The 72,089-nt window shown below is 33.5% G+C and overlaps 2 protein-coding genes across 2 annotated transcripts; one reads left to right on the top strand and one right to left on the bottom strand.

The window, feature by feature from the left end:
* Window positions 1-30,428: 30,428 nt before the first annotated feature.
* Window positions 30,429-44,460, bottom strand: LOC116146134. The gene is made up of 6 exons (XM_031431541.1): window positions 43,929-44,460; window positions 43,655-43,798; window positions 33,379-33,618; window positions 33,073-33,146; window positions 31,524-31,609; window positions 30,429-30,595 (listed from the first exon to the last, which is right to left on the bottom strand). Exons 1-6 carry the CDS (start codon window positions 44,418-44,420, stop codon window positions 30,429-30,431), a joined length of 1,203 nt encoding a protein of 400 aa, XP_031287401.1. The 5' UTR covers window positions 44,421-44,460.
* Window positions 44,461-54,903: 10,443 nt separating this feature from the next.
* On the top strand, window positions 54,904-56,627 carry LOC116146133. Its single transcript, XM_031431540.1, has 4 exons — window positions 54,904-55,373; window positions 55,989-56,210; window positions 56,395-56,453; window positions 56,610-56,627. Exons 1-4 carry the CDS (start codon window positions 55,046-55,048, stop codon window positions 56,625-56,627), a joined length of 627 nt encoding a protein of 208 aa, XP_031287400.1. The 5' UTR covers window positions 54,904-55,045.
* The last annotated feature ends 15,462 nt before the right edge of the window (window positions 56,628-72,089 follow it).

Genomic DNA, 72,089 nt, shown 5'->3' with positions numbered 1-72,089 from the left:
ATCGGGCCTAGACTTAGGCCCGATTGGGAAAGTATATATATATATATATATATGTGTGTGTGTGTAAGTTACATATTCAGAAAAGCAATCCAGAGCTCTCCAAACCATAATATGCTCTTGCTTTATGATTTAACTTATAATTAGTAAAACTGCCTCACTCAAGCGTATTTCGAACCAAACAAAATCTATTCACTGCATGATTACCTTATTCTTATTTTTTGAAATGCAGGTTCTCACAAATCCAATATGTTACCACTACCTTCACCACCTTAGGAAGTTTCATATTGCATCCCCACTATCTCTCCCACACAATGAAGTGAGTAGTGTAAATTTCACAGGTTCAGTCAACTTTAGCCCATGAGATAGTTCATAAATATTTATGCAGAAACTGAGAAATTTATAAAACAGAAAATATTTGTAGGACATCATCATGAAAAGCAAACACATTCTGATAGTTGACAAAAATTAGTAACATTGAATTTGATGCAAAACATGCTACCAGAAATGCCTTGCTATTGCAACTATGTCCAATGCTGTCAATACCAACAAGTTAACCCTACTAACCCAACTACTGAAACTGAAACATATAAGCTCAACTATTGCCACAACATTTAGCAAGTTATCTGGCTTTAGAAATATCGCATCTAATTAAATCATACAGCCAAGGATTACCACCAGCAATACTCCAATAAACTACCGAAAGCAAATGCACGTCAGATGTTCTTAGTTGTCAACTGTCATACCCATCAATATTAATAGTCCAGAAGAAATCGGTGTAAACCAAATATACTGATGCAAAAAGGGGTGGTCAAAGGTTGAGCCCCAATTTCCAAATTATATTTCCTTGAAAACTGAAGCCTGATCAGCTTGAATTAACCAGTTAATTTTTCAATGAAGGATAATATGATATTTCCATTCCTGTAGATTATCCATCCAGTGCAAACGATTTAGAGTAGATACCTATTAGCAAATACAACTGCACATATTCTTTTTTCACTTCTAAGTTAAATTCTTCCAGCACTGACTGAGTCATTTTGGTAGAGTTACCTTGTGAGCTGAAATACTAAGCTAGCATAGACTGATGTTTGCAATTACTCCAAGGGATATGATTCAGTTTTCACAACAGAAAGATCCAATAAAATGGTAAAAAAAGGAAATCATATGACTAGAGAAAATAGAGGTAAAACTCGAATATTATCTCCAACATAATTATGTTCCTCTTCCGCTTAGGAATACAAAAAATGGTTTCCCAAACTCAGGAATCATCTATAGGAAAAAGTTCTAGGAATGGCTCTTTTGAAAGAAACACCCATGCAATTGTCAAATAGTCCAATGATTGAGGAAAAGAAAATTTCAGCTTGATTTTTCTTTTTTAATTTAAAATTTCTTTTCAAATTCTAAGAAATCTCCATGTTTTCATAAACATCAAGAACTAGTTAACTAGCAAACTATACCAGTTAACCTTACTATTCACAGTTCCCCTGGCATTTGGGTGCGTTTACTCAATTACAGCTTGGAAACTGCTAATAGAGTTCCCAAAACGAATTCAGATCGATCAAGATCATACCATTGACAAACAGTAAAAAACTAAAAACACATGTAAGCAAAATCGTGTGTGTGTATGATCTAAAAAAAAAAAAAAAAAAAAAATATCCCCTTCAGGTAAAACCAACAGTCCAACACTAGTACAACACCTAAAAATTACCAGGAAAAACCTGAAATAGAAAACAGAAGGTCCAAGTAGAGCAAGACTTACCACAATGAGTACTGGTGCCACTAACAGAGCTATCAACTTTGGATCTTGAAAAAATGCAGCTTCCAATAAACCTTAACTTGAGCCAACACCCAGTCGCTTCTCCAGCCTCTACTTCATCTTCAACCTCCTTCTTCTTCTTCTTCCTTCCCTTTGATTTGCACACATCCCAAGAACTCTTCACCTTCCCATTTGCACCATCAAACCCATTCTACTCCTCAACAAACCCTAAAATCACTGACCCAAAACTCATCAAACCCCTCAAAATCACTTCTTTCCTCTCACCCACCAAAGGAGTTTCAAAATTTCACCACTTTTCATTTTAAAGAGCCCCCTAGACCAGGTCAATATAAGACAAAAACAACCCACCCCAGTTGAGAGCAAACTAGATCACATGAACCAGATCTTAAAACGGTAACCAAAGATTGATCGACTTCTGTCCAAACTCAAAACAAAAGTACTTTAGTTTAACAAACTTGATAAAACAAAATTAATTAATTAATTAATTTTTAAAAAAGAAAAAGAAAAAGAAAACCCTTAGCTAAACGCCCACAAAATGTGTTGCTATAAAGCTACAAGAAATCTCTCTCCAAAATACTTGAACATAAGCTGACCGGTTTAAAGCAAAAGAAACAAAAATTAATAAAAACAAAATGGCAAAAATATCATACATATTCTCTTTTATTTTATTTTATTTAAATTAGATTTTAATAGAATCGAAGACTGAAAGAAGCAAAATGGGCTGCCCGGAGAAAACGGGCAGCGGGGTGATTTGGCTGCCCGTGAGAACTGACCGTACAGAGATGTAGCGAAAGGCTGATGGGGTTGTACATTGAAAAAGACGAAAAGGAGAGAAACGGGTAGCTCGGGCAGAGTTGAGAGTGGAAAATAAGGGTAGTCGGGTAGGGAAGAGAAATTCAAGGAGACCCACTCAGATGGTGACGTGTGTGTGGCCGCGGATGCCCACGCGCGCGTCATGTTGAGCTCACGCTACTGTGCATGCATCTTCTCTGTATTTAAATGATTTTAATTATGAATATTTATTTATTTTATAGATTGATAGAGTCTACATTATAGGGCTGCAAACGAACCGAACAGTTCGCAAACGTTCATTGTTTGTTCGATTACTGTTCAATAATATTCGCAAACAGTTCGATATTTGTTCAATAATATGTTCGATCGAGTTCGAACAGGGATTGTTCGTTCGATTATGTTCGTGAACACTATACGTTCGACTAATCTATCCGTTTGCGAACAATCGTTCGATTATTCGTTCGTTTATGTTCGAAAAACATGTTATGCATTATTATAATTTAAATTAATTTTTTTCATTTTTATATTATGTTTGATTTAGTTTGGATGAATTTTTTTTAATGGTAATCAATAATAAAATATTATGATACTTTTGTTTTTCTTATATATATAATATGTTTGGATTTTTTTTTTCCAAATGTCATTAATAATTAAATATATAAGTATATGACATTTTAATTAAAAAGTAATAAATTATTATGATATATAGCATGACAAATTTAATAACATAATAGATTATATAATCAAGTAATATATAATATAGTAAATCCAATAACATAATAGCTTTTTTTCTAAATGTAATCAATAATTAAATATTATAAGATAGCATTTCAATTAATAAATAATAAATATAGTATGATAAATTGATAAATATAACATATTGTATAATCAAGTAATGTATAACATAACAAATTTAATAATATAATAGCTTAATTAAATCTAAATTAATCACACATTTATATTGATCATATATTACAATAGACTTTCATTCCACTATAAATTTATGAGTGTTGACTGTTGATACAAAATATATATGTAAACATTTAAATTATTTATGATAATTGATGTAATGATAATAAATATATGATAACCTATAATTTTAATAATTTCATAACATATTTAACATATATATATAACAAATTAATCACATATATGTATTGATCATATATTACAATAGATTTTCATTCCACTATAAATTTATGCGTGTTGATACAAAATATATATGTAAACATTTAAAATATTTATGATAATTTATGTAATGATAATAAATATATGATAACATATAATTTTGGTAATTTCATAACATATTTAACCTATGATTAATATATGTATGATAATAATTTTGTATATACACAATTACACATTATATATAACAAATTAATCACACATATGTATTGATCATATACTATAATAGACCCTCATTTCACTATGAATTTATGGGTGTTGATACAAATATATATGTAAATATTTAAAATATTTACGATAATTTATGTAATGATAATAAATATATGATAATCTATAATTTTGGTAATTTCATAACATATTAAACATATTTAATTTATGATTAATATATGTATGATAATAATTTTGTACATACTATATAGTGGCATGTTCACTCCTTGGAATCCTTTTGGTTGTGTTGTAATGTCTATGCAAAATGCAAATTCCTTTTGTTTGTGTCATGTTTGATATAGAACTAAATTTGTTTTGAATGATTTATTGTTCTGTTTAATTTATTTTGAAGTTTTATTATTTATGATGGTTATTTATTTTAATTTACTGAATTTTTATTGATTTATTTAAAATATAAATATAGATAGAGAGTTTGTTTATTTTCAAATGTTGAATTAAATAGGTATGAATTATAAATTGTTGCATATTTGTTTTTTAGGGCATGAATTGGAAAGTTGGTGTATATTTTTTATTCGAACAGGTATTCGAACGAGTTATTCGAACATGTATTTACAAGTTATCGAACGAGTTATTCGAACAGGTATTTACAAATTATCGAATGAGTTAGTCGAACGAGTTAGTCGAACAAATTAGTCGAACGAACACGAATGAGCTTTTTGTTAATCGAACGAACACGAACACACATCCTGTGTTCGTTCGAACACGAACACGAACACTAACACGAACACGAACACGAACACGAACAATCGAACATGCTTATCGAACGATTTTCGAAAGCCTGTTCGTTCATGTTCGATTCGATTGCAGGCCTAGTCTACAATAACGAGAACCTCTCCTTGAGGTTTTTAGTATACTTTTGACTAGAGGTGGAACAAATGGGCCGGGTTAGATGGGTCAACCTTAACCTGGCCCGCATTAAAGAGGGTTCAATCTGGATCGTCAATAAAGCGGGTCGGGTTAGTTGACCCTGACCCGTATTAAAGAGGGTTCAATCTGGACCGCCAATAAGGCGGGTCGGGTTTACTGGCGGTCCAGATTGAACCCGACCTACATGCAATCTCTGGGCGAGCCGGGTTACCATATGGCAACCTGGCGACCCGCGGGTTGCTATTTTGTCCTTTTTGAGAAAGGACTACCAACCTGCCGGGTTGGCTATTTCCAACCCGCCGGGTTGACCCGCGGGTTGGCAAAAAAAAATTAAAAAAAAAACCAAAATTAATTTATTTTTTTTAATTCCCCTTTTACCCTTGAAATATAGCCGTTTTATAGCAGTTACAGGGGTCTTTTTCGTTATTTTCTTTTCCCATTTTTTTCCTATAAATTGGCCATAAACTCTCATATTTTCTCACAACTCAAATTCTCTCATTCTCTCTAATCTCTAATCTTTATTGAAATCTCTCAATTATTCTCTTAATTTCTTTGTTATCAATTTGCTCTTATTTTAATTTTTATTAGTTTTTGCAATTTTCAATTCATATTTCCAATTTTCCATATTCCAATTCTCCTTCTTTAATTTTTTATTTCTTCTACATCAATTTTTTTTTTCAACTACAATGGATAGATATTTCTCTTTCATCAATTTCAATGATGAAGGAAACTACTATCCTAGTCCTAGTCCCGCTGAATTTACTAACATGAATGCAAGAGGAGATTCAAATAGCCCCGCTTACCCAGTCTCAGAATCCGATACACTTCAAAATATGCCCTCGATTCCTCCCCATGCTGCTACACCTATAGCTCCCGGTAGTTCTAGAACTTATCCTCGTAATCGTCGTCCTCGTCCAACTTCATCTCAAGCTGAAGTGGGTTCATCAACTGCTGTCGAAAGCGATGACAGACGCACATCAGATGTTTGGATGTATTTCGATAAGTTTTACGAGGCAGAAAATGGAGTTCAAGTGAAGAAAGCAATATGCAAGTATTGTGGAAATGTTTATAAAGCTGATTCAGGTAATGATACTAGTACTTTAAAAAGCTATGCTAATAAATATATTGCTCAACATGGAAATAGAGAAACTAATCAAACTCAAATAACTAATATGGGTACAACTTGACGTTATAATTCTGATGTATATAAGGAACAATTAGCTTTATATATTGTTGCAACTAATCAACCTATTAATATGGCTGAAGATAAATATTTTGAAAGATTTATTAAAAATTCATTTTTTCCAGGATTTAAAAGTTATTTTAAAACTGCAACTAGAAATAATTTAATAAAATTGTTTAGGAAAATAAAATTAGAATTAAAAAATAAAATACATACTTGTCATGTTAGTATGGCTCTAACTGCTGAAATTTGGAGTGGTAGAGCTAAACAAGATTATATTTGTGTGACTAGTCATTATTTTGATAACGAATGTAAATTAAAAAAATCTTTATTAGGATCTAGATTAATAGATGTAGATCATAGTGGTCAACAAATTTATAATAAAATTGTTGAAGTTTTAGAAGATTATGATATTGTTACTAAAGTGATAAGTTTAACTTTAGATAATGCAAGTGCTAATACTACAGCTATAGATTTTTTTCAAAGTAATTATCCTTTTTATAACAATTTGAAGTTTTTTCACTAACGTTGTGCATGTCACATTATTAATTTAATTGTAAAAAATGGTATGAAAACAATTAAAGAAAATATTGATAGAATTAGAGATTGTTTAGTTTGGATTACTGGTAGTAATAAAAGAAATGCTGAATTTCAAGATGCTTGTATAAAATCAAATATGTCTCCTAGAACTTTTGCATTAGACATGCATGTTAGATGGAATAGTTCTTATTTAATGCTTGATTCATATTTACCTTATGCTAATTTAATTAGTTATTTTGTAGCAAATAATAGAGGTCCCCATTATTTGGTAGAAAATGATTAGCAAATAGCTAAAGTATTTCATTCTTTTCTTAAAATTTTTTAATATACAATTATAAAAATTTCAGAGTTATTTACAAAAAACAAAAACAATGAAATTTTAAAAGAACCAATAAAGGCAATGGAATTTTTTTTTAAAAAATATTTGAAACCAATTCCTTTTCTTTATTGTTTAGGTGCTATATTTGATCCTAGAATTAAACAAGAAGGTTTAGAAAATGGTTTAGAGACATTAATTGAAAATGTACAAAACGTAGCATTTGCCAATCAAATAGGAGAGGTAAAAAATTGTCTTGCAGAGGTATATTTCCAATATGAAAACAGGTATGGGAACCCGCAAAGACACGAAATACATAGGGAAGTTGCATCAGAAGAAACAAATGAAGACTTCTACACTTGGAGTGCATTTAATAGGCCGAAGAGGAACCGAACCCGAAGCACAGGCACAACCTCTTCTTCATAAGCACCAACGGCAACAACGAATATACTGTCCGCCATGCAGTCACAGAGTAACGAGCTTCAACAATGTTTGGGAACTCCTGAAATGTTACCAACAAATCCACAACAAAGAGCCAACTTTGATGTCTTGGAATATTGGAAAACTAGAAAATGTATTTTTCCGGTATTATCAAGACTTGCCTTGAATGTTTTTGCTGTTCCTGTCTCAACCGTCTCATCCAAACAAACATTTAGTGCAAGTGGAAGAGTTTTAAATGAAAGGAGGACTAAACTTTCATAAAAAATGATTGAAGTCCTCACATGTCTTCGAGATTGGGAACGGACGCACCATTAAGATCAATACGAGGTTGTCGACGATACTTTAATAGAATCATTTCAATTTTGTAATATAGATGATACGAATGAGGGAGGTCCTAGTCAACCCCAAAATTAGTTGTTTTGTAAATTGTAATTTGTAAATTAATTGTCAATTATTGCACTCTTTTTTCCTTACCAAGTTTTTGTCCCATTGGGTTTTTCTTGATGAGGTTTTTAACGAGGCAATAATTATTGTAATTTCTTAATTTATTTTTTGATAAATGAATAAATTTAATTTTTTTTATATTACAATTTTAATGTATTAAAATTGAATTAATATTTGAAATGTTAACAAAAAAAAATTGAATTGAATTGAATTATTGATATTTGAAAAGAAGTTAACTAAAAACAATTACATTTATTCATTTATAAATTGTCAATTATTCATTTGAAAAGTTAACTAAACAAAACAAAATAAAATAAAAAATAAAAAAAGGGGGTTAACCCGGCCCGACCCGCAGCCTAACCCGGCGGGTTAGGGTTGGCAGGCCGGGCTGGGCCAGCCAATCCCCCAAAAATGGCGAGCCTAACCCAGCCCGCCTTTGTTGGCGGGTGGGTTAGGATCGACCAGCCAAAATCAGTAACCCGGGTCGGGCCGGGCCTGGCCGGTTACTTTTCCAACTTTACTTTTGACCTCCTCTATAAAGCCAGATTATTAACAAATAAAATTAGCTCAAATTTAATATGGAGGGATTGTTCTTGTTATATATATATATATATAGTTGAATACCCATATGGGTTGATCATCATGTAACATAATTTGGAAGCTCTAAAATTGTTTCATTTTGACACATTGGATTGTCAAGCCAATCAAATTTCTTTTTCTTAACACATTGGGTTGATATTTATTGCTCCATTTATAATTATTAATTAATTAAAAAATGGGATCTGTATTAATAATAATAATAATAACATAGGTGCATTGCATTGACATTTCAAAGATGTGCATTAATAACAAGTATATAGGTATATTGGATTGGATTGCTATTACTAATTGTGGTTTAATGACATCTGTCTAGGATTGCTATCTATAATTATATAGGTGCATTATATTGACATTGGAAAACTTCCTTTGTATTCAATTAGTATTTAATTGCTTTGGTATTCAAAAGATCTAAATAAGGGGTTATAAAAGGAGCGCATGTTCAATTGTGTATCATTGCAATTTGTTAGTTGGTGTCAGCAATACGTATGATCCTTTGTTTATTGTTATAGGTCATTTGTGTCAATAATATGTCTGTTCTTCATTTTTTTAATCGATGGTTTATTTATTTATTTATGTTTTTGTTATTATTTACAGGTCAAAGATTCATGAATTGGCATGGAATCAAGGCAAAATGTCTGATTGCACTGTCAGATGAGTTATTATTTTGATTTGTTCTTTTGAACTGTAAGTATATCTTCTAACTATTTTAATGCAAAACTATAAGTATATCTCATAACTATTTTAATGGTTATTGTTTGATTGAATGATTGTTTTTGTTCGGTCAATTTATTTGAATGATTAATTGTGTTAGTCCTTCTGAATGGTAAGTGTGTTCCTTGCTAATTTTAATATGAAGATTAATTAACTTTCATTGTTTCCGTTTTTAGGTACCAGTTTTTATACAAATGGATAATTGTTCCTTAACAATGTTAACATGAATTATGTTTGTTTCCAAGGAAATGAGGATTTGTGTTTATTATTTCTTTGGTAAAGTCATTGATTCGGTGTGTCTCTTCTGCCGATTGGTTAGCATAAAATGTGAATTCGTTGATTTCATTTTCAGGTTACAGGGAAAAAAGTTGACGTGTTCGTATAATGGTTAGTGTATTCTATACCAAGTTGTGTTTATTAAGTCTTCGATAAGGTCATTGATTTGGTATGTTTGTGGTTGCAATTCATTAGCGTGAATTATATGTTCATTAATGTTTGCTGATTTTATTTTCAGCTTACAGTTTCAGCCGAACAGTGGGTATTTGTTGTCAGTATGTTCATATAAGGGGCAATTAGTTTTTCCCTGTATTGTTGACACTGAGTAACATTAAAAGTTCATGCTTTGTATTTTGTCTAAAGATTAAGCAATGTTTTTTTGACTATACTATCTATTTGTTCCAGCCGATATGTAAGTATTTGTTTTGGGACTGAGCTACATGAAACATTTATGGATTGTTTTATATTAACAAGGCTCGTATGAGTATTGTTTTTGCTAACTCTATTTTCAGGTGACACGATCGGCCCTCAGCTATCATCGAATTGTGCTGCTCGGTGCATTGTTGTCACAGGGTAGCATAATCCGATAGTAGTTGAGGTTCGATTTTGTGATTTATGAATGGAATGTTATTGTATTGGATTTGGTCATTGTGGATGTCAACGATTCGTGATGTAAGAGTGTCATGGTTAGTATCCCGGCATGATGGCGATGGTGATGGTGATGGTGATGGTGATTTAGAGATTTGGCTATTTCGGGTTCGGTGTTGTTGGGTTGTGATAGTTGCTATTGTACAAGTGATTTTGGCTGCATGAACATTTGTGGTTTGACGTTTGATGATGTAAAGATTTGTTGGTTGTAGTCATTATTCGGTGATTTTGAGATATTCAACTGTATCTGTCCCAATCATCTATGTATTTATTAATATTCAAGCAATATATCAAAGGTGTGCTTTTTGGATCATGATATTTTATGCCAATGAATTATAACAAACAAATTGCCAAACAAATCATGCTGCCCAATTATGGATGATGATTTTTTACTTCTTTTGTCAATATGTCTGCATTGCATTAGCATCTCCAAGGTCTAACCATTTTGACATCCTTATAATGTTTTCTAAGTTGCTGGTTTAACAAAATAATTACAATCCTTTCCTTTGGACTTGCTCCAATGAAATATTTCTAAATCTCACTGCCTAATACTTCATTTGACTATAAAAAGTAACCTAAGAGTGACCAATATAGGAACATATGGAATTGTATCAAGGTATCCAAATCTCAATCAAATTCATGGTTTAGCAGTGTTCCTAGAAAAGTTATGACAAATTATAAACGCAACTAATCATATCCTGATAATGTTCGGCAAGTTGTCATAGGGTAGCATAATCCGGTAGTAGTTGAGGTTGTAGACCTCAATGATACCTTATGGATAAATTGTGGATCAATATTTGCTCTATTACCATTTTGTAGTCAAATTGATGGTTTGACAGTGAAGTTATCAACCATAGCAGACTTTGAACAATCATAATTATGGACAATGGTTAGGCAACGGATTCCATACAATTTGTTAGACAATTTTTTAAAGATGTTGAACTATAATATTAAAAAAAATTAAGTGGCTTAATGTCTTTCTAAGTTGGTATCAGGCAAGCTGCCTAATACTTGGTTTGACTATAAAAAATAACCTAGGACTGACTAATATATGATTAGATGGAATTGTTAGGTTCGATCATTATTGTACTATGGAATTCTGATATATCAAGGTATCCAAATTTCGGCCATCTTTAAATCATGGATAAGTATTCAAATTCATGGTTTAGCAGTGATCCTGGAAAAGTTATAACAAATTATATATGAAACTAATTACATCCTGATTATGGTTTGACAATGGAATGTAGACCTCGATGATACCTTGATCTGTCGAAATTCCAAGCATCCTTAAATGATGGATAAATTATGGATTGGTATTTGCCCTATTACCATTCTATAGCTAAATTGATGGTTTGGCAGTGAAGTTATCGACCACAGCAGGCTTTGAACAATCATAATTATGGACAATGGTCAAACAACAAATTTCATACAATTCGTTAGACAATTTTTTAAAGATACCGAACTATAATATTAATAAAAAATGAAGTGGCTTAATTTCTCTTTGAGTTTATATCAGCCAAGCTGCCGAACTATCATATTAATAAAAAAATTGAAGCGGCTCAATGTCTCTTTCAGTTGAAAATTTCAGTGTCAGTCTATAAACGATAAAGTTTATGATTTGCATTGTAATAAACCATTTGTTGTGCTGTAATTTATTCAATTTATCAAAGGCGTGGTTTCTGAATCATGGTATTTTATGCGGATAAATTGTAATAAACAAACTGTCAAACTAATCATGCAGCCCAATGGTTTAATATACTTACTTTTTTTATTGATATGTTTGGTATTTTGATGATGTTTGGTATTCTGATATTTAATGTTGTTCTTAATGGTGTTAGTCTCTTGATGTCCTGTTTTATAGCTTACAATTGCTCCTTTTTGATGCGTTCGATTTGTACTATTAATAATTAAATGGGTGCATTGTGTTGATCCTGCAAATATTTATAGATATATATATATATATATATATTTATCTAAAATTGATTGGTGTATTGTATAGCTATGTGATAATTTCAATGTGATAGTACTATTAATGGTTAGGATATCAGAATTTTGGTTTAATTATGGGTTAATGTACTTCCTTTTTATCAATGTGTTCGATATTATGATGATGTTTGGATTCTGATATTTAATGTCGTTCTTAATGTAGTGTTTTTGTTAAAGTGTTGATGAAATAAATGGTACTGTTTATATCACATAATAGTATAAGTTTGTATCAAATGCAACTTAAATAAGAATTACAGCTGTCCACATAAAAAAAATGAAAAAAATCCCAATCGTTATTTAATTTTGTTATTATTGTTATGTTGTTTAGTAAGCATTATTGAAGTTGATGCAATTTTGTGGATAGATATTTATCTGAAAGAGATCGATATATTGTATTTGCTATGTATTATTGTTAATGCGAGATTAATGTGAAATGTGAGGAGTATTTATCTGAATGTGAAAGGTTTCATACATAACTCTTGAAATTAATGTGTTTGTTATATATATGTAGTTGTTTATGTTGTCGTATAGGATTAAGAGAAATAAGTAAAGGTACTTGAAAGTACATGATTAGATCATTGTTCCGAAAAAAAAAATTGCTAGCATAGTTGAGATATAGTTCTCGCTACAGGTAATGTGATAATTGTTTTTATCAATGTTGTATATGTTGCATTATGAATTTGTCCATAACAACTATTAATTTGCGTATAATAATATTATAGAATTGTAATAAAGAAATTGACGAACAATATTATAGTGACAATTGTAAATTAGTAAGTTCTTCTTGGAGTTTAAAATTTCAGTACCGAACAAAAAGTTCCGCATACTATTAAATTGTGATAAGAAATATTTATAGTATGAATTAGATTATAAAATTGAAACAATATTTTATTTATTTATAATTGTGATACACCAACATTTGCTTTAGTTGTAAAATCTCCATTGGGAATTGTTATTGCTTTTATTGAATTGAATTAAGGATGAATTTCATTTTGCAAGCAAGTCATAACAATGTCTAATAATTTTCTTAAATATATTGATGAATCAAGAGATGATAGGATAGTCACTGTCAGAGTATCTAAATTGTGGGAATGTAGGAATTTCAGAATGGGTGACGAACTCATGAGCCTTGACATGATTTTGATTGATCAACAGGTATAAAATATAGTTTGAAAATAATGTTAAGACTTTTATTTCCGATTTATACAAGTTTGTTTAAATTTGTGATTTTCATTGGTTTTTTAGAATCAAGTTATTCATGGCTTGATACCAAAGAATAGGATTGCAAAGTTTAAAAATCAGCTTCATGAAGGGTTGATATATTTGATCAGACATATAAAAGTCATACCATCTGCTCTCTCTTACAGACCCATTGACGGTATATATCGTATACAATTTCTCATGATCACGACTATACAAGAAATGAAAGAACTGAAAATTGTTATTCCGAGATATAAATTTGAATTTGCTGGTCTTCATGATCTTCAGAATAGAACAAATGATACAAGGTTATTATCAGGTATAGTTAATTTGAACATTTGTATTTTAAATGCGTGAGAAATATTTTTGTACATCAAATATGATAAATTATATGCAGATATCATTGGAGTTTTAAATGCAATAGGAGAAACTGAAGAGATCAAATCAACAAATACTAAAAAAAGAGACGTCAGATTGTAGATGGTAGAGTTAGTTATTTTGTTAATATTTTTACGTTCTTCTTCCACTTAAATAATTTATAGTAATATTAATTTCAGAGAAGCAGTTGACATTACGTTATGGGGAAAATTTTCTGAAGCAATAGGCGAAGATTTGCAATCAACAAGTACCAACCCAATTGTCATAACAGTTACTTCAACGAATGTTAAGGATTTCCAAGGTAATAAAATATATTATATGAAATTAATAAATTTTCATAACTAACTTATGTTTTTTTCCATACAGGAAGATTATATCTAAATACAACTTTAGAATCTAGAATTTATATAAATTTAGATATTGGGGAGGTGCATTCTCTACAGAAAGAGTATGTGTTTGACAAATAGTTTTTTAAAGTAATTTCACGGATAGAATCATATTTAACATTTTATCTACACTTTGCTATTTCAGAATGGGAATTCTGCCAGTAATTCAATTACAGAAAAAGATTCTGAATCAAGTTCTGATTGAGAAGGAAATGTTTAAGAATGGAACATCACTGAAACATGTTACCAATCTCGTGTGGCATGATGTTGATGAGGTACAATATTCACTAAAACACTAAACTGATTATTATAACATAGTTTGTGAACAAAAATTACAATTGTATAGGTGATGGAGATAACAATTAAGGCCAAGATAATCGAAGTTGATTATAGATATGATTGTTGTTACAACCTATTGCAAGAACAAAATTCCCGGTATTAATACGTATTTATATTGTGACAAATGCAATAAGGAATCGAAATCTCCTCAGATGAGGTATATTATTGTTTATTTTTACTGTTTATAATTATGTATTGTCAATGCAATAACAAGTACATTCAATTTTAGACATTTATTTGTAACAATGTTTAGTTAATGTTATAATAGGTACAAGGTAGAAATGAGAGTGTCAAATGGAACTGCCGAAGCAACTTTTATATTGTTTGATACAGTGACCCAGAGATTGGTTGGGTTATCATGTTCTCAATTGTTGAACAAACAAGGTAATGATCAGAAGAATATCCCAAAATCTTTAAGTGAGCTGTCTGGACAAATGTTCGTTTTCAAAATCAAGTTGAGAATTATGGATCTAAAAGAAGGATACAAATCTTATACCATCACAAATTTTTTTTCGATTGATGAGAATCCTGAGGATGAATATAAGTTGCGAGAATTGCAAAAGGTCAGTATCATTTTAATCTTAAATAGTTAATTTTCATAATATTGAAGTGATATATATCAATGTTTTGTAAAAAACAACAGGCAAATAATGGAGAATATGGATCACAATCCTCGATGTCAAACGCGATTGAATACGAAATATTGATACCAAAAATCAAAGATATGTTTGGAAAAATGGTGGCAAGAGTAAGCTGATGATGTTGAAAACAGGATAGACAATTCTTGTACAGACATGTTAGACACATCGAAAAAGGGGGAACAAGGAAATGAGCAGAAAGAAAGTGACGATCAGAATGTTAAAAGCAGCAGTAGGGGTTACAAAAGCAACCCAAAAAAACGTTGAGGTCCTGATAAAGTGATCATGTCACATTTGATAGATTAAGTATATAATGCAACTGGGACTTGATTTGTGAAAATGCTTTGTCTTGGTTGATGGATGCCAACGTAAATGAATATAACATTTGTTATGCCTAAAAAACCAAGGCTGATGTAAGCCTACATCAGCTAGCTCCAATCAAAGTTCAGAAAGGCTTTGCGCTGTCCAGGAGCTGCCACGTCGCCCCAAGATAGAGAGAATATGACTGTCACCTTCTTGGCAGATTCAAATTTTGTCTATGAGTGAATGGGAGCCACACACTTGTCCAAGCCCCAGGTAACTTGAGGATACATCCATAAGTTATCAGCCAATGGGAGGTAAGGAAGGACTTGCACGGCACCTACCCACTTGCAGATTTGTAATCATTACCTTGAATTCCTCAATTATAAATAAAGGACTCCTCCTCTCATTTTCGGGATTCTAAGACAGAAAACTCACACTTTGATTGCAATCTATATTTTCAAAGCAAAGATAACTTGCGAGAACGAGACTAACTTGACATGCAATCTGAATAATCAGTCGTTGTACCTCTGCTAGTTGTTCGCTATTCACGACCTCTTGTAATCTCTCATTAATAAAAGAACAGTGGACGTAGGAGTTGCATTAAGCATCTGAACCACTTTAAAAATTGTCTTTTATTTATTATTTAGTCTTTGCATTAGATTATCATATTTGTTCACGTGTAATTTCTAAGAACAGCTTAACACTTTGCACGTGCGAGTCGTTGGTGTCAAAATTAAGTATCAACAACATTAAACCACAATCCATGTACATTCATAGATTTCAATAAAACAGTGAACACAATATTTCGTGTAAAAAACAAAATAATAATATTGCACCTTTCACTCAGGAATAACAAAATTGAACCTTTGACTCTACGAACAATCAAGTTGTATGGTTGGAATATGAAATATGATCAAATTATATAATGCATAACAACAAAAGAAATACAAAAATTTCATTAATAATCAGGTATAATTCTAGATTCGACATATTGTTTACTACAATTAGTATAAAACGTTATGGTTTAGTTTTTATATTTTGAGCCGAAGCAGATAGTGAATTACTTCATAGATGTTATTGTGAAAGAATTAAATATAGACTGTCCCTTGAAATTCATGTAAGTATTTATCTATGTATTTATAAATGCGATGAATTTTATGTCAATATTTATTTATGGGATCAGATTTGTTTGAATTATAGTTTATTGATAGTAATACATTATTGAGGAAATACAATTTTTTAAGATAAATTATCACAACATTAATAGTTCGATATACCTTTATATCTAAAAATCTTTTTTTTTTTTTTTTTTAAGAAAAATAATAATGAAACTATTAATTTTCTAATCAATTATAGTTTTCAAATTATTAAATTTTTTGTTACTGTTTTAAATGAATAAAATAAGTATAACATATGTTTATGGTTGGTCTGGCAATAGAACCATTCTCCATTTAATTTTAGTAAATTTTTCATTAATGTTATAACAGGAAAAATGTAGATGTGAGTATGTCTAACGGAATTGCTGAAGTAACTTTTATGTTGTTTGATATAGTAATCCAGAAATTAATTGGATTATCATGTTCTCAATTATTAAACAAACAAAGTTTTTGAATGAACTGTGTGAACATATGTTTGTTTTGAGAATGGACTGAGGGTTACTGATTTTAAAGAAATATATGAATCCTATATTGTTAGAAAAGTTTTAGTACACAATGTCGAACTTGAAAATTATTATAAGTTATAGAAATTACGGAAGGTCGGTATAAATTTTAAGTTTAAATAGTTGATCTTGATAATATTAAGGTAATATTAAATATCATGCACAATTCACTACGAAATACTGATATCGAATGTCAAAGACATGTCTGCAAATATAATAACAATTGTACAAGCAGATGATGCTGAAAATATAATTAGACCATTTTTATACAAACATATTAGGGGTATCACAAAAGAGGAAAAAAATGAAATTTTCAGCAAAAAAGTTACTACGAGCGTTTTTTAAGTTCACATAAAAACTATAAAAGCAATCCAAAAGGAACAACATTGAAATTTTCATAAAGTATTCATTTCATATTGAATAGATTAAATACATAAGCGAATTGGGTCTTCATTTGTGAATATTCTTTTTCTTACTCAATGGGGGTCTACCTCTATGACGAGGTTGTTGCTCATGCTCTGGTTGAGAGGATACATTGATCGTATCTTGAACTTCTATTGAATTTGTTGGCAAGATCGTGTTCTTCCGTTTGTTCATCAATTCCAGACATAATCCAATGTACTTCTCTGTCTGCAAGCAAATAAAATCAACACAATTTTTCTGATCTTCTCAAGTGTTCAAATTCATTCCACCAATTTCATATATAAAATATAGTTTGTGGAAAGACATATTATTTTGCTATAAAAATATTGTGAGATTATAAAAGTGATACAACAGCGTATCTAATTAATAATGTGTAGAAGTCATATTGCTTCAAGTTTTCCATATGCATTTTGCAGCTTCAAAGCCAATCGATGATTTTCTTTTGTTAAGGTTTCAACCTAAATTTGAATGAAAACAAAATCATTAAAATCATTAACAGTGCTTAAATAGATATAGTATTTGAAATCATCCAAAAAAGCGAATGATATTCTACCGCAATCTCTATACCTTCTTTTGCGATTCGAAGTACAAATCTCTATATCTGGTTTTGTAATAACTCTCTCTCTCTAGCTAGGATACTTTGGCAAAGACAATATAAAATTACTAAATATGATATAGAAAATATATAAGCATATAAGCATAAGATAATGGGCCCAAAAAATTTGCTTTATTTTCATAAAGAAATCCTCTACATTAGTTAAAAAGTTATATGTAACATCTACTGAAAACTGTACAATGCATGCATAATAACAATAGAAAAGTTGGGCCCAAAGTTTTCTTTTCATTACAATTCATGTGTCTTTTATACATAAAGAGTACTGTTTACAAAAATGTATTTTAAAAGACAAAACAGGGGAAACAGTGTAGCTATTCCTCATTGCTTGCCGACGCCCCTCCGACCGCAACATCATCTAGAACCTGCATCCACAAAGGAAAATAACGGGGTGAGCACAAAATAATGCTCAGTAAGTAAAACTCTCTATCTGTCTGTCCCCGTATGAATAACTCTTAATTCTTTCCTTATGCTATCTCTGATTCTATTTCTGTTTCTAATAACATCATGGCCTCATCTTACCGGAGGTACGGCCGGATGGCGTTCACACAGCACCATCTCACTCTCTATGGCTATCGGGTGGAATTCACACAGTACCAACCCGTTCTTAGTGACTACCGAGTGAGGATCACAAAGCACCAACTCGGTTCTTTCTAACTATCGGGTGGAGATCACCTAGCGCCTACCCGTTCCTCATGAATTTTGGGTAACGATCACCAAGCATTTACCCGTCTCTAGTCACTATCGGGTGATGGTCACAAAGCATCAACCCGCTTCTACTAAATGTCGGATGATGATCACAAAGCATCAACCTACTTATCTATCACTAACCGGGTAGCGGTCACAAAGCATCTACCCATCTCTACTACTCATCGGGTGACGATCACAAAGCATCGACCCATCACTCTAAGGGCTATTCGGATGATGATCACCAAGCATCAATCCGATTCCCATAACGGTCGGGTGATGATCACAAAGCATCATCCCAACTATACTACTCTTCTAATTCATTCTATTGTAGCATTTTTCAATGCTCTCTACCCTTAGAGTAATTTTACCCACTAAGCTCTCTACTCATAGGGTAATTGCATAACCCATTTCCTTACACTTTCTTAGGTCACTTTTCCATGTACAACTAGTGCCTATGGATGGTTCATCTTCACCAATGCACTTATGAGATGCCAACATGCAATGTTGCAAGAATTAAGGTTCATTTCTCACACTCAAACCTCTATTAGGCATTTCATCAAACAACTCATGTGCACTATAAAACTCTATCATAGCCATGATTCTAAAACTTTTCTTAACCATCCAAAATGGGGAAAAACCCCTTCACAAAGCCACAAAACCTGCCATAGAAAACACTTCCAAAAAGGGAATACATAATACCCCTTAAATTCCATCTCAACTACCTTGCCAAACCAACAACCCATTTCTCAAATTTGCAAGGTATAAACAATCACAAAGCATAGAAATCTCTATTTAATCCTTCATACATGCTATATTACATGCACATCACATACATACATCATTTCTATCAAAACCCTAATCAAGAAAATTCATAAATCTCAACTTGGGTTGGGTTTTACTTACCTTGTTAAGGAGAGACTTCACAAACTCTTCCTTTCACTTGTTTAGCTTGACTTCTCCTCTAATCTTAACCAAAAGAATGAAAACCCTCAAACTTCAATATGGGTTAAAACTCCCAAATCACACAACTTAAGAAGAAATCCTTACCTTAGGAAGCCTTAGGTTGCTTTTCTACCCCAAATCCCTTCAAAAATCCCTTGGGAATCCTTGATCAAAAGAAAAGAGAAGTTGAGAGGAGAAGAATGAAGAGTCACGTTTGAGAAGAAGAAATGAGGGGTTTCTTTGATTCTAATTCCTTTTAATGAAATATTAACACACTCATTCCCATTTTGCCCTTGTTCTACTTTGGGAATTCCATCCATATCCTTTGATTCATTACAAACTCACCCCTATCTCAACCTATTCTCCATGAAATATCCTTACAATTAACTCCCCACTTTTCCTGCTAATTAGGGGTAGAAAGGTCAAATTGTCCTTAAGGAAGAAAATATCTAAAACTCAATCAACCTTTTATTCGGCCTGTCGCCGCGGCGAAGAAACCTCTGTCGCCGCGGCGAAACTGTCCAGGGAGTTTCCCTTGGTTTCCACACATCTTCGCCGCGGCGAAGCTTCTTCTTCACCCCGGCGAAGCACGGCAGACTGAACTTCTTCTGTTTTCAACCAATTTTCAGGGCAAACATTCAACACAACACTCAATCAAACAATGATAACAAAAACCAACTCGATTAAGGGCAAAAGAGGAAGCAATAACAACGTACCTCAAGCGGGGCGTTACATTATATACATAAGCTCAAAATATAACTAGACAGTTGTGCCATTCTCTCCCGCTTCTCGACATTCCATGTGACCATTTCTCACTTACTACCTGCAAAAACAATAAAATTAACGGAGTGAGCACTAATTGCTCAGTAAGCAAATCCGCTATACCATTTTTCTTCCTCTGTTACTCGCATTCTGAATTTCTTTCCTTACATCAAACTTCTATATTCTTCTCTGTGCTTTCTAAAAGTCTTACTCCTCACTTACTAACATGTAAGTGTAAACATGAAACTAATTCTGAATAATAGACATGGCATAATGCATATGCACAAATGCATAAGAGATGCATTTTCTTTACTGTTTTTCTGTTTACTAATTCTGCTTTTCTTTCTATTTTTGTTTTTGTTTCTCTTCTTTCTTTCTTTCTTTCTTTCTTTTCAATGCCATTATTTTCTTTCTTTCTTCTTTTCTATTCTTTTCTTCTTTTCTTTTCTTGTTTGCCGATCGGACTCGGTTGAGGCATGGATTCAGAACCCTGGCTGTTTGAGTGGGTACAATCCTCATCTACATGCACTTCTTATGGACTGTATAACTTCTTCTTTCTTTTTCTTAGGCCGCTCACTGAAGGCAACGTGCATGTAGGTATGTTCTTCTAGGTACAGTCCTCATCCACATGCACTCTTACGGACTGTACAAATTCTTCTTTCTTATTCTTAGGCCGCTCACTAAAGGCGGCGTGCATGTGGGAATATTCTTCTTCTTGTCACTCACTGGTTCCCCATCGCAACAACCTTCTTTTCTCTTATCTTTCTTTTAGAAATTAGTATTCAATTTTCTTTTCCTTAGTACTTTTCTTTCTTTCTCGTTGTTATTTAGTGTGCTTATATGCATGTATGCATGTGGATGGGTTTTTTCTTGCTATTCCTTTAAATTCAAATGTTTAAATGCAAGAATGTCATATGACATGTAGACATGTCATTCTCTACTTTCTGTACCATCTACAAACTCTTCTTAAGATAATATGCTATCATAATCATACATGCACTTCACTTTGAAATTTCATTAAACAAGTGGTATGCATAAACAAGCACTAAATGAGCTACAGTTCTATCTCTTTTTTTCTAGCTACCAAAATTTGGAGCACAATTCTCTAAAATAAACTTCAAACCTGGCCAGGAAATTCACACTTCAAAATTCTATTCCAACTCTTTCATAACTTCTTCAAATTTCCACTAATTCATCTCATACTAAACACTACCTCTCATGGTGGAATTCTAACCAACACTCAACATCAATTCCATCAACAATTCTCAACATTCAAGCACATAAATGTATATAAAAATTTCTCTACACAATTCTTGCTCAAATCATGACTAGGGTTGGATTTACTTACCTTGAACTTGAGTATTTCCACACTAGAATCTCTCTCTTTGGTAGACTTCCTCTTTCTCTTAAACCCTAAGCATATAAACTATAAAAATTCAACACTTTAAAAATTAATCTTACATCTTGGTGCAAGAATCTTACCTTTGGATGCTTAGGATTAACAATCTACCAAAATCCTATAAATTTCCTTGCAAATTTGGTGAAGAAAATTGAGAGAATTGGGGATGAAGGTGGCGTGTGAGGGAGTAGAGAATGGTAGGGTTTCAAGTCTTGAACCCTTAATATCACATAATTTTACTTTTACTTTCCCATTTTGCCCTTGTACTTTCTATAAAATTTCATCTTTGCCCTTTAGTCAATTACAATAATGCCCTTATTTCCATTGCATTCTCTATGAAATTCTACTACTTTTCACTCCCCACACTTTCAACTAGTTATGGGTGAAATGACTATTTTGCCCTTGAGCAAGGTTTCAAGAAATTTCACAAAAAATTCTAGAGTTCTTTGCCCTGGCGAAGCTTTTTCTTCGCCTTGCTGAGACATTCTAGAGCATACATTGCTGCGGTGAAGTCTGTAATTCTAAAAGCACGATTTGGGCAATGTGTTCAATGTCGCGGCAGCAAAACTCCTTTGCCGTGGCGAAGTCTGCAAATTCTAATTTTCAATCTTTCCCCTTGCAACAAGTAAAACTAATGCCATTAGAACATAAATAACGTACCTCGATGTAGGTGTTACAGGTTTGCTGATTTTTTTATTAGGTGTATTAAATGGTCAACCTTTCCTTTCAAATTTTCAATTGTATTACTTGGTTCAGCCTGTTTCATTTGCTGAGGTGATTGCAGTTCAACATCTTGGTCGTTGTTAGTGAAAACCACTGATTTTATCAGATGCTGAATGCGTCATTGTGAGTATCCATAACTGTGCCTTGAAGTCTTGTAGAACGCCTACCAGGACCTCTACCAACTTTCTTCCATTTAGTTTTCGAAGATAGATTCTTTGCATTTTCTTTTTGTGATTCTACCATCTTTGATGATTGATTCGTCTTTTCCATTCTATCAAGATTACATAATAAAGCAGATCAAATATGAAGCTGAAATATATTAACAAGAAAAACAAACAATAAAACAAAACAAAACATCATTATCTCAAACATGTAAATTTTGAAACAACAAATTTCTCTCTAAAAGTAGTTGTAACAATTTTTTTTTTTTTTTTCGGTTTCTTCCCTTTTTGTGACCCTTCAAGTATTAATTTCTTAAGAACGGTAAACCTAGGTTTTCTTTTTTAATAACGCTTGATCCAAATTTTTTTACAAGTGTTATAATTCAATAGAAATAACTTCAATTCGTAGGAATGCCCACCAAATACAACTGTATACTATAACATTAAACAAATTTTAATGATAAATTACACAAACAAATAGATGAAACTGCTACCAAAAACAAAGAACAATATTAAAAAGAGCGATGGGATATACAATAACTGAATCGGCAATGTAGAAGATGTCGACACGAAAGCTTCAAACCCTTCGAAAGAAAATCGGCATCGACAAAAGAAAAAGTCAAAACGATTGCACTGACAGTGTGTTCGACAGACAATGGGCATGAACACAGCTTAAAGAAATAGAAAATGCGTTAAATAAAGAAACAGCAGATAAATGAATATATTAATAAAACATAAATCACTGTTAATCCGCCGATTATAGAAAACTGGTTGGACTGATGTTTTTGAAATAACAGGTGTACTTTTTAATAAAATAATATTTAATTTTTTAGGAATACCTCGAACAACATTATTGTTAGATATTGCAAAAATTAGGTGAAATACATTTAATTCAAATAAGTCAACCAGCGAAACATAAATGGAATGAAAAACTAAAATGTCATTACTAATTTAATAAACTATTTACCTTATTAATATAAAACCATCAACCAAATTAAAATAACAAATTACTTTAATATACTGTTTCATATTAATTAAGTTTGGTAATGTTTATAAACATTATATCATTCATTGAACTACAACATTCTTACCATTGGTCTACTGAACAAATTGTTATGCTAAAATCAAGTTGTAATTGCTGTATGAAATAATGAAGTTTAACTAAATGAGTAATGTTATGTGCACTAACCAAATTATACTAATCCAAGTACTAACAATTGAAATTTTGAAATTTTTTTTTTTTAGTTTTTGGGGGGAACTGACGTGGCAATAAGAGAGGTCTGACACGTCAGTTAGTACTTGGGTTGTATGGTTTTTGGTTAGTGCACATAGAATTATTCTTAACTAAATATATATTATTGTTTCTTTTGAAACTATCTGAACAACTTTTTTTTTTTTTTTAATCAATATACTTATTTATTAATATTTCTTTGTTGGTTTTCCAGATGTAATCATTTATTAAATCAATGAAACGTTTCAAGTTAGTGCATATCACCTCAGTCGGGTTTTGGATATTTTGGGGTTCTTCAATCGTTGCATTCATTTAATAAGACATGTCTGTTTGTTTTCTCTTCTTATTTAAGCTCTTCTTGAAACTGTATGTATACATAAGTATCAATCTCAACTTCTATTCATATAACTTTTATACATTTGTAGACTCCCTTTATCACTTTTACCTTTAATTGGTTCAATAATGGCTGGAGAAAAAGGAGACTTGAAACGGATTTTGAGCGACATCGACCACAATGTTTCTGATATGAATATTGCGAAAACAAAAATTAAAGAAGGCATGCATTTGCTGGTCGAGGTCATGAATTCTATAATCGCTGTTGTTTCAGATTTGAAAGCAAAGGATACTTTGCTTTCTGCAAATTATTTTGAATTCTAGGTTAGTCATTTGAAAAGCAAAAACAATGTGTATCGAAGTCAAAGAAAGATCCAATAATTCTTTAAATACTTCTATAAATATAAATGATATATTTAATTACTGTTTTTGCCTTTTGGTTAAGCTTTTCTATTATATAATTTGTTGCATGGTATAGTATTAATTCTATTATTATTATAATTTTGAAATCCAGATGAGAGATCTAAAAAATAGAAACAATGTGTATCAAACACAGAGAAGGGTTCAACAAGTTCTTCAAATGCTTCTGTAAATGTAAATGAGATACGTGAGGAAAATAGAACAGAGAGAATGCCTAAATTAAAAAGGAAGAGAGGTAAAAAATATCATATTATTGGTTACCTATGTTTTTTAGATTATCATAAGTTAAATTGGCTTACTAAATCTATGTTTTTCAGGTGCTTCTCCATGTGCAGAGCCTGATTCTAATATTCCAATTACTAATGTAGAAAAATATAATCGTGAGTTTTGAATCTGACAACATACATTTAAACATTTAGTTTGTTATATTTTAAAAAAATAATGTTATTTCATTGCATTGTAAAAATAAATGTGTGGAACTTTGCCGAACCATTTTTAACATTGCAAGTGTTGTTGAATATTGTGATGATCTTTTTTTATTATTTTCATTCCTAGGTCAGACATTGAAAAAACAAAAGAAATCTTTATCAAAGACAAATAGAGGTTCAAAATCTCAGAAAGAGATAACAAATGTCATATTGTTAGTTAGATATATTTAAATGTTAACTCAAATATTAAAGTTACTTGGAAAAAAAATGTCATTGTCAGTTTCCAAATTAACAGAACACATCTAAGTATTAAATTTATTATTTTCTAAAAATATCACGTTATTTCTTTGCATAGTGGAAAAAGAGTCCTGGAAATTTGGTGAACTATCCTACAAGTGCATTCATTATGGATCAGTCATGTGGTACGAAGAGCGAACTGTTAAGAACCAAGAGCCAGCCATCCCTTTGCTTTCATTATGTTGTATGGATGGCAAAGTTCAGTTACTGTTATTGAAAGAATCGCCAAAACCATTAAAAGGTTTATTGGATGTGGGTAGTGGTAATAAGGGGATTAGTTTCAGAAGCAAAATAAGAATATACAATTCATTGTTCTCATTTACATTGATGGGAGGGCATGTTGACCACAAGATTAACCAAGGGGGTGGTCCATATATTTTCAAACTTTGCAGACAGAATTACCACCGAATAGGATCGTTACTTCCACCTGAAAGAAGGAAACCTCAGTTTGTGCAGCTTTATATTTATGACACATAGTATGAAACCAGTCATAGATTAAATTCTATACAAGGTAATACAGCCGATGGTACTGTTGACAGGGAATTAGTGCAGGAATTGCAATTGATGTTTGATACGAACAATGAATTGGTTAAAAGTTTTCGTTTTGTCAGGAACCATATGCATTGGAATGATATTAGAAAAATGCATTTGCAGTTAAAAAGGAAAACGGAAAAAGATGGAAGACAGTACAATTTGCCAACTGCATCTGAAATTGTGGGTTTAATTGTTGGTGATATAAGAATTTCAAAAACTGGAAAAGATGCAATTGTTCATCATTCAAAAAAGGGTCTTCAAAGAATTTATGACTTGCATCCAAGCTTTATGGCATAAAGTTATCCAACATTATTCCCATATAGAGAAGATGGATACATAATTGACATTAACCATAGAGAGTTGTCTGACAAAAAATCTTCAAAGAGAAACAAGCTAAGCATGAGAGAATATTACGCATTTCGATTGCAGTATAGATTACATGAAGGGCATACTCTGATGAGATCAGGTAGATTATTGTAGCAATATATTGTGGATGCATATTTGGCTGTTGAAGAGGAAATATTTCGTTGGGTTAGAAACATCAGAAAAAATTGAGGAGTGATTTGTATAGCAGATTGATGGATGCAATTTCAAAAGATGATGTTAATGCACAACATCTAGGAAAATCTACGTTGCTCCCTTCATCTCACACTGGTAGTCCCCGATATCGTGTTCAGAATTATCAAGATGCAATGGTGATTTGCAAATGTTTTGGATATCCAGATATTTTTCTAACGTTCACCTGTGATCCCAAGTGGCTAGAGATACAATATCTATAGAATTGTATTGGACAATGTGATCAAGAAGGTGGAGTAACTGTAGTTTGCAGAGTTTTTGAGATCAAATTGCTTGAGCTAATGCGAGAGATAAAAAAAAAAAAAAAAAATATTTTGGTGAAACAGTGGCAAGTAAGTAATCCAATGAATAATATTTCTACTTTCTTTAAAAATTGTGGTTCATTGATAATTTATGATATGAAATTACATTATACCAACTATTGCTGAACACGTTATAATTTTTTTGTCAGTTTTCTGCACTATCAAGTTCCAAAAGAGAGGCCTCCCACATGCTTGTATATTGGTTTTTCTACATCCCGAATATAAGAATCCTTGGCATCCAAAATAGATGAAATAGTTTCTGCTTAAATAGCAAATAAGGAAACTGATCCTGTTGCCTTTGCAATTGTCGAAAATCACATGATCCACGGTCCGTGCAACGATGTTAATAAAAATTCACCATGTATGGAGAGAGGAAAATGTAAAAAACATTTTCCAAAGAAATTTGTCAATCAAACATCTGTGGATGACAACAGATACCCAATGTATAGAAGATAGAATAATGGAACATTTGTTGAGAAAAAAGGCATCAAATTGGATAACCATTTTGTTGTTCCTTATAATATGAATCTTTTGGTTAAGTTTGATGCTCACATAAATATTGAAATATGTAATCAATATAGATCAATCAAGTATCTATTCAGGGCTGGACAGAATGAGAGTTTCTATGGAAATTGAAAACAATGGTCAATAGAACAATCAATGCGACATTTTACAGGAGAAAGATGAAATAAAGGCATATCTGGACTGCAGGTATGTACAAAATACATAAAATATAATGTTTTTATATTGTTTGTTGATGTTTGTTATAAATATAATATTAATTAATTCAATCAAAAACATTATAGATATATCTCTTCTATGGAAGCTTGCTGGAGGATATTTCAGTTTGACATGTATTATAGAGAACCGACTGTTGAAAGATTGTCATTCCACTTAGAGAATGAACAAACAATTATTTTCGATCCAAATAAGTGTTTGGTTAAACTTTTGGAAAGCAAGGTTGTTACGCAAACGAAATTGACTAAAGGGATGAAGTGTAATCAACGATACCATTCCGCAAGATCATTGACATATCCTGATTTTCCAAGCAAATGGGTTTGGAAGGATATAAAAAGACAATAGTCCCCACGACAAAAATAAAGGTGTATTGGTAGGGTGTATTTTGCATTTCTAGGTAGTGGTGAGAAATATTATTTGCAAATGCTTCTGAACTTAGTAAAGGGAGCAACATCATTTGAAAATATTTGAACTATCAACAGAGAAATATTTAGTACATTCAAAGATGCATGTTATACACTAGGATTGTTGGATGATGATAAAGAGTGGAATGATTGCTTGGATGAAGCATCAACGTGGGCTACCGAAAGACAGTTAAGACAACTCTTTGTAACTATTCTTATATATAATGAAGTGGTGAGTCCAAGAGACTTGTGGTGAGCAAATGCAAAACGCCTGTCTGAAGATATTCCCCACATTCTTAAATAGAAAATGCAGATGACATAATTGAAATGCACTAAGGAACAGATTCAGAATCATGCATTGTTCGAGATTGAAGACCTGATGAAAAAGGGAGGAAAATCCTTGGCTGATTTCCCTGGAATGTCAATTCCAAACTGTTCCATTTTTGAGAATTCACATAATAGATTAGTTGTTGAGGAATTAGATTATGATATTGACAACATCAAAATAGTGCACAGTGATTTATACAAGGGTCTCAACAATGGCCAAAGACGCATATTCGATTCAATCCTTGATTCGGTCAACAATCATAGTGGAACACCATTTTTTGTTTACGAACATGGTAGAACAGGTAAAACCTTCCTATGGTCAACAATCATGGCCAAATTAAGATCCGAGGGTAAAATTGTATTGGCTATAGCTACATCAGGAATTGTTGCATTGCTTCTATCCAGTGGAAGAACAACACATTCACGTTTTCGAATTCCTTTAGATAGCACTAAGGAAAGTACACGTGATATCAAAAATGGGACAATCGGCAAAACTACTTGAGCAAACAACTTTGATCATTTGGGATAAAGCACCCATGGCAAATAAGTATTGCTTTGAAGCTCTTGACATAACTCTGAAAGTTATTTTATCTGAAAAAGATCAATTAAATGCAGATAGAATATTTGGAGGCCTCATTGTTTCCCTGGGTGGTGATTTCAGACAGATTCTACCAGTTATACCAAAAGGGAAAAAACATGACATAACACAGGCCTATTTATCATCATCTTCCCCTTGGAAAAATGTAACAATGTTAAGACTTTCAGAAAACATGAGGTTGAAGACAAACTTGGTAAACCCAATAGAATTGGATAACTTGAAGACTTTTGACATACTTGATATTGGAAAATGAAAGGACGTTGCAGAAGATGAGAGTTACATCAAAAAACCTGAAGACTTGAAAATCGATCAACATACCAGTCACGAAGAAACAATTATGAATCTTGTTTTTCCAGATTTATCTGCTTAGATAAATAATATTGACTATATGAGAGAGAGAGAGAGAGAGAGAGCCAGCAATATTGACACCCAAAAATGAGATAGTACATAGATTGAATGACTATATCACCCAGAGTCTACAATAGATGGAAAGACGTATTTCAACTTAGACAGCACTTGAAAGCAATAGGTATCTCAAACGATGATGACATTCTCTATCCAACCGAATTTCTTAATTCTTTTATGTGCTCCGGCATGCCCAAACATGAATTGCAGCTGAAAATTGGCATTCCAATTATGTTGCTGCGTAATTTGAATCAATCTGATGGTCTTTGGAATGGAACTAGATTGATTATAACCCATTTAGGAAAGTGGTTCATACTAGCAATGATTATGACCGTGTCAAATATTGGTGATATTGTTACATTCATAGAATAATAATGTCGAATTCAGATATAAAGTGGCTTTTCAGGTTGAAGAGAAGGCAATTACTTGTGACAGTTAGCTTCTGTATGACGATAAACAAAAGTCAAGGTCAATCACTCAAAACAGTAGGATTGTATATGAAACATCAGGTCTTTACACATGGTCAATTATACGTCGCACTATCAAGAGTAACTTCAAGACAAGGTATCAAGATTCTGCTAGCCTTGGAACAAGATGAACCAGCGGAGACATTAACAAATATTGTTTTCAAAGAAGTGTTTAACTGAAGGGATTGATATGTTGTATGTAATATAAATCATTGTTTATAACAGAAAGGATTGATACATTGCATATAATATAACTCATAAGACATTGTTTATGAAAGGCTAATGTGAAAAATTAAAGATAATTATATGAATATGAAAAGGTCACATTAAATGTTTAAATAAATACAGAAACATAAATTCCTTGATACAAAGATATTTATATGTTTTATATTATTATTGTCAGATACAATGAATGCTACATTATATGTATTATGTTTTATAAATACATATTTTTTACATACGCAACTCAACCACAAACTCTTGTGCAACAAACATCGTCAAGATATTTAACATTAATATTGCAATTAAACAGTTTAAATATTTACAGAAGTAACATTACATAGGCTGGATTTTTTTTCACATACACAAAAATTAGCATCAACTAAATACATCCACGTCTGTAATAATAACACAACTATAAACACTTGCGTGGCAAATATTGTCAACATATTTAACATTAGTATTATAGACAAACGGTTTAAATATTTACAGAAGTGGCATTAAGTGGACCAGAGAAAGGTACAACAACATTACAGTCAATCTAATCTCTATTAGGTGGCATCTTCTCATTTTTCAACACAATTGTCTCTAAAAGACTAGAATCTTCATTTGGGAATCTATCCTTAAATTCTTTGACACAAGCTTTTCTGGTGGCCAAAAACATTTCTGACACCAAATCATAAGCCTCTTCTTTATCTTTCTCAGCTTCTGCAATTTAAGATTTGATGTTATTATTTTCTTTAGACAATTCATTACTTTTATTTTTAAAGACTTCCTTTTGCTACCACTCATTTGCAAAAGATTGTCAAGCATTTCTAAATGCTTCTTGACAGTGTTTCAATTAGGTTTTGACCTTTTCAAATGCCTCATTTGATAATTTCAACTGTTCTTCCAATCTGTGAACCTCGGAAATCACATCTTCATTTTCTTTTTTCAAAGCTAAGATCACATCTTCTGAAACAAGCCAACGTTCTCTAATTTCTAACAAACCTTCATAAGCCTATTTCAAAAACAATGAAACCACGTTAATGTCTTCGTGCCAAATACAGTATATATTCACATGATAAAGTGAAACAACATCACCTATTTCCTTAGGCTAAATGTTTTGCTGTCTGGATCTTCTTTAGAAAGATTTTTCCATTTTCGTTCAGAATTCGTATTTGAACCCTCTTGCTGACAAGTTTTCTGTCGTTTCACCAATTTACGTAATGGAATTTCTTCTAACTAATTATCTTCTTCTTCAATCAATTTAACATGGTAGGAACCAAAATCAGGTTTCACAGAATTGGAGGCTAATGCAGGTAAAACAGGAGTTTGTAAAGGCTTTAACAATTTTGACCTAGAATCACTGCTTGATCCTCCTTTGTACGGTACTTCAGAATCAATTAAGTCTTCGAATAAATTTCATCAAGTTTTTTGGAGCCACTACTACAATAAAAAAAAATATCATCAAATAAAAAAAATAAAGAAAACACACAATCGATCAACTTAATAGAAATTGTAAGACTTTGTTATTACTTGGGAGACATTTATTCTTCGTAATACGTGATAGAGACACAAAATTACAACTGGTGATTGTGATTTGAAATCAGAATAATATGCAAGCACTATATCAAATTGCTATAAATATACTCACCATATATGATTCCAACTGCTACAATTGTCATTAAACAACAATATCTCATACCTACTACAAAGAACACCAAAACCTTGGCAAGTGTTCTGAAAAATAAATAGATAATTAGATGATAACAATGATGGTAACTTCTGAAGCATTTATACCAGTGGCATTTCATAACATCAATTCATAAAACAATGACAATATTACAATATATACTAAATACAACAAGATAATAAACAAAATCATAATGAGAAAAACACCAATTTTAGTAGTAGATTTATTGAGAAAATAATGTGCAACAGGACTACCAGAACAACAAATAAACAACCTGAGCAGGATAAACAAAATCGTAATAAGAGAGACACCAATTTTAGGAGTAAATTTACCGAGAAAATAATCTACAACATGACTACCAGAGAAACAAATAAACAACCTGAGCACAACAAATTATCAGCACAACCATCTAACAACAACTTCTTATAACTTTAATAACGAATCTCAGAACTCCGTAGAATAACGTGTACTTTAATCAAAGTTAACATCGATGACAAATTAATTAGACCAATGTAAAATAAAAAACGACATTGTCACTGCAACTAAAGAAAATTTACTTTACTTATCTCAACTCCAGTCAACGAGAAACGACGGATGTGGAAAACGTGACAAGCAGACTGGGACAAATACCATTAATGTCGAAACTGACATAGAAAACCCTAAATCCCAAAATTTACTTCAAGTAAAATACTGAACATTTAATCCGCATATTTACTTTAAATATCAACAACATTTTATACGACAACATTTTTCATCACTTACGAATTTTACAAAGCCAAAACGACAGCGCACTGTAAAACTATAATATTACCATTTTCGTCGAACAATGTCACTATTATATTGCCATTTCAACATATACAAACTTAACATAAAAGTATAAAAGAAGGAAAAATTAAAGATTCCTTCAAAATCTCACTATCAAATACTTAATCTGATAATAGAAATGAATTTAGACTAACGATTACAAAATCAATAGAATTTCAAATTCAATAATATAAGCAATAATAATTCCATGCATAAAATAACATGAATTGGAAACAGTATTTCCAATTCAAGGTGGAAAAAATGTAAATATATAAGTATAATATATTGAAAATAGAGAAATCCTTATAATTTAATTGTAATGACGTAAATGACGGATAAAACTCTCAATTGCGTATTACTTTGAAACCATTTCATTTTGAAATAACATTAATTGACAACAAAAGATCAGCTTGAAGCAACAAAAAGTGAAATTTTACCATATGTATATAATCATGCAAACAAATAATACTTTTCCCATGGGAGAAGATCACCATGCAAGTGTTACAATGTTGACGACCAAAAACGAAAGCTTTAGGAGGATGACAACCTAAAACACAACGGACCAATTCTATATATGCTTATTCAACAACATATTATGTAGATATTACATACAAGCAAAACAAAATGTAAAGAAAAGGTACATAGGTTGTAGTTTCTGACCACTAAATTACAATCTCTGCAGTGTTCTAATAAAAGAGCAAGAGACCTCGCCTCATCCATTTTCCAAAGGCCTTCCTCATACTTGTACCACCTGAGAAAGCCTTCATCACTTCGGGTACACTGGCACATGATGCACGAGTGCTCAGTACATGTTAAGAACTCATGTAATCGAGCAGCCTTCTACAAGATAATTTTATCTAGCTTCTTAATAATTTTTTCGAGCATTGGGGAGGAAGTAGTGGACTTCTATAAGAAGGCAATGTGATATGTTGAGGACTTCCAAGTTTGGTAGATCATCCAATATAAGCATTAGGGCATCCTTAACTATCATTAAGCATCTTAAGCTTAAAACCTTCAAATTTGGAAGAAATTTGGCTATCGTAGAAGCAAAGAGAGCGTCAAAAGGACCCATGACCTTGAGTTCACTGAAGTTCTTGAAATTTAGGGCTATTTCCTCTATAAGATAAGGGGGATTTGCTATACTAGGCATTGTCAGGGATTCAAGACATCTCCATGTACAAATGGCCATGCAAATTACATCCTTCTTTATTCTATTCCAAGCTAGCATAACAAGTCGCCTCAGCTGGGGCACCTGTAGACAACAATATATGGTGGATTACTTCCCAATTCACTGTGCAAAAAAGAAAATTAAAGATGATAATCACTGGTATCAAAGGCAATGCCAAAGACTCAGTCAATAGACAGCGAGAATAAAAAAAATTACCTTTCAGCAAGGTTTTAAACAGAAACATAAAAATACTACCTTTTAGCAATGTAAGTAAATTGTTCGTCCCCTACATACAAATTGAACTGAAAAATCAAGGTTCTTATGTATCCCCGGCTGAGACTCAACGAAATCTTCAACAAATGAGTCAATATCTTATCTGAACACTCATCCATGTAAACATATGGCTGTAATGGGATTTTGATGAAATTTGATCTCAACACTGAAAATCAAGAGTTTTCCAAAGCAGAGGATCACAGCAAGTTGAACGCCATGAATTATAAACGTGAGCAATCCCTGAAGTCAACTACAAGACATCAAAAGATAGGAAGATTTTCACAAATATGTCAGTGTCCAGGTCCTCCATCTTATAGTAGAGACACCCTCTTCCATTTCACTAGTTGCCCAATTATCTCATAAAAGTTTCAAAGCATTAGCACACCTGCATAAGATATCCACATAATCCATGTAGAATGCATAAAATATCACTCAATACATAATTTATATGAATTTAAAAAGTTCGTACTAATTGAATGTATCAAATACTTAATATACCTACATAGAGATATAGATGAATGCAAACCGTTTACATTTAAGATAAATTAATACTTAACATTAAATGATTAAGACCAAAAAAGTTTATATTCGTTGAATAGAATAATCAATTTTTCTCGATAGAAAGAACAATGAAACAACGATATCTAATATATATAACAAAATCAAATAATTAATGTTTAACAAAATAAAAATACCATCATTAATTTACAAAAATGCTAAAAATGATATTCAAATAACAATACTGACTCTTATTAATAATTAACACGATATTATCTACCAAATCAAAACACACAGAAAATTGTTCACTATCCAGTATCCACACAAAAATTATATAAACCACTAAGACTGTAATATCATAATATCCATATACTTACACGCACAAAAAACGCCTCAAAAACATCATGATTCTTTACAAAAGAACAAAAACATAACCCACAAATCTATTACAATTACCGTCACAAATTGTGCAACGAATCATTGTAAAAGCAACTCAGAATAACAACACCACTCTTCAAGCAATACAGTTAACGTAAGTTTTACTAATATCATCATATTTCGTTAATCTGTTGATTTAATTGTTTTTTTAATCATACAGAAAATCATATTTCGACTTCCAACAATTGAAACGGATTATGCCGAATCACTCGTGTCTTTAGTTCTTAACAGTTTTCTAATACATAAAAACCAAAATACATATTAGAATCAATATTAAATTGAACCATATTTATTTTTTATTGTTAATTTCTTGATCATACAGGTAATGATATTATGATTACCAACTGTTGAAACCACTATTTACACTTCTTCTTTTTTTATTGTTGTGGATCTTGTGTTTGAAAACTATTATTTACCTTACAATTTCCAGATGCAAATCTCTAAACAAACAAACAAATGTAAAGGAAGTCTTACATAGAAGAAACATCTTCAAACAATGACACAAACTACCAACAATAACAACGTCAGGGCTTTCAATTCTGAAGATCCTTGCAGAAGCAGAAAATAAGCATGCTTCACTACTGCTTGAAACACATTTGTTCTTTGTGGAACATGATAGAAATAGAGGATTACAACTACTCATTGCAGCTTGCAAACAAAATGACCAGCAAACAATGTATCAAGTCGTCGTTGCTCTAATCACTAGGCACGACAGTAGAGGTATAAAAATTATAATGAAATTAGTGAAACTAACCAATCAATTCCACAAACTAAAAAATTGTATGGAAGTATTCAAGTCCATGACTCCAACTGTGACAATTCTCATTAAAAGGAGAATATTTCGAACTTGCGACAAAGAGAATCAAAATTGTATACATTGGGACAGATCAACATCGCCAGAAAATATCACGTGTCGAAGATGTAACGTAGATTACTAGATAATATGTATGAAATATAATTTTGAGTAAGTTCCTTATATGATTTATTACACATGTAAAAATTTAAGTGATTTTTAATTTATTTTGAAAATGGAAGTTAAAACTCATTGGATTGGCTACACATGTTTGACAAACATCAATTTAAATATATTATAATATAAATTAACAAAATCTATAAATAAGCATTCCTATCGCACATCGAAAAAAACTTCCATTCTATTACCAACCAAATCAAATCCCACGCCGAACGATAACGTTCATTTGGAGCACAGTTGCCGAACCATTTTTCACTATCCTACCAATATATTATAATATCATTATGACGTTTTTGACTTGAATACTTAACAAAATATTTATTATGCTTTTTTTTGGATGTTGTGCAAACAGTTTGCTACCGTTTCGTATCCTCTTATCCAAAAAGTTATTCACATTTTTTCAATCAACGTGTTTATTCTGATGAGGACATCTATTCGTTTTTCCAAAGCACCTTTTGTATTCTCAAAAAAAAAAAAAAAAAAAAAAAAAAAAAAAAAAAAAAAAAAAAATCATAATATTAAAGTGATACAAGACAAATTTAGAGAAAGTCATTGACCAGATGTTAAGATAAAATTAATAATTCTACCTCTATAATTATTAATATCAATTGTAGACAGATATTATTAAATCACTCATGCGAGTTGAGAAGACTACTTGAATATTATATGGTATAATCATACAATCGATATTCGATGTCATATTTTCATGCATATACATTTTTACCACATTTTCCAATCTATTCTTATTATCCTTTCTATTAAACTTGTGCCAGTAAGATTTTATTCTTCTTAAACAACCATGTTTATTTATTATAACATCTTTATTCATATTCCATCTGTTTCTTTTGTATTCCTAATTAAACAAAACAAATCTAAATATGTTTTGATGTGAATCAACAAAAAATTTTAATTAAAAAACTAAGATACTCAATAAAACATAAACAATTAAACAAGACCAATACTGAACCGTATAAATATTTTATATTAATTAATATATTATCACATCATCACAAAATCTTTGACTTGAATATTTAACAAAATATTTATTACCGTTTCCTTTAAAACTATGCCAATAAGATATCATTATTATTAAATCACTATGTTTATTTATTGTTGATCGGTGCATTGTACTATTATGTAATATTTTTAATGTGACATTACTATTAAAAATCAGGATATTAGAATTTAGTTTAGTTATGGGTTAATGTACTTACTTTTTAATTGATGTATTCGATATTTTGATGATATTTGGTACTATGATATTTAATGAAGTTCTTAATGTACTACTTTTGTTAAAGTGTTGATCAAATAAATGATACTAATTATGCAGATTTTTATACAATATTAATGGAATTCATAAAAACAGATATTTATTTTTGATGAAACACAATCCGTTTCCCACTAGTTTAAAAAAATTCGTACTAATCAAATGTATCAAATACTTAATATACCTATATAGAAATTTAGATGAAGGCGGACCGTTTACATTTAAATTTAATTAATACTTAACATGAAATGATTAATACAATCATCATTAATTTACAAAACTATTAAAAACCAGATTCAGATAACAATACTGACTCTCATTAATAATTAACAGAACATTATCTAGGAAGTTGAAATAAAAAAAAAAAAAAAAAAAAAAAAAAAAAAAAAAAACCTATTCACTACCCACACATAAACTATATAAACCACAGATACCATATTGACAACATAATTTCCATATACTTACACCCAAAAAACAGCACCAAAACATCTGTTACAATTACCATTAGAAATTATACAACTAATCATTGTAAAAGCAACCGACAAAGATGACACTACTTTACAAGCAATAAGGTTAACATAAGTTTTACTAAAACCATCGTATTTCATTAATCTATTGATTTCATTATTTTCTTAGTCATACAGAAAATGATATTATACAAAAATGGTTAAACATACAACTAATAACAATAGGATAGTGGTTTGTTCCGCAGGAGTCTTATAACGATAATGGTTAACCATACAAATGATTGTGCGGAACCATGTGCATCTTTAGTTGTTAATAGTTTTCTAATGCACAAAAACCAAAATGCGTTTTAGAATCCATATTTAACTGAGTCATATTTGACACACTTATTTATTCTTAATTGTTTAATCATACATGTAATGGTATTGTGATTCCCACCTATAGATTTTTTTTTTAATTATTACGAATCTTGTGCTTCGAAACCATTATTTACCGTACAATTTACAGGGGCAAATCTCTGAACAAACAAGCAAACATAAAACAAATATTACAAAGAAGGGACATTTCGAAACAACAACACAAACTGCCAACAATAACAACAACGGGGACTTTCAATTCTGAAGACACTTGCAGAAGCAAAAAATAAACAAGCTTTGCTACTGCTTGGAACACATTTGTTCTTCATCGAACATGATACACATATGGGATTAAAAATACTGATTGCAATTTGCCAAAAATATAATATGCAAGCAATATATCACATTGCCATTGCTTTGCTTACTTTACATGACAACAGAGGTATACAAATTCTAATGAAATTTGTAAAACTACCTAATCATTTCTACAAACTGAAATATTGCAAGGAAAAATTCAAATCCTTGACTCCAACTGCCACAATTCTCATTAAAAGACGAATATTTGGGACTTACAATAAGGAGAATCAAAATCGTATACACTGGGATAGATCAACATCACCAGAAGATATCACATGTCATAGATGTAACATGGATTACCAAATAGTGTGTATGAAATCTAATTTTTAGTAAGTTTCTTATGTAATTTCTTGCATGTGTAAAAATTTAAATGTTTTTTAGTTTAATCTAAAAATAGAAGTTAAAACTCACTCAATTATCTAAGATTGATCCAAATATTTAATAACTTATAAAGAAAAATTGATCACAAAATTACAATGATCAATACAACGTAAACAATATTTAATAAAAATATTAAACACCAATGATTATGAGAATCTCAAATAATTAAACACGTTCAACAAACAGCAATCTAAATACTATTCCTATAACATATCAAAAAAAAATTCCATTCCATTATTAATTATATTAAATTCCACGCCGAACCATAACATCTTTGGGAAACCCGCCCACCGAACCATGGTTAACTATTTATTACACTTTCCTTTAATGCGCTACAAACAGTTTGCTATCGTTTTGTATCCCATTACCCAATAAGTTGTCAACACTTTTTCAATCAACGTATTTATCTATTACTAGATGTCTGTTAATTTTCCCGAAGTAACTTTTATATTGTTTGATACAGTACCCCATAAATTGATTGGGTTGTCATGTTCTCAACTACTAAACAAACAAGGCAACGATCGGAAAATAATCCCAAATTTTTTGAATAAACTATATAGATAGACATGCGTTTTCAAAATCAATATGAGGATTATCGATGTGAAGGAACCATCCGAATTTTATACTATGACAAAAATTCTCACATAAAAAATTAGTTCAAATTTATTCAATCTGTTTGTTTCCTATTTCTATTTAGATAAAACAAATCAAGATATATTCTAATGTAAAAGTAACAAAATTTTAATTATAAGACTAAAATACTGGATAAAACATAAACAATATTTAATATTTTAATAGATATTTAATAACAATATTAGACAAAATTGTTTATAAAAATGTTAAAAAATTAAACATATTCAACAAACATCAATCTAAATATATTATAATCTTAATTAAAAAAAAAAAACTATAAATAACCATTTCTATTACAAATTTAAAAAAACTTTTGTAGAATTATTGATTAAACAAGACTGAAGTTGAACTATATGCATGTTTCATAACCATATTGCCGAACCACAATTAAAAAATTAATAAATATATTATGACATCATTGTATCATCTCTAACTTGGATACTTAACAAAATATTTATTACCCTTCCTTTAAAAATGTATCAACAAGATTTTATTATTAGTAAATCACAGTGTTTATTTATTATAATATCTCAACATCTTGCCAAACCATCATTAACTACGTAACTAATATGTTGCACACTTAACAAAATATTTATTACGGTTTTCTTTAATATTGTACAGATAGTCTACTAACGTTTCGTATTACCTTATCTAAACAATTATTAACACTTTTTCGATTGACACATTTATTTATTACCAGTTGTCTGTTGTAACAACTGCTGTAAACTAGTACAATGCATGCATAATAATAATAGAAAATGGGCCCAAAACTTTCTTTTTATTATATGTACTAAGTCTTTTATACACAAGGAGCATTATTTACAAAATGCCATTTAAAAAGACAAAAACAAGGGAAACAGTGTAGCTATTGCTCCTCGCTTGCCGACGCCCCTCCGACTGCATTATCACCTAGATCCTGCATTCACAAAGGAAAATAACGGGGTGAGCACAAAATAATGCTCAGTAAGTAAACCCTCTATCTATCTATCCCCGTAAGTATTTCTCTTAATTCTTTCCTCACACTTTCTTTCTATTGTTTTCTACTAATCATCATGGCCTCATCTTACCAGAGGTACAGCCAGATGGCGTTCACACAGCGCCATCACACTCTTTATGACTGTCGGGTGGAGTTCACACAGCACCAACCTGCTCTCAATGACTACCGAGTGGGGATCACAAAGCACCTATCCGGTTTCTCATGACTTTCAGGTGATGATCACAAAGCATCAACCCGTTTCTAATAACTATCGGGTGACGATCACAAAGCATAAACCCGTTTCTCATGACTTTCGGATGATGATCACAAAGCATCAATCCGTTTCTAATAACTATCGGGTGACAATCACAAAGCATCAACCCGTTTCTCATACCCTTCTCATAGCACTTCTCATTCTCTCTACCCTTAGAGTAGTTGCATTCACAAAGTTCTCTACTCATAGAGCAAGTGCCTACACAAAGTTTTCTACTCTTTCTTAAGTCAATTAATGCATATGGATGGTTCATGCTCATTAATGCACTTAGGAAATGCCAATATACAATGTTGCAATAATTAAGGTTCACTACTCATACTTAAACCTCTATTAGGCATTTCATCAAACAACTCAAGTGCATAATAAAAGTCTACTATAACAATAATTCTATGTCTTTCTCTAACCATCCAAAATGGGAGAAAACTCCCTCACATAGCCATAATTCCTGCCAAAGAATAACACTTCAAAAAAAGGATTTCTCAATATCCATCAATTCCATCTCAAACTACCTTTCCAACCCACATCTCACTTCTTATACTTGAAATGTATGAACAATCACAAGGCAATAATAATCTCCATTTGAGACTCAATAACATAGCATATAACATGTATACAGCATACATACATATTTGCTATTAAAACCCTAATCAAGAAAATTCTCAAATCTCCACTTGGGTTGGGATTTACTTACTTTGATATGGAGAGATCTCACTAGCACTTCCTTTCTCTTGGTTTGCTTGATTTTTCTCTACCCTTAAACAATTCAACCAAAGGCCCTCAATATTCAAATAAACTCAAATTTCACAAAACTTCACATCCAAAGCAAGAATCCTTACCTTAGGATGCCTTAGATTGCTTTCCTACCCCAAATCACTCCAAAAGCCCTCTTAAAAACCTTGAACAAAAGAAAGAGAAATTGAGAGGAAGTAAGAAGGGAGAGTGGCGATGGAGAAGAAGAATGAAGGGTTTGCAATGACTTAATTCCTTTTAACACACTTTATGCACAAGCCTTCCCATTTTGCCCTTACTCTTCCTTAGGAACTCCATCTATATCCTTTGATTCATTACAAACACACCCCCACATTAACATATTCTCCATGAAAAGTCCTTTCAATTTACTCCCCACTTTTCCTACTAATTAGGGGTAGAATGGTCAAATTGCCCCTAGGGAAGAAAATATCTAAAACTTAACAACAATTTGGTCGGCACGTCGCCACGGCGAGGAAGCTTCTGTCGCTGCGGCAAAACTGTCCAGCAGCTTCCCCGTGGCTTCAACACCTCTTCGCTGCGGCGAAGATTCTCCTTTGCCCCGGCGAAGCCTAGAACACAAAACTTCCTTTATTTTCAACCAATTTCAAGGCAAAAGTTCAACATAACACTCAATCGAAGGCCAACCAAACAATAATACTAATAAATCAACTCAAAAAGAGCAAAAGAAGAAGCATTAACTACGTACCTCAAGTGGGGCATTACATCTGTTCAGATTCCACCTCTTCATATCCTATTCTCCTATAAATATTACTCTGACATCAATCACCTATTTAACTTTCTTTAGATACTATACACTTTAATTGTTCATTCTTCTCCACAACTTAATTCGAAAATGGCTAACAAAACATCACAACCAAAAGAATTTGCAACGAATATCAGCAACGACCTCATCAACAATAATTCTCCACCAAGGCAACTAGAAGGTATGAATGTTCCACATCTTTTGTATCCTAAATTACAAAATGCTAAACCAAACAATAATACATATTTGTGGGAATATAAAAACCATAAAAAAAAAAGTTTTTAATATGTCGAGAATTCATCTCATAATTATATTTACAGACTCATGTTACCGTTTCCATATATTTATAAAACTTGATTGTATATTTTTTTTGCAATTGGTTTAGACATTTTTCAGGGAATGCCGGAATTAATGGAAATTTTCAAAAAAGTTGACACCAATCTGGATGATCTACATACTGCTAGAGACAAATTCAGAGAAGTCATTGAACAGATGTTAGAAATCATGCAATCTGCCATGAATATTAACTATAACATAAACAAAAGAAAGTATACATATGCATTACAAAAACTGAACAACTATAAGAGAAATAGAAAATAAACACCATCTACATCATCTAAACCCACTTCACAGTATGAAAAACCGATGTACTTATTTCTTTTATAATAAAAGTATTATTCTCTATGTTCAACTTTATCTTGATTTTGATGTTACTCATTAATTAATTGAAAATTGTTCCTTTAATTGACGCATTGCATTTACTATTTAATGAATCTACTAAAAATTCTCCATCTTGACACGTTGGTTTTGATTTAATTCTTCCATCTTCACACATTGAATGGACATTAACAATAATTATATAACTACATTACATAGGCATTCCAAAAATCTAACCATTTTAAATAAAAACATAAAAAGATTGAAGTTAGTCTCTTCATATTCTATTTTGTAGTTCTACAATTATTAACCTAGAAATTAATTGAGTTATCATGTTCTTAAATGTAAAACAAACAAAGCCTTTGAATGAACTGTGTGAACAAATGTTTGTTTTCAAACCTTGGCTAGAGATTACTAATTTTAAAGAAATATATGAATCCTATACTGTGAGAAAAAAATTGATCAGTCGATGTCAAACTTGAAAATGAATATAACTTACAGAAATTGCAAAAGCTCAATATAAATTTTAAGTTTAAATAATTGATTTTGATATTATTAATTTTATCTTAACACAACTCTGTAAATATATAGAATTTATATTTACTCTAAAACTTGTAAAATTTAACAATTATCATCTCTTAATCTAATTACTTTATTCTGTTAGAATAAATTTGTTTACAACTTATTTCAAAAACATTAAATAAACATACTCGCGTAAAGAAAAGGCCCCATGTCTAGTTATTAAATATAATTATAAATTGAAGTTGCTTGTCTTATTGTATTGGGTAAATTAATATTTGAATTTTAAGGTGCACAAATATTTAAAGTTTATCAAATTTTATGGATAATTATTTATCTTCATATTATGTTTGACATAAATTTGAAAAGAAAGAGTAATGTACATTATTGTAATATTAAAATAATATAAGAAAATGATCAAAGTCATAATAGGAAAGACAAGGTAACGGTTTATACACACACACATACATACATACACACACACACATAGCCAGTTACAAAGAGGAAACGGTCCGACGTACTCCAGCTCAAGTTACAAACTTGATGACCTTCAAATGGCTCAAGTTGCCTAAAGGATTGTAAACGGGAATTCATTCCTTGAAAGTCATACATTCGCACCGTATAGTCATAACTACCGGAGAGAACTCTAGACCCAGAGTGATCAACTGCAAGAGCTGAAACAACCTGACAAAACACACAACATTAAATTAATCCCTTTAAAATCCAAACCCTAATTACACTTCAAGAGAAATGAACTTACAAAATTAAAACACAACAAACAATTTAAACACGGATTAGGATACAAAAATAGTACCTTAGTATGACCCTTCAGTACAATCTCGTTACTCATCGGAATCCGATACCGATTCTCCCCTTCCTCTTCCTCCTCCTCTTCATCGTCCGTCTCCGATGCCACGGGAGGCCGCGGTGGCCCAATCATCACAACTCCATCATCATCCTCCGTTTCCACAGGCTGAGGAGGCCGTGGGGGCCCAATCATCACGTCATCGTCATCTTCCTCCGCTTTCGGCGGCTCAGGAGGCGGTGGGGGCCCAACTTTTGGCGCCTCCGAAGCTTTAGGTTTTCGGAGAGAGTCAAGCCAAGCTCTGGGGGAGGATGAGAGAGACGGTAGGTCATTAGTCTTGGAGGCAGCTGTGCTGGTGGTGGTGGTGGTGGAAGGCGGTTGTTCCGATCGGCGAGTGGCGTCGTGGACTTTTTCGAGAGAGGTTTGGGGTTTTGATTGTTTGCCAAACGCGAGCGGGAACTGAGCTCTGATTCCGTCGTATATCTCTGCCTCGTCTTCCATTCTTGGCTATGTTGCGATATTTATGAGTGGGTTATTTTTCAATTTGTGGACAATTNACATATATATATATATATATATACATATATATGTATATATATATATATATGTATGTATGTATGTATATATATGTATGTATGTATGTATGTATATATATATATATATACTTCAGCCTTGATGAGATAACAAATATTGAAGAGATTTAATTGCACGGTAACTATACTGTTGACAAATATATGTCTTCCATTGACTCCTTGTCATTTGGGTGGCCAAATTGCCTTGCTAGAGGCAAATATTGGTCTGTGAATAGAGAGATGATTAATTATAAATAAATCACGATTCTATTTGCTGCGAACATGATTGAAAACCTACCAGTCACACATAAAAGAATGTTGAATTCCAAGGGTTTATCGAGTGAATTGTCTTATTTTCAAAATTTTAGGCTACATTTGGTACACTTTTTGTAATAGAATTGCTAAAATCCTATTCTGAATATATTTTAGGATATGATTCTGAGAATGTGTTTGGTACATTATTGGAGAACATTTTCTGAAAATATTTAGATTATTTTTTAACCCCCTACATTTGTTAATTTAGCTAAACACCCCCCACAATAAAAGTTTATGAATTAACAAAAACACCTCCACTCAACCAATCGACTGTCGGAAGCCAGCCACCACCGTCAGATGGTGGCAGTGAGTTGCCAAAATGGCACACGGCTGGCTGGATCTGCCAATCATGCGCCGATCTTGCCTTTTTTTACCAGATTCATCGTGGATCTAGCCAGAAAAGGTCAGATCTACATCCAGAATCTAGTCGTCAATGACGGCATCGATCTGACCATTTTTGGCTAGATCCACAGTGGTTCTAGTCAAAAAAGGCAAGATCGATGCATGACCGACTAGAACCAACCGGTCGTGTGTCATTCCGGCAGTGTCTGTTGGCGAGTGATAGTGGCTTGTGTGGGTGGGGGCTTTTTTGTTAATTTATAAACTTTTATTATAAAAGGTAATTGTTAAATGTTTCGAGTTAAATAGAATATGATTGGACTTTGAATTGAATGGTCAAAATATTAAAAAAAACACATTTTTCACTGGATTGGATAGGATAGTAGAATAAAATAGAGTATAAAAAGTGTACCAAACGCAACCTTAGATATCACGTCTAGAATCAGTAAAAACAGTTTTGATCTCTTTAATAAATTGAGTTGAGAGAGATGATTTAGGGGTTTTTAGTGAAAGGGACCTTTTGGTAATTTTATCATAAGGGTCCTTTTCATAATTTTATAGAGTAATTAAGTGAGTATAAATTACCCACTTAATATAGGGTTACCACCTAGTGCTATTCATTAAGGGAAAAGGTTTAAAATTATTTTATATTAAACCCTAACCTTGAAAGAAAAACTGATTTTCATAATTCTAAAATCAATCTAGCAATTGATTTTTCCTTTTTGATCCTTTGGCGTCTTTATGTGGACAAGTTCGTGTAATCCTACACCCAGGGGCGGACCCGAGCCTACCCTCAAATAAGTAAATAAAAATTTAAAAAATTTTATTTTTCATTTTATGGGATAACCAAATAATGAGTGTGAACAATCCAAGAACAGAGGGCATTGTCATTTTTCACTACCAAATATTATGCAACAAAAACCACCCCAACTTTAATGATGCAAAAATGCCTCTGCAATACACCATCTCTTCCTCCTAACTTAGAAGCTTTTGCAGGAACAATTTAAGTACTCATTCCTAGCAATGATGTCCTTTGAAATTTAGTAAAAACATTCAGCTTCGACAATAATTCTCCTGAAGTTTTACATATTATCGTAAAGTTCTCCTAAAATTCATCAAGAGTAAACTTTATAACTCATACAGAGTAAAATTAATCAAAAACCACTTCTACAAGTGACCTTTACCAATTTTCTGAAATAAAAAAAAGGCAAAAACTCATACAAATAATTGAAAGAATGATCATTCTTTCAAAACCAATAATTGTCAATTTTGTGCAACTATACAAGACTTAACCTCTGAACACAAACTCATGCTCGCTCTTCTCTTCAACTTCAACCTCTGAATTCTAAGGTATTCACTCTTTTCAACTGTTTCTTGCATGTTTGGTTAACGAGAAAATGAGGTTGATTTTTCTACTTTTTTTCTTTTAATGTGTTAGGTTATTTTATTTTATTTTTGTGCTTTGAATTCTTAGTTATTTTTTGTTTGACTTTTGTTGTGTATTTCCTTGATGAGAAAATGAGACAAAGCTTTGTTCATTATTTTCTTTTTACTGTCTTTATCTTTCGTAATTTTCTTTGAATTCTACGGTTTTTATTTTTTTTTATTAAGTTGTTTTTAGTCTGTTAGGTTGATGAGAAAATGATGCTAAGTTTTGTTCACTTTTTTTACAGTCTTTTTGTTTTGTATTTTGCTCTGAATACTACGGTTTTTTTATTTTAATTTATTAAGGTGTTTTTAGTCGGTTAGATTGATGAGAAAATGAGGCAAACGTTTGTTGTTTTTTTACCTCCTTTTCGTTTGGTAATATTGCTCTAAATTCTAATTTTTTTTATTTAAGTATATTTTTTGTAGTATGTTTGGCTAATGAGCAAATGAGGCAAAGTTTTGTTAAATTTTTAATCTTGGTGGTTGAGTTTTGATTTTAATAGTCGGATTTGGAGTTATATAGCTTAAAGTTTGACTGCTTCTCTGGTGATTTTAATTTATTTCTTTGTAAACATTTATGTATTTTACTTGTGTTAGAGTTGTGATTGGACTCCAAATTTGTATGGAATATTTTTGGTGGATTGTGATTGTTGTGAACTCTTTTGATTATATTGGATTTAAGTGGATTATTAGATTCTCGTGGTTTTTTGCTCTCTTCACATTTAAGAGGTTTTTCCACATCAAAATTTTCTTGTGTTTTCTTGTGAGTTGGATGTGATTTTTAACATATTTGCTCAAGATTTTGCTTCTCATAGATTTATTTAAGGATGAAAATATTGTGTTATTACACCATTTCATTTCAGCTTTTTGATATTATATTATTTTCTTTGTTTAAGATTTGGTGGTTTTTTTTAAGTTTTCACTAGTTGGTTAACAAACAATGACGGAAACGTGGAGGCCCCCCTCAACAAAAATCCTGGGTTCGCCACTGCCTACACCTGGATTGATTTGTGGAAGAATAAATTAAAGTGAAGGAGCCTCCAACGATAGTAAGTTCATTAAACCTTGTATGAATTTATTAATTAGATACATATAATCATAACCCTAATCTTAGGTTTATAAGCATTGAGATTAAAATTTTGTTTTATATTTCCTTGGGTAAATCCCATATTTCCTTACAGGCTAGTTGGACAAAAGGATTTATAGCTAAACTCAGCCGAATCAACCTGATAGTTGGTGTTGGTCGAAATTTGATTCATTACACTTAATGAATTCTAGCAAAATGATTCCAAAACCTTGGAATTCGGCCGATTTCGGCCAGTACTTGACATGGTCTAAAATTTTAGGAAATCTAATCTAAGTGTTTTGTATTTCTTTTTTTTTCTTTTTTTTCTGAGAAATGAGAGACATAACTCGAATTCTTGCAAAGTGTGAAGGATGGTGGGAGTGCCAAATACCTTCACATTTGAACCATGAAGGCCTACTCAAGTTGTTACATGAAGAATTATTTATCGACAACAGTTGATATACGTTGAAGCTGATCATGAAGTACGCCACTCATAGATATGATGAGCCCCTTGAAATCAATGATGACAAAGAGTTTGCATTTTTCACTGACATGAAATTGGAAGAGCCCACCAAATACCTTTCGTTGCATGTTACAATGACTGATGTACCCTTTTTCTCAATTTCCAGTAGCAATCACATTTATAATAACCAAGGTAACCCAATAATGAATGAAGGAGTCGGTAATGAAGTTATTGATCGGTTTGAGGAGACAGAGCATGTGGAACATGGTTATGTAGGTGATCTCTATCTGTATGAGTATGATAATGCTCCAGGGTTGGATGATTTGAAAACGGGGATGTAAGATATGCATAATGATAGAGGAGTTGAAATCACAACACCGATTCAAACAGTCCCTATGGGTGATCCAACTAACATTACTCTGTCTCCAATGGTCGCACTGACATGCCTGACATCCTTTTGTTTGACCTACGCAATCTGGTTCAAGACCAACACCCATGGTTACAGGGCTTTATAGTGGTAATACACCTGGGGTGCCCATTCCGTCATCAAGTGCCTTATCATTAGATGCCACTTCTACCACAACAATGAGGGTATTTGGGTTGGAATGGTTTACAATTAGAAACATGAGATAAGAGACGGATTGAACCGATTTGAATTACGACAAAAATTTGAGTATAAGGTCACAAGGTCTAGTAACCGTTTTGAGGCCGTTTGCAAAATAATTGTAAATGGCGTGTGGTTGCACTTAGGATGAAATTGACCAATATTTTTGAGATTAGAAAGAGCAAAAGCCAGCATATTTATGCTAGAGATCAACTACTCACTAATCATAGCAATGGTTCTACTAGAATAGTTAGGTTATATGTACTGCCTAAGTTTGATAAGGTCAGAAGGAACCACGGTATATATAAGATGATGTGCTCGAAGAATTGAAGTTAAGTATACCCTACAACAAAGTGTGGTGAGCAAAAGAGTAGGCATTGAATTGTCTGAGAGGAACACATGAGAATTCTCTTGCCAAACTACCTTCATATTATCATATGCTTGAGTGAACTAATCTCGGGACGGTGATTGGTATTATTGTCGATGGGGTAACCGGTTTCAAATGTTCTTCATGGCACTTGGGGCTGCTATCAGAGGATTACGATACATAAGACTTATCATTGTGATTGATGCCGCACATTTGAAAGGAAAGCACATGGGTCAGTTGTTTATGTTGACATGCAAGAATGAGAACGAGAAAATATTTCCTTTGGCATTTGGGTTGGTAATGGACAAACAGATGCGACATGATAGCGGTTCTTGTGGAAACTTAAAGGTGTTATTGAGGAAGTTGAAGTACTTGTGATATTGACCAATTATTTCACGATATATCATTGAGGTTGATGAAGAAAGTTGTTGAGGAGGAGTTGTCAATTGACCATGATCTGGTCTTCTTGGGTTCATTCTGTTATTTTGAGAGGCCATTCCTTCTGGCATGTTCGTGTTCCCTCCAAGGCTTCTTAGTCTTGGAGGAAGATCCTCTTCAACCGGGAGTGGTGCAGAGGTCTTTTTATCACATGTATAAGGGATGGATAGGATACCTTTTTATGGCAAGATTTTTGGTCGCCGCACGTATAAGTAGATCATATTCGCGCAGCAGAAAAACACAATAAAATAATAATTTCAAAATCGAATATGTCATTACTCTAAACCCAAAAATCCGGGCAACGATTATAATGTCTTTACATGTTAAAACGAAACCAGTGTAAACGAACAAATCTATATAAAAACAAATCCATTCAAGGATTAGAATATTTATGTATGTTTGGAGGCTCCTTCAAATGTCTCTGATTTGATCTCGCTCTCGATTCAAAGTAGAATTGCATTCATGTTGTCCACACGAAAATAATCCGTAGAACCAAAAAATGATTTGCTAGATCCACTTGATGGCTTCAAGTATCAAGAAGAAATAATTTTTCTTCTCCACTCAATGAAGAAGAACGTGAGAGGGAGAGAGGTAGGTGGCTACGGTTGTATTTTTATTGAATAATCTTATGTTTGTTGTTATTTTCACTTATATAGTGCCACTTAATTAAAACCCTAATCCCATTGGGAATAGCTATGGATTCACATATTAATCCATCCATGTAACCAAACACCCTTTCATGGTATTTTAATTTTACATAATTATTATCTATAATTAAAATCAATTAATATATATATTAATATTTAATTTATAATAATTCATTTAAATATATGCGAACACATATTTAAATATAATCTCACTAATTTTAATTTTAATATTAAAATTAAATACGAGCAACAACCTCAACAAATTTAATTGCACTGTAAGATTACCAAAATACCATTTCGTCCTAAAAGATGAAAAAACCCATTTCACAAACTGATTCTTAAATTATCTTCTAAGTGTGTTACCTGTGGGCGCCTTATCATATCGATAGTGAATAGTATCGCGATTAACATGAATTAATTGTCTCACTACTCATAGACCAAGATTGACCCCTAGCAAGGCATCATGGCCACCCGATAGATTCGGATTCAGCAAAATAACTATCTATCAATGATATGGTTACTGTGCAATCAAATTATTTCATCATATGTTATCTCATTGAGGCTGAGGTACAAAAATAGTGTCAACCTCAATTATTCTCGATATCTTTGTATTCAGTTACTAGACCAATGACCGGAATAATAAATTGGATTGAGTAACAACTCAATCCCACTGTGACCACATATTTGGTATCATTGTCATTTACTGAATTACGTCGTGTGATAACTTCTCCCATACCCGAGAGTGATGAATACTTTGTCAATCCACCATAGTCTTGATACACTCCTCAATGTAGCCAATCACTACCATATAGATAGCTTTGAATAGAACTACGTTGGGCTAGTATCAAACCACACCAATCGGTGCATAAGGCCCTCCGGTAATCTCAAGTCTAAGGATCACATGCACCACCATTTGTTAGAGGATTCATTCCATAGACATTGGGGTTACTATTCATATGGAATCCTCTGGTGGGTCTGTCTAGTGAACTTGCCTACAGCAAGTACCCATGTGTTCTACTAAGTTGTCGGCAAACAACCTTGACAAGTGAGATCAGTTACTGTCTTTCGACAAAGTCGTTCAACACTATGACAACCTAATCGTATAATCTGTGTCCTTGGTCATGTAACGCCCCACTTGAGGTACGTAGTTAAGACTTGATGAATGGCTTGAATGTTTATTGATTTACCCTCATTTGAGTTTGTATGTTGTTAATTATTTGGTTTGGTTGAGTGGTTGCCCTGAAAATTGTAAAGACTTGGCGAAATTTTGATGTTACAGTCTTCGCCGGGGCGAAGAAGAAGCTTCGCCGCTGCGAAGAGGTGCTACAACCCACGGTGTAGCTGCTGTAAGTTTTCGTCGGGGCGAAGAAATAGCTTCGCTGCGGCAAAGACTCGACTGAAAATTTCCTTGAGTTTTTAGAGAATTCTTCCTTTGGGGCACAATGACCATTTTACCCCTAATTAGCAGAAAAAGTGGGGATTGAAATGCAAGGAAATTGCATGGAGAATAGTTTATTTGGGGGTGCATTTGCAAAGAATTAAAGGACAAAGATGGAATTCCTAAGAAAGAGTAAGGGTAAGATGGGAAAGAAGGGAGAAAAATGAGATATTAAAGGTTTAGTTTTAGAAAACCTTCTCATTTCTTTCTTTCCACCGCCTCTTTCATCCTTCAATTCTCTCAAATTTTCATTCAACTTTTCAAGGATTTTTGGAGGGTTTTTGACTAGAAGTTGATACAAGTTGATCCTAAGCACTTAAAGGTAAGAATCCTTACTCTAGATGTGAATTTTATTGGTGTAAGAGTAGGATCCTTATTGAGTTTGTGTTTAAGGTTTAAGAGAAAGTATCAAGCCATCAAGAGTGGAGAGCTTAAGTGGATTCTACTTGAGTTTAAGGTAAGTAAATCCACCTAAGTGTGATTTGCATGATTGAATGATGTGTAGAGATTTCTATATGATTTAATTGATTGAATTTTTATGTTTGTCATGTATTGATGGATTTATGAATGAGTTTATTGTTGTTTATGAAGAGAATTCCACCATGAAAATGGTGGATTGTGTTGATAAAAGTTGGTAGAAGTATGGATAGAATTGAAAGAATTTTGAGAGGAATATTTGAAGTGTATTTTCTTTGCAGGATGTGTGATGAATTAAAGGAGTTGAACTCCAATTTTGGATGGTTAAGAAAGAAGTAGAATTATAGTAAGAGTAGAGTTTATGTATGCACACATATTGTTTGATGAAATGCCTAAAAGAAGCATGAGTAGAAGTAGAGAACCTTACTTTATGCAACATAGCATATTTGCATTTCATGAATGCATATAAGAAAGATTCTAGGCATGAGCCATCCATATGCATATGTTTATTTGAATAATCACCTAAGAAAGAAATATGAGAAATGAGAAAGAAACACTCTAAGAATAGAGATAAAGAAAAGAACTAATTCTCTTAGAATAAGAGAAAGAAAGAGTTAGCACTAGAGAAGTGCTAAAGAAGAGAAAAGAGAATAGGTTGTGTGATGGGGAGCCCGTGAGTGTAGAAATTAACCACATGTAACCGCCATGAGAGAGCGGTATCCGCCATGAGAGAGCGGAATGAGAATGAGAAAAAGAATTCGTATAGCCGTGAAAATACATGTGGGTGAGGGCTATACACGAGAGAGAGTACACTCACATGACTAAGGGTTCCGAATCCATGCATCAACCAAGACCGATCGGCGAAGAATAAGAAAGAATAAGAAAACATGAGAAAAGAATAGAAAGAAAAGAAAAGAGAGAAATGCATTGTTATGATTAGTGCATATGCATCCCATCCATGCATGTTATTATGAGATTCTCCATGGGTGATGAGAATAGAAAGAAAGAAAAGAATAGTGAGAGCTAGAAGTAGAGTAAGAAAAGAATTGAAGAGTAATACACGGGGACTATGGAATAAAAGATTTACTTACTGAGCATCTTTGTGCTCACCCCGTTGTTTTCTATGTTTTTATAGGTCATAGGTGAGGACTTGGTCGGATGGACGTCGGCAAGCGGGGAGACTTGACTGCAATATCCACTGTTTTGAGAGTCTTCTTGTACAAATGATATTGTACTTTGTAAAGAATGTATATATTAAGTAAAGAAAAATTTTTGGGCCCAACTATTTTGATAAGTATACTTGTCTTTTCATTAATATATTTAATGATTTTGATAATAGAAAGAAGTTGTTATAGGTCAGAATAATACTAGGGCTATGAACATTTCTAGAATGGCCATCATATGTGATCATAGGGTTCTCACTATCAAGATTTGAAACATTTGATACCCTCATCACAGTTCTACCATCTTAAGGACATATATAATTACATATAACTATAATTTACACGATATAAAAGAATATGCCTTTTACTGATAAACAAATATTATTACAAATAGTCAATTTTACAATAATTGATTGGCTCTAGGGCACCTACTCTAACAGCGCGATCAATTATGTGATATTTTCTCTTTTCGAATCTTATCCTCCACAGGGCTCCCTTGGGATGCTAGAGTTTTTGATATCATTATTGATAGCATTTGGACCCTTCCTATTTGAAATCCAGCTCTTTAGCGAATTTGGGATTCCATCACTCAGGCTCCAAGATTCGAGATCAACAACTACATTATTTTGAAAGGACACCCTTCCGGCAAGTTCTCTGTTGATTCAACTTGGAAACTACTCTGAGCCAAGCGAGAGGTGAACTCTTTACACCATCTCTTATGGTTTCCAAGGAATATCCCCAAGCACTCATTTATCCTTTGGTTGGCCACTTAGGGACTTCATACCATGGATCGCCTTTAGTCCCACGACCTCATTGATTTTGCTAACTATGTCCTTTGCGGCTCTAGGATCGAGACACATGAGCATTTATTCTTCAACTGTGCTTTCTTAGCGTTAGTCTAGGGAGAGGTTTCTTCCAAAACCTCCCAGCCTGGCCTCTTTTCTCCTAGATAGCTTTACTTTAGTGGACGGTTCTGTATCATAGACGCAAGGATGACTTCAGACATCTCCTTGCTTGATTAGTCTTTATTGCCACAATTTACTTCATTTGGTGTGAAAGGAATAATTGTGTGTTTAGTCATAAGAGCAAGACCTCGCATGTGATCACCGATGAGATTCTTTCCATAGTCTGAGATCAGGCTTCTAACCTAGCATCCAAGTATGCCATCCATCCTCAACTTAGAGCCATTTGGAGCCCATCCGACTAATTGGTGTTGTTTGTTCTAAGCCTGTGCGCTCATGTCGGGCGCCTATGCCCATTTTCTCTTTTCTGTTTGGTTTGAGCCTGCGAGTTCCGTTAGGACACCTATGCCATCTCTCTCCTTGGTTTGGAGCCTATGTGCTCCCATTTGGGCGTTTGTTCCCATCTTTTTGTCCAAAAAAGATGGACACATATGTTCTGGTCTTCTTTAGACCTCTTCTAGGATAATGCCCCTAGTTTTTGTATAGTTTCTGTTTTTTTTAATGAAATTTACCTTTTTTTAAAAAGGAGATTACCAAAATACCCCTACAACATTAGTGTCCTATTTATGGTGTTAGTAAAAAGGATGGTTTGTGCATATTTTTAGATAATACAGGGGTCCTCTATGTTGAAAGGTCCCAAACTTGACACGCGCATATTTTTACGAAAACACAGGGGTACTAAGGGAAGTTGTCTCTTTTAAAAATATATTTCACTTTTATAAAATAAAAATTTTAGATTGGGGTAAAACGGAAGGGCGGATGAAGCAGATCAAGCTAAAAGGGAGTTCGAGAACGTTGGTTTAGTTGAACTCGAAGCCTTAAACCAAGCCACCCCAAACCCGCCACCCGCTTTATCATTTCGCTTCTCCTCTCTTCTCTGCAGAAGCAGCTTTCTAAGCGCCCTTCCATGGGCTCGACTTCTACCACCTCTCTCTATTCTAATCCCAAGTCCTCTCTCCGCTCCCATCCTTTTCCAAACACCACTGCCTCCTTTTATCATTCTCACAATGCGCCCCGTCCTATTACGGTGCTGTTCAATGGCAGGAAAAGGTGTTTCAGGTTTAGGCGTTTGGTTGTAGCGGTTGCCTCTGGGGCCGAGGGAGGCCCGAGACGGTCAACTACCGGCCGAAGAGTGTATAGACAGTCTCAGAGTGAGAGCGCTTTGACTAGTGCTCCGGTCAAACAAATTGCCTCATTTGTTGTGCCTGCCGTCGTGTTTGTCGCTGGTACTTTTGGTATGGAAATATTGTTAGTTGTTATTGTGGTTGTTTTACCATTACTAGAATTGTGTTGATATTTAGGAATGGAGAACTGCCTATAGGATTGAAGTTTCAATTGGAAGTGTAGTGTTGAATTGAGGTCAATTTCTTGATTTAAAAACTATTTTATTTGGTTTTTGTGGGTGATTAACAATGTCAGAAGGTCCAATATTAAACTCAATTTAACTATGTTTCTCAAAGCAATGCCTCAACCAACAGCTTTAAATCAGAGTCTTCTCTTTGAGGTTTTTCTTTAGTAAGACCGTTCTTAGTTGAACTATATGGCCATGAACAATGTAACCAAGTTATTTTTTTATTGGTAAAGGTTAATCCAATATCTGCTCTTAGTAAGTTTTCATTTATAGTTTTACTTACTCCCATAAATACATATTTTGTGCTCGAGCTTATTACTTCATGTGAAACTTATTAATTTGTATCTATGCCCTTGTTGGTGATATTATTAGCATTCATGCATTATAATCATCATGTAGCTAACTCCTGATTATTTAGGTAACCAACTAGTATAAACATAAGGCAATTTATTTGTTATGTGTCTCGATGCTTGTTCTAATTTATGTCTTCAGCTGACAGTTCTATGGAAATTGGTGGAGAAAATCCTTATGCCTAAACCACAACGACCTTCATCAGGAGAGAATAAACCTCCTGCGGAAGCAGCAGAAGGAATTAAATGGTCTGTTGCTCCAGGAACGAATTTGCTATCAGGTTTCACTGCTAAGTTATTCAGAGAATCAAAGCAAACACTCAATGAATTTGCAAAAGAGCTCAGGTCATTCAGAAGTGTTGACATGTCAGGTGTGCTCAATATATATAAAATTTTTGAGATGAATATCATATCTCAAATAGATTATTTGTTTTCTTTTGCACTACTTTCTTGCTTCAGCCTGATATCAATTTGTGGCTTTAATTTTCTTTCATTAATGGCTAATCAATTTCTTATAACGAAAGTGTGCTTTCCTTCAATGGAACTTTTGGACAGGACGCAACTTTGGAGATGAGGGACTATTTTTTCTTGCAGAAAGCTTAGGGTACAATCAGGTTAGATTTCTTGAATCTTACTGCTGCTCTTATATTTATGATTGTTTTTCGTGTTTATTGATCATGGCAATAGTTTCTATGGTTTTATTGACTTATCTAACATTGTCACTTTGACTTATTTTCTTGTGCTTCTTTGCCATACTTGGATGCTTATAGCTTATACTGGAAAGCTGAGATGATGTTTCAATTATCTTTATAAATTTATTTAGCATATCAATTTTAATTATTATTATTCTAATTAAAATCAATTAATATATTTATAAAATATATTAACATTTAATAATAATAATAATTCATTTAAATATATGCGTACATATATTTAAATATAATCTCACTTATTTAATTTTAACATCAAATTAAATATAGGCAACAACCTCAGTAAATTTAATTGCACTGTGAGATTACCAAAATACTTTTTTCGCTCTAAAAGACGAAAACACCGCTTGCAGAAACTGATTCTTAAATTATCTTCTATGTGTGTGACTCGTAGGCTCCTCATCATACTAGCAATCAGTAGTATCGCGATTAACCTCAATTAATCGTCTCATTAAACACAGACCAAGATTGACCCCTAGCAAGACATCATGACCACTCGATAGATTTGGATTCAGCGAAATTGCTACCTGTCAACGATATGGTTACCGTGCAATCAAATCATTTCATCATCTATTATCTCATCAAGACTGAGGTATAGAAATAGTGTCAACCTCAGTTATTCTCAATATGTTTGTATTCAGTTACTAGGCCAATGACCGGAATAATAAATTGGATTGAACAACAACTCAATCCCACTGTAGCCACAGTTTTAGTGTCATTGCCATTTACTGAATTGCGCCGTGAGATAACTTCTCCCGTACCCAAGAGTGATGAATCCTCTGTCGATCCACCATAGTCTTGATACGCTCCTTGATGCAGCCAATCGCTACCATATTGACAGCTCTGAATAGAACTGCGTTGGGCTAGTGTCAAACTACACCAATCGGTGCACAAGGCGCTTTGGAGATCTCAAGTCTAAGGATCACATACACCACCATTCTTTAGAGGATTTATTCCATAAACACTAGGGTTACCATCTATATGGAATCTTCTGGTGGGTCAGTCTAGTGAACGCTAGCAAGCACCCATATGTTGCACCAGGTTGTTAGCAAACAACCTTGACAAGTGAGATCAATCACTACCTTTCAACAGAGTTGTTCAACACTATGATAGTCTTACTGTATTATCTGTGCCCTTGATCAGAATAATATTGGGGCTACGGACATTTCTAGAATGGCCACCATATGTGCTCATAAGGTTCTCACTACCAAGATTTGAAACACTTGATACCCTTGTCATGGTTCTACCATTCTAAGGACATACATCAACACATATAGATATGATTTACACAATATATAATAAATTGCCTATTATTGATCAATGAACATAATTACAAAGAATCAATTCTACAATAATTGATTGGCTCTAGGGCACCTACTTTAACAATCTCCCACTTGCACTATAGCCAATCATTCATGTATTTAATACCAAACGACCTGAAGTGTTGTTCATGCTTCTGTTGCGACAGAGGCTTTGTTAGTGGATCGACAAGATTGTCATTAGTATGCACTTTATTGATCTGCACATCTTTCTTCTCAACCATTTCTCTGATGAGATGAAATCGTCTGAGTATGTGTCTGGACTTCTAGTGAGATAGTGGCTCCTTAGCTTGAGCTATTGTTCCATTGTTGTCACAATAGACATCTATTGGTTCAACAATCGTGGAGACCACACCAAGTTCCGTGATGAACTTCTTAATCCAGACTGCCTCCTTGGCCGCATCGGATAATACAATATACTTAGCCTCCATTGTAGAATCTGCTACAATGCTTTGCTTGGAGCTCTTCCAGCTCACTGCACCCCCATTGAGACAAAATACAAACCCGAATTGCGAACGATAATCATCTTTGTCCGTTTGGAAACTAGCATCATTATATCCTCTTACAGTGAGCTCATCTTCCCCTTCATAAACCAAGAACATGTCTTTAGTCCTCTTCAGGTACTTAAGAATGTTCTTGACAGCCATCCAGTGACGCTCACCTGAATCTGATTGATATCTACTACAAGTGCTTAGTGCACATGAGACATCAATTTGAGTACACAACATGGCATACATGATAGATCCAATTGCCGAGGCATATGGGATCCTCGTTATCCTATCTCTCTCATATGGTGTTTTAGAACACATATTCTTAGAGAGATAGACACCATGTGACATCGGAAGAAACCCCTTCTTGGATTCTTCCATACTGAATCTCTTCAATACTTTGTCAATGTATGTACTCTCACTTAGGCCAAGCAACCTACACGATCTATCACGATAGATCTTTATCCCGAGGATGTAGGCTGCTTCTCCTAAGTCCTTCATGGAGAAGCACCTGGATAACTAAGTCTTTATCGACTGTAAGTTCGGTATATCATTCCTGATCAGAAGTATGTCATTGACATATAACACTGGGAATGTCACTGCACTCCCACTCACCTTCTTGTAAACACAAGGCTTATCTTCTTTGTTGATGAAACTGAATTCTTTTACGGCTTCATCGAAACGAATGTTCCAGTCCTTGAAGCTTGCTTGAGTCCATAAATGGACCTCTGCAACTTGCATACCTTGTTAGCTTGCCCATCAAGAACGAAACCATCGGGTTCTATCATATACACATCCTCTTTAAGGTTTTCGTTCAGGAAAGCTGTTTTGACATCCATTTGCCAAATCTCATAGTCATGATATGCAGCAATCGCAAGCATAATTCGGATGGACTTAATCATGGCAACTGGCGAAAATGTTTCTTCATAGTCAATACCATGAATTTGTTTTGAAAACCTTTGGCAACCAGTCGTGCCTTATATGTATGCATCTTGCCATCCATGTCGGACTTCTTCTTGAAGACCTATTTACACCCTATGGGTTTTACCCCTTTAGGTGGATCCACTAGAGACCACACTTGGTTCTGGTACATGAAGTCCATCTTAGATTTCATGGCTTTTAGCCATTTAACGAAATCTGGATCCAATATAGCGTCTTCGTAGGTTCTGGATTCATTGTCTTGGTAGACCAATACATCACCATGTTGAGTCACAAGATAACCGTATCTCTCAGGCTCACAACGTACTCTCCCAGATCTACGTAGCTTCTGTGCTACCTAAGGTGGTTCACTTTGATCCATAAATTATGGAGTAACCTCCTCACGATGTTCAACCACCTCCTGTGGCACATCTTCTCATCCTTCGTCTAATGTATCTTGTGGTACTAGAACTTTATCGAGTTCTACTTTTCTCCCACTATAACTTCTTAGAAAAAATTCCTTTTCTAGGAAGACACTAGTATGAGCGGTAACAATTTTACGCTCTTCTGGGTGGTAGAAATAGTATCCTTTGGTCTCCTTAGGATACTCTACAAATATACATTTGCAGGATTCGGGCCTAGCTTATTCTAAGTCAATTTCTTGACATAAGCTTCACAACCCCAAATCCTTATATAAGACAAGTTAGGCTTTCGCCCACTCTATAGTTCGTATGGAGTCTTATCTGCAGACTTTGACGACACACGATTCAGTACATGAGTCATAATCTCTAGGGCATAACCCCAAAATGATGTAGGTAGATCACTAAAACTCATCATAGACCTAACCATATCAAGTAAGGTCCTATTCCTCCTTTTAGACACTCTATTATGTTGGGGTGTGTATAGAGGAGTGAATTGTGATACTATCACACATTCCTTCAGGTATTCAAAAGACCTTGAGCTTAAGTATTCACCTTCTCGATCCGATTGAAGAGCTTTAATACTTTTGCCCAACATATTATGTACTTCATTCCTGAATTTTTTGAATTTATCGAAGGCTTCAGATTTATGTCTCATAAGGTAGACATAACCATATCTACTGAAATCATTAGTAAATGTAATGAAGTATGAATATCCACCTCTGGCTTCAACTATTAGTGGACCACATACATCACTATGGATGATGCCTAATAGTTTAGTAGCCCTTTCACTTTGTCATGTGAAAGGAGACTTGGTCATCTTGCCTAAAAGGCATGATTCACATACCTCAAATGACTGGAAGTCAAAAGGGTCCAAAATTCCATCCCTTTGAAGTTTTGCAATGCGAGTCTAGTTAACATGACCTAATCTACAATGCCAGAAGTATGTCTGGTTTCGATCACTATGTTTAGCTCTCTTGGTTTAAACATTGAGAATATCCTTATTGTTTAAATCAAGAACATATAACTCGTTATCTAACCTTGCAATTCCAAATAGAATACCATTCAAACTAAAGGACAATAATCCATTAGAAATCTCAAAATGATACCCTATATTATCCAAAGCGGATACTGAAATAATATTTCTGGAAATAGAAGGTACGTAATAATAGTTATGAAGTTCCAACAACAAGCCAGAAGGCAAAGATAAACAGTAAGTTCCTACAGCTAATGCAGCCATATGTGCTCAATTTCCAACTCGTAGGTCCATTTCTCCCTTAGTGAGCAATCTACTGTGCCTTAGTCCCTACATATCAGTGCAAATGTGAGTATGACATCCTGTGTCAATGACCCAAGATGTTGAAGGAGAGAAGTTAATCTCAATCATGAACATACTTGAAGTCGAAGCCTCTAACTTCTTCTTATTGGCGAGGAAAGCGTTGTAGTGCTATCTTCAGTGGCCAGGCTTGCCACAATAGAAGCAAATTACTTTCCTTCCCTTCCTAATGCCACTCTTCGACTTAAGAGCATCCTATCTTTTGGGCTTATGATTGGGTTTGGCCTTGGCCTTTCCCTTGCCTTTACTCTTTTCTTTACTGACGGCAACCAGTAAAACAAGCTTGGACCTTTTCATTTCCTGCTCTGCAGTCCTCAGCATATTTAGAAGCTCTGACAGGGATTTCACCATTGTGTTCATGTTGAAGTTCATTATGAACGGTGCAAAAGAATCAGGTAAGGATTGCAGAATTAAATCCATTTGTAATTCTGCATCCAACCCAAGACCCAAAGTCTCAAGCCTCTCCATGTGCTCGATCATTTTGAGCACATGAGGGCCAACTTTGGCTCCCTTAGTCATGCGGCTCCTAAACAGCTCACTTTACACCTTGTACCTCTCAAGTCGAGTATTTCCTTCTAAAAGCTCCTTGAGGTGCAGAATAATGGCAGTAGCGTCCATACTCTCATGCTACTTTTGTAGTTCAGGTGTCATCGATGCTAACATAAGGCATTGAATGCCATTAGCATCATCAAGGAACTTTTGATAAGTATCCTTTACTTCCTTAGTGGCATCAAGACCAGGCTCATCTATGTATGGCTTATTAAGGATATACAATTTCTTTTCGGACTTCAGTATAATCTGAAGATTACGATACTAGTTTGAGAAATTGGATCCATCCAGCCTGTATTCTTTATTGATTATCGGTCCCAGGTTCATAATGCTCATTTTGGTGAATCTACAATTGTAGAAAATATAAAGTTAATATAACGTTCATTGATGTTTAATATGGTCTTTTATTAAAACAGTCCCACTATTTTCCTCAAGTCAATAGCGCTCACTATTAACTTAGGAAACCCCGTTGGCTTTCTTAGTGGACTGAGATCCCATCTAGCCCATTTCAAACCTTCGCTTTGGCGAACAAGCCAAAATGGGTTGATTAGGTAGGCCAACAAACTTAATCCACACCGGTTGATAGCTCCCATTATCAGCCTCAAATGTGAAGCAAGCTAACAAGCCAATCACACAATCCAACGGCCTAGCCATCATCCTCAAGTGTGATTCCTAGTATCAATAGAGTGGACACTACATGTCGCCATGTACACAACATTTGTACTTCTTTACTATGCCTAAGACGTGTTTATCAATCTTCACTTTGGCAAACAAGCAAAACTGTCATTTTAAGTCAACCCTGTTAGAGTAGGTGCCCTAGAGCCAATCAATTATTGTAGAATTGACTCTCTGTAATAATGTTCATTGATCAATAAAAGGCTTTTTATTCTATATCGCGTAAATCATCATTGTATGTATTGATATATGTCCTTAGAATGGTAGAACCGTGACGAGGGTATCAAGTGTTTCAAATCTTGATAGTGAGAACCCTATGAGCACATAAGGTGGCCATTCTAGAAACGTCTGTAGCCCCAATATTATTCTGAAGTAAGGGCATAGATAATACGGTAAGGCTATCATAGCGTTGAACGACCCTATCGAAAGGCATTGATTGATCTCACTTGTCAAGGTTGTTTGGTGACAACCTAGTGCAACACATGGGTACTTGCTCTAGGCAAGTTCACTAGACTGACCCACCAGAGGATTCCATATGGATGGTAACCCTAGTGTTTATCGAACAAATCCTCTAACGAATGGTGGTGCATGTGATCCTTAGACTTGAGATCACTGGAGTGCCTTGTGCACCGATTGGTGTAGTTTGACACTAGCCTAACGCAGTTCTATTCAGAGTTGTCAATACGGTGGTGATTCGCTGCATTAAGGAGTGTATCACGACTATGGTGGATAGACAAAGGATTCATCACTCTCGGGTACGGGAGAAGTTATCTCATGGCGCAATTCAGTAAATGGCAATGACATTAAAACTGTGGCTACAGTGGGATTGACTTGTTGCTCTATCCAATTTATAATACAGGTCATTGGTCCAGTAACCAAATACACAATATCGAGAGTAACCGAAGGTTGACACTATTTCTATGTCTCGGTCTCGTCGAGGTAACGGATGATGAAAGGATCAAATTGTATGGTAACCATATCATTGACAGGTAGTTGTTTCGCTGAATCCGAATCTATCGGGTGGCCATGATGCCTTACTAGGGGCCAATCTTGGTCTGTGTGTAGTGAGAATATTAATTGGTGTTAATTGCGATTCTACACACTATCGGTATGATGAGGAGCCTACAGGTCACACACATGAAGATAATTTAAGAACCAGTTTAGAAGAAGGTCGTTTTCGTCTTTTTAGGCAAAAGGGTATTTTGGTAATTTCACAGTGTAATTAAATTTGCTGAGGTCGTAGCCTTTATTTAATTTGATATTAAAATTAAATAAGTGAGATTACGTTTAAATATGTGTTCGCATATATTTAAATAAATTATCATTATTGTTAAATGTTAATATATATATATATATATATTGTAAATATATATTAATTGAATTTAATTGAGATAATGATAAATTAAAATTAAAATATCTTAAAGGGGATGTTTGGAAACAAAGGGTGTTTGGGTTGGAGCTCAAGCCCATTCCATGATGGAATATGGTATAGTGTGCACTATTGTGAAATATTTTAATTCACTCATTCAATCATTGAAAGGAAAAATTATAGCCCCTTAAACACTCTCACGTCAGATTGCATTTTTTGCTAAAATCAAATACACTTTGATTTTCTTCTTGGTTCTTAAAGGCTAAAGAGGATCTAGCAAATCCCTTTTTAGTTCCTTGAGGTTATCTTCGTGTGGACTACATCGATTCGATCCTACAGTTATCTTCATGTGGACTACATCGATTCGATCCTACACTTGGGTCGGTAGCAAAATACGTTCAGAGACAAGTTGGAAGAGCCTCCAAATGTGCGTATGATTTCTTAAAACTCTAAACTAAAATCTGCAGATTCTTATTTAATGTATAAACTGTAAATTTGTGCCCTAATCTTGGTTCTAAAGAACAATCCATGTCGTAAATATTTTTGTTTTTCCGCTGCGTAACTGGATCGTTTTACTAACAAACCCATCACCATTAAGGAAAACTCCAATGAACTTTAACCTCCCACTAGTAGAATTGTACCCTTCGCTTTGGCAAACTAGGTTCCGACGAACAGTGGTTTGATTAAACCCATGGTGATGGAAGGCTTACGTGACTTAATATACTTTATTTGAGGGTTTTTATTTTATGTCTTACCATATTATTATCTTTGTTAGAATGACATTTATTGGCATGTTATTGAACATTCAACCTTAGCATGCATTCTAAACAAAAATATAAATGTGCCAGTACATGGCCCAACTAAAACCGATTTCCTCGAGCCTAGAGGAAACGGTGGGTCACCTAGGGGTCCTGTAACAAATATCTTGAGTCTTCAAGTATGATTGCCTCGTCCTTGCTCTGTCTTCAAGTACATTAAAAAAACATCATACTAAATTTATAATGAAATTAATCTTAAACTAATTTTACATCAATAAAATTAGAAACCTCGATTTACATTCAAAGGGAATGAGATGAGAAGAGAATGTACATCGAGAAAGGGAGAGAGGCAGGGAACGCAGTCCTTATTTAAATATTACAATCATACATACCCAAAAATATGTTAAAACTATGTTAAAACATTCACCATAGGTCTAAGACTCATGTACTAGGCACCATGCAACATTCAAACAAGTACATTACATACATTCAAAAACATCAATTTTTGAATTAGGTGGGTGAAATTATTTAATTACCCTCTTAAATGTGCATAATGGTTATTGGCTTTAAAGGTTCTAAAAACTATAATTTGGTCCCTTCGCGAAAAACACAAAATGAGACAACAACTTTATTGCCGCAGCAAAGTTTTATTTCGCTGCAACAAGACAGAATTTCCAGAAAACTCTGAAAATTCTAGAGTGATTTTTGCAGTGGTGAAGTTTTATTTCGCCGCGGCGAGATCTACTTTTTCGGCACGATGCCGTGGCGAAGTTTTATTTCGCCACCGCGAGATTCACTATTTCGCATCTCGCCACGACGAATGTTGCAGATCAATGAATCATACAGTTCACGTTTTTGTAGTTTTTCGCGTAACGACACATATACAAATCGAATCGAATGCACAAGCATTCGACCAGGAAACCAACCAAACAATATAACATCCGTCAACACATTATTAAATTAATTGATCAACTGAATCATTCATTTAAAAACAGATTTTGCAGATTTAACTAAATAACATGTTATCAGTCAAATACATGTTATAAATCTCATATTTAACTGTATAATCTGGTACCCTAGGCTCTAATACCACTATAAGGAATCGATATACCCAATGCAATGGAAATATAAAAATTAAAGGACAAATCGATTCCCTTAATGCCCAAAATCAGAGAACAAATTATACAGTTTATATGTTAAATAAAAAATTCTACAGTAATATGAACGATCAACGTAAAGATTAGAGTTCATAAGCACGTTTGGAGGTTTCTTCAAACTTGTCTCTGGCTGGGATTCGTTACCGACTCAAACTAGAATCGAACCAGCAGTAATCCACACGAAGATAACCCGAAGAGCTAAAGAGGGATTTGCTAGATCCTCTTTAGCTTCAAGAACCAAATTGAATCAAAGAAAACTTTGATTCAATAAACCAAGGGTGGCGTGAGAGTAGAGAGAAAATAGGAGAGAGGGCTGCCTCCTTTCAATGATTGAATAATCACACAAATGAAAATTGATTTTTTTTCTCTCAATACACATGCATCTATATAGTGCATGTGTAAAACCTTATTCCTATAAAGAATAGGCTTGGGCTCCAACCCAAACTAGCCCTTATCTCCAAACACTCCCAATTTGTATTTTATTTTAATTATTATTATTCTAATTAAAATCAATTAATATATTTATAAAATATATTAACATTTAATAATAATAATAATTCATTTAAATATATGCGTTCATATATTTGAATACAATCTCACTTATTTAATTTTAACAACAAATTAAATATAGGCAACAACCTCAGTAAATTTAATTGCACTGTGAGATTACCAAAATACGCTTTCGCCCTAAAAGGCAAAAAAGCCCCTTGCAGAAACTGATTCTTAAATTATCTTCTATGTGTGTGACCCGTAGGCTCCTCATCATACCTGCAGTGAGTAGTATCGTGATTAACATTAATTAATCATCTCACTACACACAGACCAAGATTGGCCCCTAGCAAGGCATCATGGCCACCCTATAGATTTGGATTAAGAGAAATTGCTGCCTATCAATGATATGGTTACCGTGCAATCAAATCCTTTCATCATCTATTATCTCATCGAGACTGAGGGACACAAATGGTGTCAACCTTAGTTACTCTTGATATGTTTGTATTCAGTTAGTGGACCAATGACCGGAATAATAAATTAGATTAAGCAACAACTCAATCCCACTATGGCCACAGTTTTAGTGCGATTGCCATTTACTGAATTGTGCTGTGAGACAACTTCTCCCATACCCAGGAGTGATGAATCCTTTGTCGATCCACCATAGTCTTGATACACTCCTCGATGCAGCCAATCACTACCGTATTGACAGCTCTAGATAGAACTACGTTGGGCTAGTGTCAAAATACACCAATCGGTGCACAAGACGCTTCGGTGATCTCAAGTCTAAGGATCACATGAACCACCATTCGTTAGAGGATTTACTCTATAAACACTAGGGTTACCATCTATATGGAATTCTCTGGTGGGTCAGTCCAGTGAACTTGCCTAGAGCAAACACCCACGTGTTGCACTAGATTGTCAGCAAACAACCTTGACAAGTGAGATCAGTCATTGCCTTTCGACAGGGTCGTTCAACACTATGACAGCCTTACCGTATTATCTATGCCCTTGGTCAGAATAATATTGGGGCTATGGACGTTTCTAGAATGGCCACCAGATGTACTCATAGGGTTCTCACTATCAAGATTTGAAACACTTGATACCCTCATCACGGTTCTACCATTCTAAGGACATATATCAATAAATATAGATATGATTTACACGATATATAATAAATTGCCTTTTATTGATCAATGAACATTATTACAAAGAGTCATTTCTACAGTAATTGATTGGCTCTAGGGCACCTACTCTAACAATATCAACTTAATATTTGGACTTAAAACTGTAACACCATTTTTTTTATATTCATTATTATTATTATTATTATTATTATTATTATAGAATTCAATGATTATTTTATACGTTACTTCATTAAATTATAAATAGTTGGATTATAGATCATTTTACCAAAAAAAAAATAAAAAATAAAAAATCCGTGATCAAATATTTACAATTCTGAAGAGATTATATCTTTTTTTTTTTTTGGCCTGATCGTCGAAGTACCTTTTCTAATATGTGAAACATAAACGGAATCGCAGAAAATTCTAGAAACGACTTTTGTATTTCTTTTCTTAAGTGAGTAATATACAAGCCAACACCTCACTCTTTTATATACAATACATGAGTGAATGAAGAGTGAAGACGATGACTAAAGCTAAAGTACTTAATGACGGTGTCAAACGACACCGTTTCTTAACAATAACAAACAAGCACTTAAGTTTTACAGGACTAGCATTTCAAGACAACAGCTTTGCAAAATCAGCTCTAGGCAACATTCCCCTTTAAACCAAGCTCCTCTGCAGAATCCAAAACTAGACAACATTCCCACTCAAATCAGACGTCATACTTGATAGCCTTTGGTTTTCTTTCAAATCTTTCTTTTACCTGTATTGCCTTTGTTGCATTGTACTGCTAAACTGCAATTTGCAATTTTAGCTAAACTACAACTTGCATTGCCTTTGCTATACTATAAAACTCCATCAACAATTGACAAACCACCTTACAAAACTTCATCAAGATCTGACAAACTACCTTGCAATTAAGTTGCAACTAAACTAAATTTGTAAACTAAGTTGCACAATTAAAAATCTAAAAACTCTGCATAACTAAAAACAATCAACAACACCATTTCATTTTGCTGCAATTTACCATCACACAGCATACACTTCGTAACTCTGCATAACTAAAAACCATCAACAGCACCGTTTTGAGCTATAATTTACCAACACACAGCATACACTTCATAACTCTACATAACTAAAAACAATCAACAACACCGCTTTGAGTTGTAATTCACCAGCACACAGCATACCCTTGATACGACACTATTTTGCACCATTTTGAGTTGCAATTTACTAGCACATAGCATACACTTCATTCACTGCTCTAGCACACATCATATTGCACCATTCAACACTAGCACACATCCTACTGCATCATTCTGAATTGCAATTTACCAGCACTTATTAGACATTTCATTCACTGCTAGCACTGCATCAATTGCATGGAAAGTTAGGTCTCTCAGAGTTTATGCTTTATTATTGATTTCAACAACAGTCAGTTTTTGCTTCAGCTCATGAAATTGAGAAATGGACAGGGCTTTAGTCAAAATATCTACAATTTGCAATTTAGAGGGCACATATTTCACAATAGTTTTCTTGGCCAGCACTTGATCTTCGATGTAATGGGCGTCAATTTCAATGTGCTTGGTTCTTGCATGAAATACAAGATTGGAGGCCAATGCACCAACACTCACATTATCACACCAAACGATAGGGGCAGATTTCATAGTTAAACCAAGTTTTGAAAAAACATTTTTGAGCCAGGCTATTTCAGTGGTTGTATGAGCTAAAGCTCTATATTCAGCTTCAATTGATGATAAGGCCACTACATTTTGCAGACGGGAGCTCCATTGAACAAGATCAAGGCCCAAGTAGATATAGTAGCCACTTATAGACCGTCTATCATCTAAATTGCTACCCCACTCTGCATCAGCTTAACACTCTACACACAAAGAGGCAACTGGTCTGATTGTAATCTTTGGTATTGAGTTCCTTTGATGTATCTCAACATTCTCTTGTATGATTGCCACTGAAGTTCAGTAGGGGCTTAAAGAAACTGATTGAGCTTATTTACGGGATAGCTTATTGATGCGTTGTTACTACAACACCCAATATAGCATGTGCACTAGTCGCACAAAGTAATAAAGTTATGACTAGGTATCGTTCCCACGAGGATTGGTTGCTAAGCACTAATTTTCCCATTTGTTTTCAAGTTGGAGAAACCAAAAGTGTTTGGATTTATGGGAGAATCTAACTACATTGAAAGCAAAATTTACTATGTAATTAAAAAGCTAATTAATGAAAGCAAGATTAAAGTAAGAGTAATATCAATTTAAGCAAACGGGTAGGGTTTTGACTTCATTAGGACTATATGAATTAATTCAACGAATTATGCTACTTCTACACTCACATGCACGGATTGTAACTCGAATTCCCTAAATTGTAAAACATACCTTCTCAGGCTATGAATTCCTACTTTTCCCTATTAAGCTTCCACACCCAACAATTTAAAGATTAATAGATCCAAGTTCATTAAGCTAATGGAATCCTAGATTGAATTCATTGATTCTCAAACCTATCTCTAGCGTTCAATACAACAATGGTGATTACCTAAGAAGCTCAACATGATTCATTTCTCAATCTCATCATGTTCAACAATTAAAATCAATAAAAATAGAATAATCACACAATCCATGCAATCGAATGTAAAAGTAACAATAATCTATTGATTACCCGTAGAAATCCGAATTACATCAATACCCTAACCCAAAGTGAGTTAGTTCATAACGAAATTAACACAAATAGCAAGAAAAATAGTAAACACAGCAGTCAACATGTTGAAACAAAGAGAAAAGAGTAAAAGGATCTCCCCTAAATGATGAATCCACCAGGTTAAATCTCCAATCTTCTCTTCTTTTCTCCCAAAATGTCAAAGCTCTCTCAACCCAGATGAACCTCACTCAAAATGTCTAAGTTTTTCTTATATAGTCTGTCCAAAAACCTAAAAACTTTCCTAAAATAAAATTGTGCGTTTTAATGAAAAACTAAAAATCCCAGACTTCGCCGTGGCGAAAGAAAAGCATTGCCACGGCAACGAATTCCTGAGAGTTTATCACCGCGGCGAAGAAAGAACTTCGCTGCGGCGAACCTTGCTGAACAATTCTAAAATTATGAAATTGCCCTCTGCTTGCTTCCTTGCTTGAATCTTCGATCTTTGATGCTTTCCAATGGGAACAACTTCATAGTGCTTCAAATCCGCTTCAGAACTTCTCCAAATTCTGAGATTCGCTCGCTTCTAGGTCCAGGAACTCGATTCCGCTCATTATTTGCTCAAAGTGCACGTTTTGGCCTGAAACATAAAACATATGAAATCAAGTTGCAATTCAGGCAAAAACGACATAAGAAGTATTCAAAATCTGGCCAACAAGCCTAAATAAAACAGTATAATCTTCGGATTATCACTTATGTTAGGCCTTATCAAGGTTAAGTATTGTAATGCACCAATGGTACTTCTATAAAGGCTGGGTTCTTGGAAAGCTTCACTATCATTGACGAAAAACTTGGTTCCCAAGGCCATAAGAGTCTGGCAGGAATGAGCAGCCATCATTCCTAATTTTGAAGAAGATCACCAATATACTTGGTTTGTCTAAGATGGAGACCATGATCAGACCTTGTGGCTTCAAGACCAAGGAAATACTTAAATGACCAAGGGTTTTAAGAGCAAATTGGTCATTTAAATCATTGACAAGTAGTTGAATGAAGGAGCTGTTAGAGCCAGTGATGAGGATGTCATCAACATAAACCAAGACATAAGTCACTCGAGAAGCTTTTTTGAAAATAAAAAGGTTGGGATCTGAGACAAAATTTAGAAACCCTTTATCCAAAAGAGTTTGTTTCAACTTATCAAACAAAGCCCTTGGTGCTTGTTTGAGCCCATAAAGTGCTTTATTTATTTTACATACATAGGAAGGAAGTTGAGCATCTTCAAAGCCTTTAGGCTGCAGCATAAAAACAATCTCATGAAGAATACCATTCAAGAAGGCATTATTGACATCTATTTGTTAGACGTCCCATTGATGTGTAACAGCGAGAGTGAATATAATTCTAATGGTTGCAGGTTTTATAACCGAGCTAAAGGTCTCAAACTAGTCAAGACCAAGAGTTTGTTGAACCCTTTAGCAACTAACCTTGCTTTATACCTATGAAGTGAACCATCAGCATTGAATTTAGTTCTAAACACCCACTTATTACCAACCACATTCATGTTAAAAAAGGAGGGAACTAAAGTCCATGTATTGTTCTTAACCAAGGCATCAAATTCACTCTGCATTGCCTCTTTCCACTCTGGACAAAGAATAGCTTCCTTAATTGAAGAAAGTTTAGGTAGGACAGAAGGCTGTTTGGTCAATATCAATGCAACTTTCCTTTAAGCCACACCATTTTTGGCTCTAGTTAACATAGGATGTGAATTTATAGGCACTTGAGAACCAACAGAAAGTGCAGGAAACTATAATGAATTAAGATCAATTTCAGGAGGACAGGATGATGTGGAAGTAAGCTGGTTGTAAGAAGTTAAGTGAACTTCAAGTGGATAAGGCATATTCGATTTTGTGGAGTAAGTGAGAAATAAGACTTGGTGGAGGAAGAAGGTGTAGACTATAGGTGTGGGGACAGAGAAGTATAGGAGGTTGAAGTTGGTATAAGTTCTAGTGAAGCTGTACTGGCTACTGTTGGTTGGGAAGTGAATGAGGGGGATTATTTGAGTGAAATGGTGCAGGCTATGCTATTGTAGTTAAAATAGGAGAAGCTGGGTTTGATGCAGAGAGAAGTGAAGGTGAAACAGATATAACAGGTGTTAGGGAAGAATTTTCCTTACCTCTTGCTATTATGTAAGGACTAGATTGAGGGTAGGGCATTGTAGAGGAGTCATTGTGAGCTAGACAATTACCATACTTAAGAGAAATAAAAGGAAACAAAGTGTTTGAAAAATCTGTAG

Source organism: Pistacia vera, unplaced genomic scaffold (assembly GCF_008641045.1).
Source record: "Pistacia vera cultivar Batoury unplaced genomic scaffold, PisVer_v2 Contig473, whole genome shotgun sequence".
NCBI lineage: Eukaryota > Viridiplantae > Streptophyta > Magnoliopsida > Sapindales > Anacardiaceae > Pistacia > Pistacia vera.
The sequence above is the reverse complement of the archived record's forward strand: the minus strand, read 5'-3'. Positions and strand labels throughout refer to the sequence as shown.

Coding starts and splice junctions, on each gene's coding strand:
- LOC116146134 (XM_031431541.1), bottom strand. CDS start 44,420: ATGGAAGACGAGGCAGAGATATACGACGGAATCAGAGCTCAGTTCCCG. Junction 33,619..43,654: donor AGCCATTTGAAGGTCATCAA/GTTTGTAACTTG, acceptor TGTTGTCTACAG/GTGCCCCAGCTGAGGCGACT. Junction 30,596..31,523: donor AGCAGTTGGAATCATATATG/GTGAGTATATTT, acceptor CTTAAATTGCAG/AAGCTGAGAAAGATAAAGAA.
- LOC116146133 (XM_031431540.1), top strand. CDS start 55,046: ATGGGCTCGACTTCTACCACCTCTCTCTATTCTAATCCCAAGTCCTCT. Junction 55,374..55,988: donor GTTTGTCGCTGGTACTTTTG/GTATGGAAATAT, acceptor TTCAGCTGACAG/TTCTATGGAAATTGGTGGAG. Junction 56,211..56,394: donor CAGAAGTGTTGACATGTCAG/GTGTGCTCAATA, acceptor ACTTTTGGACAG/GACGCAACTTTGGAGATGAG.